Consider the following 69371-nt stretch of genomic DNA (forward strand, 5'->3'; position numbering starts at 1 on the left):
CTACATTCCGTAGAGTTTACGAGGTTCCTATCCTCAAAAGCAGAGCACCAGATTGCACGGCTAAGGAACTTGAGCTTGGCGAGGCTCGGTCAGCTCAGGTTTGTAGAATAATTGTGTTTCGTTCAGCTGCTGAATGGCATCAAAAGTTGTCTTTGATCGCGAAAAGCTTCGTATTGCGACGAGAAGCCAGCATTCTCAAGAATTATCTTCCACCAAAACGTATCCTATTTCTCTACCTGCAGTCCAGATATCTGACGTTCTGAACAGACGAATATGTGGTGTTTATCACTCCGACGCAACTGCAATTGTCCATATTCTCAGCTATTCTTAACCCCGACAAGCTAGATAGGCTAATTGATGGACCGACTGCAGAGTCACTTGCTTTAATCAACATACTCACAAAAGTCAGCAATAGTCCCGTGTTGCTCAAGACTCAAACAGATAAGGCAAGAGCGACAAACACCGATGCAATTCGCCGCCCAGGTGTCGATGACGCCTTAAGTTTATTACCTAAAGATGTCCGAGTCGAAGACGTCTCCATGAGCGGTGAGTCCCATTCTCTTTGATAATGTTTCTTGGCTTGATTCATGTTCATACTAGGCAAGCTTCTGGCGTTGTCTCACATCCTCAAAGCTATCAAAGAGGTAAGTCTGCTTGACTAATTGTTGGCTTTATTTGACCACTATGTAGCGCACGCAAGAAAAGTGCATCATTGTCTCACATTACACATCCACCCTCAATTTGATCGAAGCCTTCTGCAAGAAGAAATCTTATACTTACTTCCGGCTTGATGGGTACAGTTTTCATTCCACATTGTAGTATTTTTGATTGTCTCACATCATACTGCTGTAGTCAGACACCAGCAGCGAAAAGGCAGGAATATGTCAACACCTTTAATAAATCATCACAATACAGCCATTGTAGGTTACTCAGTTCGCACTTATGAGTGTCAATCTGATCTTGTTGAGGACAGTTCTATTCCTGCTGAGTTCAAAGGCGGGCGGCGTTGGGCTCAACCTTATCGGCGCGTCAAGATTATGTTTGATAGATTCTGATTGGAACCCGAGGTGTGTGGCATATGTAAAGATACGATGGCGCTAAATGAGATTTTCCATTCAAGTCATGACCTTCAGTCCATGGCGCGCATTCATCGGTGAATAAGAAAATCATCAAAAACATCTTGCGCTTACTATATATCATAGCGACGGGCAGAAGCGGCCAGTTTTCATCTATCGATTTCTTACTGCAGGAACAATCGATGGTGAGTGTTTTTGCTGACAAGATGTACAATGCGTTTATATCGCCTCTGGGAAGAGAAAATCTATCAGAGGCAGGTGACCAAGATTGGACTTAGCAACTGTGAGTGAATTTTTTGTTCTGTCAGATTCCGGCGCTCAATTACATGCACCAAGCTCTTATGGGCTCGGTAAGCCAATATTTTCTTCTTTTTTCCGTGACGGGGTTTATATCATCACATTCAAGGGATCATCCGGCTCAAAGTCAGACTCATTTTCACGGAAAGACGTACTTTTTTTCTGCTTAGGAGGTGACCGGTAATTAATACACCCATTTACAGCTTCGGGATATTTTCCGGGTCCATCCTGAGACAGGCTGCAACACTCATGACCTTTTGGATTGCGGATGTGATGCCGGTTCGAAGCAGTTCAGTGACAACACGACGAGCACTTCCAGGAGCGATATAGAAGTGGGTGAAGATGATGACGACGAAGATTCAGCAGGAACCGGCTTCGTCAATGCGTCACAAGTCAAACCCCGTCACATTGAGAAGATGGATGGAGCAGTAAGGATTTCAATTCCATTGTTCAGCGTCCACAGAATTGTGCTAATCGCGATTATGTAGTACATGAAGAAGAAACAGGCAGAGCTTGCATCACTTGGAGAGTGGACACACATCAATTGCCTGCGGAGATTGACGAGCGACAATATCCATGATGCCATTCTTCGCCATCTGGTACTTCCAAGTGTGAGCGATGACAACGACCCCCTCGCGCAGCCTAAATCAAGGCTTGATTCACTGTTGTCGGCCGTTGACCTGGACAACATTATGGTCATGGATGAAGTGACACAACCATTATCTGTTCGCGATGTCCCTGGCGGCACCATTTCGTTCCTTTTCGAGAAGACATCGGTCTCTACCTTGGAAGAGAATAATGTGGAAGAGGACTCAACGGTTTGATAACTTACATGTGTTTCTTGATACTTGCGACCTCCAAATTGTAACGAATTGTTCTTAATAGTCCGAATGAGCTTAAAGTATACAACTGGAAAGAATGGCTGTCCTTCCCGTATTGATCTGCCTGCAGTGCTAGTGCTGCCGTGGTCCGCTCCTGAACCATGGTTCGAACCGGACTTTTTGGTCCGGTTCCCCTGTGGTTCGGTCCACGGTCCAGGTGTCAGCGAGAACCGGACCATACACAGCGGGGATTGCAATATTTAAGACAGCTTTGAATGTCGTGCGAAATGTGAAGATAATACTTAATATTTTGGTTGTCGTCTAAGCAGATATAAGATTTCAAATATTAACAAGATCTTGTACGACAAGAAAAATATAAAGCATTAGTGAACATTTTGTTACTACTATCACTTCCACTGCAATCGGCACCCCACAGAAGTCGGCACTTTTACAAAACTCGTATTTCTAGCTACTTAAATACAAAATTCTTAATGTAGATATCATTCTATCTCTACTACAATTCACTACGAGGTAGAATGAGCATGATTGAAACAGAATTGAGTGAGATAGTTAAAAGTGCCAAAGTCACGCAAAAATGTCACCTGCCGATGTTGTGCCGTGACGGAGCTTCAATATTGCACAGTGCACACGCCCGTTTTGGGAGTGCCGACTTCTGTTGGGTGCAGCGCTGCTGGTCATGGGGCTGGTCCGCATTCGCAAGTCCAGCAGCGGTAGACGAGGGAAGCTGCGAGCTTCGTCTGATCCAACTTACGAGTCACGTATTCAGGCTGCAATTCAGGGAGTTGCAAATGGCCTGTACAAATCCATTGCAGCTGCAGCAAAGGAACAGAATGTGAGTCGTGATTATTCATGTGATTATTCACTCAACTGTGGTCTAGGTATCACGTCAGACACTAAGTGATCGACACTTGGGAGTGCATAAGTCTCGTCGGCATGCCCACGAGAGCCAGCAATTATTATCTGCTGCACAGGAGGAAACTATTGTCGACTGGTGCAACCTGGCATCCACATCCGCGACTCCTATCCACCCAGCGAGATTGCGTGCATCTGTTAAGGAAATAACTGGTCGACTCCCGTCACGAAAATGGCACTATAGCTTTATTCGTCGACACTCATCCCTCCGCATATCTCGAGCAAGTGGACTGGATCCCAAACGTGCTCGAAATTTCAACAAGGATACCATCAGGGAGTTTTTTGAGATGCGGAAAAAGCTTGATGATGACTATAATAAAATTCCGCCAGAGCATCATTGGAATATGGATGAGAAAGGCAATCAGATGGGTGGGGGAAGGAAAAATGCTGGCACGAAATTCATTTTTTCCACACAAGATTCAGATCGTTATCGGGTCCATAGCGATAATCTAGAGCTCGTAACCATTATCGAGTGCATCTCTGCTGCTGGTGCTAAGATGCCACCATGGTTTGTCCTTTCAGAAGGGCCAGCCCCAGATATTCGGGATCTAAAAGATAAAGTGGGCGGGTGAGTACTAAGCTAGATAAGTGTAGCATTATGCTCTACTAACACTGTCACTCTCGACAGTGTTTCATTCTCTCCGACGGGATGGACAGATCATGAGATCGCAGATTATTGGTTCAGGAACCACTTTGTTCCTACAGCGGAGAAATACCGTGTTGATCCTGAGAAGCCAATTGTTCTGACTGTTGATGGTCATAGTTCACATGAACAAAGTGCTATCAAAAGGGCGGCTTACGATAATGGTGTCATAATTCATGCCTTTCCATCGAAAACCACACACAAAATTCAACCACTGGACGTGGGTGTGTTTTCTTCCGTCCAGCGTGCTTGGACCAAACATTGTGACAAGCGCCTTGCCGACGGGGTTGAAATTGATCGCTATAATTTTATTCACGAATACATGGCCATTCACCATGTCATCACTCCGCAACTCATCCAAAAAGCATTTAAAAAAACTGGTATCTATCCTCTTGATCCGTCAGTCTTCACAGACGAGGATTTCGCACCGAGCTTAGTTTATTCAACTGCTGCACATCTTCCTCCATCATATCCTGCCGAAGTCTCTCCTCCAATGGCGGCTCCTTCTGATGTTGTCGAAATTGACGAGTCGATTAGACTGGATGGTGGCGGAGAAGAGGATTCGGAGGACGACAATGATTTTTCTCCTATGGCCGTTGATGAAGACTTGGACTCTGGAAGTGATGACTCGGACGAAGAATCTGAAAGCGACGACTCAGAGTTAGATCACGCCGCGCTCGACATTGCAATTATCAGTCCCCGTCCCACATCTCGTCATCCCCTCGTATGTTCAGGCAATGACATTGACAAAGGAGGAACTTTGGCACGAGCTCCAGCGCATGTATGAGCAGAATGGGGCATTAATTCAGACAACCCAGGTCCTGACTACCCAGCTCGATGCTACAAACGTGCACTGTACAATGGCGCAGCGGGCATTGGCTCAATCTCGACTGGAGTTGGAGAATGTGAAGAAGAAAAAGCAGCCAAAGAAATCTGTCAAGTTGCGGGCCCGTTTCGTGACACACCCGGAGCTTGAGGAGGACTTCAACAAGGCAGAGGAAGTGCAGTGTGAAAAAGACAAGGCTGACGCAGAGAAACAGGCTAGGAAGAAGTCGGAAGATGAAGTGCGTCATGCCCAGATTGAAAATGATATCAAGTCGAAGACATTCGATGCACTCTCAACACTCCGGCGCAAGGATGATTTTATCACACTTGCTGGCGCTCTCAAGATTTCGAGAGATGGGACGGTCGAGGAACTCAGGGCTAGAATCAAAGAGTTTCTCGCGGACACTGCAAATCGGCACTTAGCTGACAATCCACGTTTTTCTGCGCTCTTCCAGATGGGAAAAACACGTTCGAAGAATTCGGTCACTGCGTCATCAACAGGACAAGCCAGTAGTAGCACTTCGCGGGACAATAGCGCTACCTTGTCCAACACCATGTACTTCCAGCAATCAAATTTTCACTGCTCCCGCGCATTCTTTCAATTCGACTTATCCTCCGCACCTTACCAACCAGCCACATTTTCATCAATTCTACGCTAATCCAGCTCTCCACACGCCACCTTACCCTACAACGCAGCATAATTATTCATCTCGCGGTCCCATTGCATCATCGTCGAACTTAGAAAGACAACCTCATCCATACAATGTACATGGCCTTCCTACACATCTCACTCAATTCTACTATAGTCCTAATGCTGGTTACCCTCGTAATTAGATATATCTACTTAGTAAATACCATACCTGCTCGCTCACGCCAGACCTTGCGCTCTTACCTGACCGCCGAGCTGGCTTTGAAACCGGCATGTGTGACATGTCATGACTTACGGTGACATTTGCGTGACTGCCGACTTCTGTGGGGTGCCGATTGCAGTGGAAGTGATAGTATCTAAATGTTAATGACAATAAGAAATATAATTGTTTTTTAATGCTGGCATAAACTTCGAAATGTCGAGTTTAACTTCATTTATACCAGGGTAATCGGACGAGCATGCTCCTCAGCAGACTCGTTTTTTGGTTAAAACCGAAAAAAATTCCCGATCCTTGGTCTAGGGCCTGCCCCTTTTGCCTCCTCAGGCTACTGCCCCATGCACTTCAAGTCATGACTAATATGACTTGCGCAATCCTCATTGCCACCTCCTTTAGTGGAGTTAGCGGCCTATGTCTAGTGAGACCAGGTTCAAAAGGAGACTCTCTGCCTCTTCTCACTTGAATTACTTGTCTCACTAGGTACGCCGTATTCTAATTGTTCAATCTGTTGTCCAATTCTCACTCGAATTACTCGTATCTATAGCAGTACTTTTGCGCACCCTCCCTATTCCCACCCTTTTCGTTCTATTGTACTTTAAAGTGTTGTACTTTATGTACATTTTGAGTTTGGTGTCTCGAATCCATGAGGACCCCTTGTCCTCACAACGGTGTAAAGAGTAGATCTGGGCTGGGCTCTACTGAATGTGAGTCCCTAGTCCTGAGAGATGTGAGTATGCTTCGTCCCAAGAGACAACCTAAGAACTACCTTGATGATGCAAGGGAAGTCTTATACAGTTAGAGAGTAGACAAGATATTGGAAGAAAACCTCTTTAATGCTTGTCCGTAGTTCCGAGACTACTTCCGAAGTACCGAGAAACTTGTCCTGATGCGACCGAAGGTCGTCCGAGGCTGCGAAAGTGTTGTCCAAAGTAGCGCGATGCCTTCCGAGGCTTACAAAGGCTGTCTGAAGGTCTATATATGTTGGTGTGTTGATGTGTTGGTATGTCGGTGTGTCGAATAACAGTATAAGACTTTGCGCAACGTCCAAAGTCCGGAACAATGCTAATCTATCGGGACTCAAGAATAAACAAAGTGTGAAATTGGCAGCGGTCTAGCCAGTCAATCATTCTGAATGAACAAGGATCAATTGCGCAGTTTATGATTATACCGAGGTGACTCTACTAATTACTATTCGAAGTATGGGAAGTGAAGTGTCCTATCAGTAGCCAGCGAGCAAGATTATATCCTACTTCCGTGAGAGGCCGGAATCCATAGGCAAAACTAGTAGCGAGATAAGCAAGTCCGAACCTATGTAATAAGCCGCAAGGCATGCAAGAATGCAAGTATACATGTAATAAGCTGCGATGTGTACTGCTTATACGTATTCCGAGACTCCCGACAGGATGCCGATGGGATTGTTATCCGTGTAGCACTAAGACGTAGTTAACATATAGTTAGAATAAAGGAAAACGCACCAGCGAAGTCAAAAGGACAAGGATAGGACATGGTATGGTAACTCGCAAGGTTCGGATGGGCCTCGGAACACGAGAACTGCCTGCGGAAGGTTTGGACAAGTGCACGTGGCTTTCAGAAGGTCAAAGGAGGTTGGGGAATGGTATGAACATAGGTGTTGGATTGCCTGGTTCTGAGCCCAGTGCCACGACCATCGTTACAACGGGGTCCTCAAATTGCATACATTTCGAGTTCGGTGTCTCGAATCCATGAGGGGACAATTGCTGGCTAATCCTCATAAGTCTGCGTCTCACGAGACTTGAGTGAGGACAATTAGAAACTTTTAAGACTCGAAAAAACTTCAACTATGGCACATGACTGAATGACTGCTTATGTATGAAGTCTGTTTATCTGCAATATTTTACGATTACCTAATGTAAACACTGTAAAGCAGATTCCTCGCAAGATTCCTCTGCTACCCATAAAGGGTACGTCACGGTCACACCATGCCGAGCAACCTCAGAATATCATGCGCGGCCCCCACGACACTAGATACAGCTGTGACAACGGACGACTGGGCTTAGAAGACGGCAGAAGCATGGATTGTATTAGTAGAGTGGTAGAAGACTGTTATACATGATTCCACATACCATCATTTAGTAGTACAAAGTCAGAAATTCAGAGTGAATGCAAGTGTGAAATCAAAGGTTCAAATGAGGGTTCAAGAATAAGAAAAATGCATCAGAGTCGCACCTTTGTTCTGCAGGCCTGCTGTCTTAGCAGGTCCATTGTGAATCAACGAGAAGGTGAGTGAAATTTACAATTATTATTAGTAGATGTTGAGGGATATCCCTGGCAGGCGCACGCACCTGCTGGGAAATTTACAAACTTTACGAACTTTACCGTAAATTTTTCACTGTCCCGCACTTAACTGCACTTTACTTTACTCTACCTTGCCTGTCCTTCCACCCATCCTACTCAGTTGCCATAAATGGTGACTTAGACAATATGGTCACATGACACACAATGTCTCTTCTCTGTCATCTTCCTTGACGGTCGTTGACATTGGCCCCCTGCATGGTGTGTTACTGTAACACTGCAATGTTGTGTGATCAGAAGGTATAATCAAACTTTTTAGCATACCTTTGACTGACATTCTCATCTAGAAACACTACTATCCATCATTATTCATATGATGATGATATTGCCTTGGATGATCGCCATCATCTTTCATGTAAGTCTTTGTTTACTCGTTACTCATACTCATACTCATACTCATACTCCAAGTCCCTTCACTTTTTGAATCTGACTTGGGGCCCAGCCCCTTCTCCACAGGTCCATACTATACGGATGACTGCGCAAGTGGCCGTTTCGAGCGAATCGCGAGCTTGTGAGCGTCGACGCTCGAAATATGGCCTTTGTAAGCGGTCACATGAAGATTCACCTGCGCCGGTGTGCTTCTATCCTACTGAAGCACATGTCTGAGTTCACCCCAGTCAAAAGGACCTGACCTGAGAATTGGTGCCGCACTCTCTTCTTCTCTGCGCCCATCTTCTTTGCCCATCGCTCTCTCATTTTTTCGCACCCACCCACCTCCCTTTCTACCACTTCTAGCATGTTTTTGGTCTGTATCAGTGTTTCCTTTTGGACCCTCCGGTCTACGCACTTTTCGGACTTGACACGCTCCTGAGGGTTTGTCTCCGTCAATCCCAAATACTCTCCAAGCACAAGCTGCTTTATTTCAGACTTCGTGGGATCCACGTGCTTCGCCCAGACCTCTGCCTTCACACACCGGTCCAGCAAAGCCAGACCCTCCCACATGCAAAATGAATTAATACTAAACAACCTCTCACTGATTTGTTTATTTAAGTTTTCAACAGTTCATATATCATTCTGCCTCCTTGAAAGTAATATTCAAGACGGCGAACATTACTTTCCACTCTCATCATCTTCTCTTAGATCACGTGCATACAAAGGGGTGTTCTCTTCCAGTGATGGTGCATTTTTGCGGCATTTTTGTGAGGAATACAGGCTCATTGACTTAGGAAAATGCCTCTGCGAGATTGCTGAGCACAACCACTATGTCCAAGGCGTAGCATGGGACCCGCTCAACAAATACATCGCCACACAGAGCAGTGACCGTTCGATGCACGTGTATCAGATCTTGACCAAGCAGGACACATTTGAATCCCTGTCTCCTATGCCACCCCTTCCTGCAATCCAGGCACTTCCTTCGCCTGCATGGTCAACTATGGAGATGAAAGTTTTTTGAACTTCTTCCACCGCTTAATGTTCAGTCCAGATGGGAGCCTCTTGCTGATGCCTGCAGGGCAATTTGAGGACCCCAGCATTATCACCAACAAGCCCAAGATTGAGGAAACTCCTACTCACGGATGTAAATCTAAACTTGTGATTACCACAAGCGAAACCAACCCTTCATCAGCATTGTCAGTGTTCATTTGCTCAAGGGCGAACTTTACTTGTCCTCCTATAGCTCAGTTACCAGGACATAAGAAAGCTAGCAGTAGCTGTCAAGTTCTTCCCTGTGTTCCATCAAAATCCTCTACCCTGGTGATCGCTCCACCCAATACTGGCTCCATGTTTGCGCTGCCTTATCGCATGCTTTATGCAGTTCTGACTATGGATGCCATTGCCATCTATGATACCCAACAATCTGGACCTGTTTGCATGCTCACGAAGTTGCACTACAATGAATTTACGGATGCATTGTGGTATGTGACAGCTATTTCTGGCTGCTGGTATCTATGTTGAATCATTCAATAGGTCTCCTGACGGACAGTGCCTTATACTCTCATCGCGAGATGGATACTGTATGATTGCAATCTTTGATAAAATTTTACCTGCGCATCACACTCAACAACATACATTACAACTTCAGTTCACTGTGCAACACAACTTCGTAACCCTCACATACACGATGACACCCTCGTCTTCCTCAGTTCCACTGACTACTATTGCAACACCTACAGTTCCTGCAAAGAGGAATGAGCTGCCTCTCATGCCTGCTACTAATATTGACGACAATGCTCCTGTGGGCAGGAGTGCACCAGACAGTACCATGACCTACACGGCCCAGGTTGAGAGTGGGAAGGTCGCAGAGCAACTTTTGCGCACTGGACCTCCACCCAGATTTACTGCAGTTCAGGCAGTTGAAGAACTTCTTCAAGGGAGTCTCTGTCATACTGGACCTCCGCCCAGATTCGCTGCAGTTCAGGCAGTCAAAGAACTTCTTCAAGGGCATCTCTGTCATGCTCATCCACTGGATAGGCCTCAAAAAGATTTGAGGATTGGTTGCTAATGGTGGAAACATTGAGCTCGAGAACTCGATGGTCAAGGTAGGCTTTCAAGCAGAACAACTGTGCACTGAACCTCCGCCCAGATTCGCCACAGTTTAGGCAGTTGAAGAACTTCTTCAAGGGCGTCTCTGTCACACTCGTCCACTGGCCAGGCCTCAAAAAGATTCAAATCTTCAAGGGCATTTATTGTCTACTTCCAGGCTCATGAGCAGAGGACATTTGTACTAATGCGGTATATATACAGTACCCACTCTTGTGCTCAGTATGTAGTTGAAATTCAATGTGATGCTTCACTAGCATAGTCTATGTGTTACGACAGTGTGGGTCAATAAAAATTGAGAGCCAAGTGAATTTTAAAACACGGAGTGACATCATACCCTCTGAAATTTCAGAACTGTCCCACCAATTACTCTGTTCTGTGTTTTACCTCCCGCATGGCACAATCCAACAAGGGGGCATCAGATGTCATTCAAAGGAAGCCAAGGTGGAGGAAAGAACTGGCTACCCCGAAGTCAGCTTTGTCTGACATACAGAAATGCAAGAAACTTGGAATTGAAATGCACCTCCAGGCAAACAAGATGAGGAGCAGCTATGCTGGCCATGTACACTGGGGACGCAAGTGGCTTGCAAGCCATTTTGATGCACCAAGCTGCTCTGCTGATGAGGGGGACTGCTCAGTGCCCACTTTCATCTGAGACAATCCAGACACTGATGTGTATGCAGATCCTGCCTTCAAAGATGCATTTGGGTACATGCCAAATAGGTGCTCCGACAAAGCACTGGCACTCTTCATGTCCCAGAAAGGGTTCCATGAAAACCTCAGCAAGAACACGGTTGAAAGTATCTGTGCAGCATTCAAGAAGCTCTGGGAGCAAGCGTGAGCAACAGCCTGAGCCTGCAGGACTGGTATGAACTCACCTGACTTGTGTTCCAGGGACAGCAGCACTTTTCATGGAAAGTGGAGTTTTAATGAGGCAAGACAGCGCTGGGAGGGAAATCCAGCTGACTCGGCAGAGGTTTATAATGTGATGGCATCTGTAAAGCATAAGACCAGTGCAGAGGGCGGAGACCGAACTCACTCAATGGCAATGACAAAAGACTTCATGGATCACATGCTCTGATGGCATGAGGCCACATGCCCGCTGGAGATTGCACTGCAGGCCATCCAGCTAGTGATGAGTGGCACACTGCCTTCACAGGTCCAACTGACTCTCGACACAAGGACACAGCTCACCTGCCATCTTGAACAAGTCACTTTCAATGCTGGTGCATGGACCTTATGGAGCGGGTATTGTCCTCCCTGCCCAAATTGATGTGCACTCACTTACTTGCCATTTTGGTAGGTGCTTCGAACTCATCAAATTGCAGTGCAAAGACATATCGCTCGACACAATCCTGCTGGATACTGTTGTAAAAAGTATCTTGTACATGAGCCACTGACACTCAGCGACAGCAACACCTATTTCGAAATATTCCTTTCAAACCAAAAAGGATGGCAGAAAAAGGTCGATAAGGGTATCTGCAAGGCAGACCTTAGGTATAAGTTGATCCAGATTAGCATGAAGTGACGCCCTACTGACGTAGCAGTGTATGTGCCTCATAACCAGCCAACCACTACAAGATATTTCCCCACCCTGACATGCCTTCCTGTGACAGCTTCATCTGGATGTTGCTCTGGATCAAATGGCTTGAGTTTTTTCATTATGGACGCACACTCAGGCCAAACAACTTCATCTTCCCTTCGATGGGTGCCAATGGCATCATGCAGCCTGGACAGCCTCTCTCTCACGACACTGTGCAAAGTGGATTGATGAGGCAACAACAGGTGCTGGCATCCTAGGCTGTTTTTCAACTCACTGCTTCCGCCATGGAGGTGCCCAGTATTGGTTCATGTTCGCACCAGTTGGTCAGCAGTGGTCACTTGCCATGGTTTGATGGTGGGGAGGATGGGCTGATGGTAAACAGGTAGGTGCCTTCGATGGTCTACTTTTTCTCGCTCTCACTCATTCATTCCATTCCCAGCGAAACATGCTCATTTGTTACCTTCTTCGACGAACTACACACCTATGAGACTGACTACAGTGATGCCCTCGCTCCTTTCTCCTGCAAAGCTGAATCCTCCCTTGCAGGCGAGCAGGCACTCATGAGGCCAGCATCCACTGAGGAGCTGTGCATGGTTCATCATTCTGTGACTGCAGATGTCAATTGTTTGCGAGTTGACATCAGTGCAGTCAACAACTCACTTCGGTCACTCACCAGCATGGTTCAGGCCACTTCGAGTTGCCTGAAGGCTGCTGGACACCTACCTCACCTGACCATGGCAACACAGCTCAAACTCAAAGAATACCCCCGCTTCAACCTTCTCTCCAAGTTTGCATCCACTGGTGCAGTGTCTCCTTGGCATGTCTGTCCACCAGCAGCACACTCCCATCCTCTGTCGTCTGTCCACAGCAACCATGCCCACACACATGTCACACCAACCACTTGACCACTACCATCCGCTGCTCCGTCCATACCAGTGAAGGCTACACACACAGGCCCAGGCCACACAGCCTCGACTCAACAACTCCCAAGCAACGGTCTCGTCATTCCACGGCTGCCACTCGTCCATTTGAATGGGTTGAAGACTCCAAAGGCCGAGTCCTGGAAGGACATCATCACGCACTGGCTCGTTGGCGACCCCAACAGAGGGTTGAAGACACCACTCAAAGACTGGCCGCAGGAGTGGTACCAAGGCCTGAACTGGAAGCTCGCAATGCAGTACCAGAACAGGGCCATTGTTGCGCATGAGTTCATCAACCAGTGAGTGCTTCCCGGCTGCGATCCACACAACAGTGCTCACACATTTTTTTTGTCACCTCAGTTACCAGTCAGATGAGGCCCTCTTCCTTGCAGCCTATCCAGAAGCCGAGCGGGGACACACCCCACTGCTTGCAGCCATCAACAAGGCACGGGCTGTACGAGGAGAGCGTGTGCGTCACAACAAATGACAGACTCATCTTCGCGGACCATACCACCATACACCACCCACTCGAACACTCATAGCATAGCATAACCATATGAATCACTTCATATTGCAAGGGCCACATGGCCAGGACTGTTGGTACTGTACATTCCATTCCTGCACCTACTCTCTACCCTAGTACTTCTTCACTGTTGCTCTCTCCCACTCCAGCGCTAATAGTTAGTCTCGACTTTTTCGTGCTTCTTCCCTCCGAGTCTGTCTTTTCCCATGTGCCTTCATTGGTTTTCGAATGTTTTGTCGTCCTCTCGTCTTCATCTGTCTCGTCCTTTAAGGTCCACAAGGTCAAACACTAACGACAAAAGCAAGTGAGTGAAAGAGAGAGCAGGCCTGAACCTCTGCGTCAGCGGGCATCATGCCCTCTGCCTTTTTGTACCCATCTGCGTCCGTTTGGCGCAATGACAGGTCACAACTGCCGTCACGCAGTGATCTGGCTCGAAAAAGGAAAAGATCAAGAGCATGTGCGCCCATGTGAGACTTCTGGCTGAGCGCCACCGTAAATTTCTCGACATAAGTTTAGATCACCACTTAGACAAGCATTAAATTTAAAATCACTCCTGACAATTAAATGTGAAGATAAATCATTAAGTTTTGTCTCCAGATAAAATAGATCACCTGATAGTAATTGCCCACTCACAGCATCACTGCCTACTCACAACAATCTCTAAGATGTGAGATTTTTGGGGACTTAACAAGTTATGTACATACATGAATCTAGCTAAATATCAATCCTATACAGTAGTGTGTAGTGTGAAGTATTAGGGACAGCAAAGGGAAATTGTTCATAAACATTTATATAATTACAATCTCTAGTGCTAGTTCTCTGTAAAAGCTAAGCACAAGATTAGAATCTGAGATGCACAAGCAACAACCAATTGATTCTTACCACTTGCTTTGGTGGCAAGAAAATTGCAACATGCTGCATTGACATTTTTTTATCATTTTACTGGTGCTCAGATTGAACTTCAGTGAGCCTTTCCACTGTGTACTGGTCATTGGACCGTTAGCATCATTAGTGAATCTATGTCACTCTCATGAAATTCCCTGCCAAATGTTGTCCAGGCATGACTAGAACCAAGATTCACATCAACTGGACCAGAACCCCACATTAAGTCCTGAGGCAGCCCAGGTCTGGAGTCTAGGCCACCAAGAGACAATTTCTGCATTCCCATCATCTAAATATTCAAATATAAGGACCACTGTCAAATGCTGTCTTCTTAGATAGATGATCTATAGATGAACACCTACAAAATCAAATATCTCCATGGTCAGCAATTCAGACAAATACCAATGACTGATAATGTGGTCGTTCGTGGGTGGCCTGTCAGTATATCCAAGCTATGGTCAGACAAAGGTACTCTACGATATCAGTCTAGAAACACTAGTCAACCCAGTGATATGGTGTTGACTAAAAGAAACAAAGAAACAGAAAAAAAAGAACCAAGACTAAGCACAATCACTGGTGCTAAACAGAAATAAGAACTAAGACTAGACACAATCAATAGTGCTATATTGTAAACTTACTATGAAACAATCGTGCGAAGCTGTATTGGTCACTCCCACAGCGCAAACAGGTAGGATCAAAGGTCAAGACTTGTCAAAAGCTTCTGTAGAACTCTTAGCCTAATATTGAATCTGCTGCCAAGGAACTCACAATGAGTATTAAACAGAATCAGAAACAGATGTCCTTGGATTTCAATACCAAGTCCTCTATTCAATAGCTAAAGCCTATCTGACAATTAACAATCCTGGCTCGGTATACTACTCAGATGTGTGAGGTCAAGCAGACAATATTCAACTCCTGAAATCTCCCCACTAATGTTACAATAACATTTACTCCTATTTCATTTTTCCTTTGTAACCATGCCGCCGACTCTAGACTCATCTAGACCCAGCTATTCTCTTATCAAGCGGGCTGTCCGCACTTCTTTTCTTCTTGATTGTAACATAGATATTATCTTGCGCCGCATGGCAGTTTCACCTATCTTTGCTATCTTGATAGGTTGTACTCTTTTTCCTATCTTTGTTACCATTCTTGTCACGGCTGCGCCGCTCCCTTTTTACCTATATAAACCCCATGTACCATAGTTGTATTCCTTAACTTAAAATAAATGAGCACTCAGACTGTTAACCTTCAATGGGTAGAGAGAGTGAAACAGATAGAGTGAAACAGATCCTGAGCTAAAGAAATAGATAGAGTGAAACAGAACCCAGACTAGTGAAACAGAGATAAGGAAATAGATCCCAATCCTAGAGAAACAGAAATAGAGAGATAGAAACAGAGACACGTGCACACAAACACAAACACTCAGAAAAACAAGAGACTTCTCAAAATAAATAACCAGGCCTTGCAGGTTGTTGAGCACAGTGAGCTCAATGGCTCCTACTGTCTCATCAATGTACCTGACAATGTCGAACAACTCTTCATGGTTGTTGCTGATGCTGATCACACACAAACCTCACTTGCAATTTTATTAAGGGTGACTCTGGGAGTCAGATTGATTGCATTTCAGGCCAAAATGGAGGTCCTTATATAGACAAATCTACATGGCTATGCTAATTTACTCCTGCATACCTAGGTATATTCAATTTTTGTTTTCTCACGTATCTAGATATACTGCATTATTTGTCATAGATCATAATACCTGTGTGAATCATATGTAGGTGAACATGATTTGTCAGGCTTAGTCATAGATCAGCTGACTGTGGTAAGAGAACATGGTTTACATAATGTGTTGAAACTTGTTTGTATTTGGTGTTATTTAGAGACATAGCATATGTCATAAAGCAAAACTGGGTAACACGTGTATTTAAAATTTCCTGGAAGTTCCCACAAACAAACATATGCGGGAAATATTTTCCATGGAAGCTTCAGATGCATGAGAATATAGCTGAGTCATCTTCGGGCCAAATAACACAAAATTTGTTCCATGCAAAATTCCCGAAAAATATTCACTAACACCGCATGGTCATGCACTGGACCAGTTTGGTGCAGGTCAATGCAAGCAAGACAAAATTACTGGTATGCACATGATATGTCCCACACATAAAATACACCTCCTCTTCTGACAGCTCATCATCAAAATAAGTTTGGCCATTGATGTCCAGCATGAGGCCAAACAGCACTGCTTCCTGTGAAATTTCATCGAGAATGGAGGGGAGGTTGTCAAAACCGAGACTATACAAAGCCAGCCGCCATATGAGCCCACCGTGAAGAAGTGCTGCTCTTGTGTGAGGCTGGTTCATGAACTCATGATGATATTGTTCATACACCATAAACAGGCCTGAATTGAGGAAGCCTGCGATCCTTGGGGGAGAAGACATGTCCGAGTGAGTATATATGGAGTTCCATAAGTGGGCGCCAAGCATGAGGCGGAACTGAGATTACCTGCAATGTCTTTATAGTGATTCCTTTTTCAAGGAGGTTATGCGTGATCTTGGTGATATCCAAACTCCAGTCATGCTGGAGGCACATCATAGCTGTGATAGCATCAGGAACCACCAGTTTCCAGGGCACCAGAATTGATGACAGAGGCTTGATGATGTAGAACTGTTGCTTGTGTTGTTGTACATAGGACACTCGAATGTGTGCATTCGAGACTGACAGAGATGAGTCAAGCCCTATATTCCAGAGATTGGGTAGGATGTCTGACAATTGAGATTGAGGGAGGGTGATGAGGTAACCTATGAAACAGGTGATAACATGCTTCTGTGTGTCTGGAATTGATGTGATGTTTGCAGGGTTGTTGCCCATGAGTTTGCATAAGTAAGCCAACTGTGTCTTGCAAGTCCAATCATTGAATGTGATTGATCTGCCTCTCGGTGTAGAGGTGGATGCCGCAAGGCGATAACCAAGATGAAAATGCAATATAGAAACAAATTACTTGACACTACAAGTATACTGCACTGAGAGTGCAATCTCATAATGACCAAAATAGGTTTCAATGTCTTTCAAGAAGCTGGACAGAGGGGGTGGAGGGGGAGGGGGAGCAAGGGTAGGTTCAGGAGGAGTAGGGGCAGGGGGGAAATGATCCTCTTCCCAATTGCCATTGGGAATGCTGGAAGGGTCCAATGTATCACATAAGTTTACTGGTTATGGAACGAGTCATATATCCTGGTAGATGTGCTATATAACATCCAAGTTGTTGGTTATCTCAGCCTTTGTGAGACAGATGCATTGACAAAATCCACCAAACTCATCATTAGGTTGCCATTTGAATATGACAGCCATGCTGGACTTGCCAGAAATGCTATAATTCATGGCTGCCCACTCACAGCTCTGACACAACTGCTGCTGTGCTGGCATCTCTGTCTCCTCCTTCCTCTGGTTCTCCTCATGGCACCACGCAAAAAATACCTTCCAATCTTCTCCTCACTTCTGTCCAGAGTGGAGTTTGGGGGTTAGGAACAGAGAGTCTGCATCAGGAATATTAGATATGGGCTGTGTCCCACTGTTGTGATTTTATCCAAGGGTATCGTCCCATTTGGGGGTGTTCTGACTCTCCTTTGGCTGACCCCACATACTGTCATCTGGTTGACTCCAAGAGTTGTCATGTTTTTGGTCCCACTGTGTGACTCAGTTGCACAAGTGATAGCTGCTGCAGATGGAATATAATGATGCAGACTGGAATCGACAGCGGCAGAAGCATTCTGGAGAAAGTGGACCCAAATAGGGATTGAGAATTTCTCAAATATGGGCAATTGAACTTGCCAAGGGCAGTGAATGGAAGAAATGATGGCTTCTGTATGTGGCATGTTTGTTGTCAGATCTCCAATGAATAAGTGTGACGACTCAAGAAGCCATTCAGTGGGTATAGGATGATGGGGATCATCCATTAAGATGGCCATCCAGGCACAGTTGAAGCCGCAGTAGTGATGACTCATGATGTGCCATGAGCAGGTGGCAGCAATTACTGGATATACACAAAGCTGTGGAGAACATCAATTGAAATGCAGACCTTGTAATCACACAGAAGAAGGCAATTATTTTGGAGATAGATTACTTAGAAGCACAGTTTCACACCCACAAGCCTCCTGAAAAGGCCTTGCATGCTGCAGTCAAATTTGATGCCAGTAAGAGTTGATTATTTTTATCATGATTGTATTCTAAATAGTCACTAGATCATATTCATCATGAATATCTGCTGCATCAGTATGATGAAATTGCACAGATAGTCTTATTCATTACTGTGGTGTGTAAAGTTATCATTGGGGGTCAGTAGAAGAGGCTGCAATTTCATCTTGAGACTTGTTTCAGTCATGTTATTTCTCATGTTCCGGAGATTCAATGGTAGCCTCAGTGCCTCCCATCAAAATGTGCTCAGGCAAATTTTAATGACTTTCGACACTGCACTCACAAGATTTCATTTCACCAGGAAAATTGTTGTATATGCAGTCTGCTTTAGTTGTCACTACACTTACAGCCCCCATTACACAGATGGCTCAACTGTTCCTATATATCCTAAACACTGTACCCACCGCCCCACATTAGAGGCCGAATGTGGCAAGTCATTGTTTGATGGAGCTGGGTGACCAAAGAAGATATATGTGTACCACAATTTCAATAACTACCTTGCTAGTCTTCTTTCTCATGCAGATATCAAGAGGGCAATGGATCAAGCCTGTGACAATTTGCAGGACTCAATCAATTCTACCCATCCACCTTTGATGAAACACACATTCGAGGCCCAATTTCTGCATCAATTTAGTGGCCCAGATCCAGGTTTACTTTTTATTGATAGAGGAGATGAAGGATGCTATGCCTTTGCCCTTCATATAGACTTTTTCAATCTGGAGGGTATGAATTTGCATAGTGCTAGCAAATCCTCTGTAATCATCTCTATGGCATGCCTAAATCTATCATTGGATATCAGGTACAAGCCTGAAAACATGTATCTTGTAGGAATCATCCCAGGTCCAAAACAGCCATCCCTCGAGCATCTCAATCACTACATCTGGCCACTTATTAATGATATGGTAGACTCGTGGAAGTGTGGCATAACATTTTCTAAGACTGCTAGTTTTCCTACCAGCTGGCTCACTCACAGCACTATTGTTCTGGCCATTTGTGATCTTCCTGCTGCTCGTCATTTCACTTCTTTAGCTGGAACCAGCAGCCATTTCTATTGTAGCACATGCAATTGCCACCACAAAACCATATACAGTAGAGTATACTTTGAAAGCTGGAAATCTTGTGATAAAGATGAACTCTGGGACTTTGCTGAGTGGTGGAGGGATGCTGCAATGACCTCTGAAGAAGAGAAACTATTCAAAGCTCATGATGTACGCTATTCAGAGATGTGGTGTTTGCCATACTAAGATCCCTCACACCAGCTTGTTGTCAATCTGATGCATTGTATATCAAAGGGTTTAGTCCAGCATCACTCCCATAATCTTCTTGGTTTGACTACGGTGACCACTTCATCGACTTCATCTCCTCCAGCCTTTTTGTTTGACTTAGGCAATATACCTCTATCAATGACTTTGAAGGAAATGACTCAGGTCACTACTATACACACTCTTCTCATTGCCCAGTTATCTTGCGATGATGAAAACCTGGATAAGTTGAAAAATTCTCTATTTCACAGGAACACAGGACCTCTCAAGTTTGTTTGCAAGGTCTTGCGATGTATCCCCAATAAATCCAGTAGATTATTGAAAATCAACTATGTCAAAGCTCTCATGGAATGGGCGAGTCCTTTCTTTTATGTCCCCTTTGTTGCAAGTTACTTATACTTGTCCTCAGTGCCATGGAAAACTCTTTGCTGCTCTAGCAAAGGAGCTTCAGCTTGGTTCTCCAGATGTCCTCCATCATGTTTGAGATGTCATCCAGGAGATAACCATTCCATCTTGGTTTACTTCTCCAATTGACTTTGGAAGTGCATCTTCTGGGATGATGAAAGCAGACAAGTGGCGCTCTCTAATTACTGTATACATTGCTATCGCTCTTGTGAGCTTGGGGGGCTGACACCTTGCACCCCTTCTGATAAAGTCGGTGCTCATCTTAAAGCTGTTCTTGACTATATCATGGAACTTGTTTGCATGGTGTATCTCATGTGTGCCCAGATAATGACTGAATAGAGAGCACATGTGTATTGCTCCCACATTGCACATTATGTTGGAAATCTAAAGAAGATACATCCCACATTTGCTCTGCATCCAAATCACCACGCTGCCTTCCACATATATAACTATCTACTTCTATTTGGCCCTGCCCACTCTTGGTGGTGCTTCCTTTTGAACATTTGATTGGAATACTTTAGTGTCTTCCAGTCAATCATAAGACTGGTGAGTCTTTATGGCATACTAGTGTGTGCTAGCCACATATTACAGTGACATATTTCCATATTATATGGGTCACCCGACCTACATAATATCCCGTATAAGACGGGCCAGCGGACTATGGGCCGATGTTATGTATATCCCCGATGTTGACGGATGGGCTGGGAGGGATATTATTTCCGATGGAGACGGGTGGGCCCATCTATGCTGATATTATATATATCCTCGAAGATGTCGGGTGGGCCGATGTAATGGTTTATTGTATAGATGGGTGGGCCGAGGGAGTGGTGGAATATGTATTATATAGACAGGTGGGCCAATGTAAGGGTTTATTATATAGACGGGTGGGCCGACATACTGGAATTATTTTGTAGATGGATGGGCCGACGGAGTGGTGAAATATTCATTATATAGATGGGTGGGCCGATGGAGGGGGATGTTATATAGACAGGTGGGCCGAGGTAGTGAGATATCTGTCTGACATTCACGGATTACCAAGTCCCAGATGGCCAAAAACCGAATCCCATTGTGCAACATCCATTCCAGACATCCGAACACCCCACCAAGTGCCGAGTGCCGAGGCCCGCACCCCGATGTCCGAAGCCTGAAACCCGCAGCCCGAAATCCGAAAATATGTATACAACATATCCATATTTCCCTCACTGCACAAATCACCGGGTGTCAAGTACCGAAACCCAAAACTTGACACCTGGTACACAAATCACCAAGTGCCGAGTGCCAAGGCCCGCGCCCCAATGTCCGAAGCCCAAAAATATGTATACAACATATCAATATTTCACTCATTGCACAAATCACCGAGTGTCAAGTGCCACAACCCAAAACTTGACACCTGGTACACAAATCACCAAGTGCCAAGTGCCGAGGCCCGCACCCCGATGTCCGAAGCCCGAAACCCGAAAATATGTATACAACATATCCATATTTCCCTCACTGCACAAATCACCAGGTGTCGAGTGCCAAAACCCGAAACTCAAAACACGGTACAAAAATCACCAAGTGCCGAGTGCCGAGTGCCGAGGCCCGAAGCCCGATGTCCGAAGCCCGAAACCCGAAGCCTGAAACCCGAAAATATGTGTACAACATATCCATATTTCACTCATTGCACAAATCATGGAGTGTCAAGTACCGAAACCCAAAACTCGACACCCAGTACACAAATCACCAAGTGCTGAGTGCCGAATGCCGATGCCCGAAACCCAACATCCGAAGCCCGAAACCCGAAAATATGTATACAACATATCCATATTTCCCTCATTGCACAAATCATGTAGTGTCAAGTACCAAAACCCAAAACTCGACACCCGGTACACAAATCACCAAGTGCTGAGTGCTGAGGCCTGAGCTCCGATGTCCAAGGCTCAAAACCTGATGTCCGAAGCCTGAAACCTGATAATATGTATGCAACATATCCATTTTTCCCTCATTGCACAACTCACTGAGTGTCAAGTACCAAAACCCAAAACTTGAGACCTGGTACACAAATCACCAAGTGCAGCAAAATATTTCGATCCTGGGATATCCGACCATCCAACCCTGTCTGGCATCCGCCCCGGATATGACTCAGCATGCCAGCCACCATCATACAACTACAAATAAACAAGCCCACCTGCTACATCAAGCATGCTGCCTTGAACTGTATGTCACTCTTTCCCCGCCCCCGCCCTTTATCTCTTGTTGAGCCATTACAGGTATGCTGTCCCCACTATACAGGTAAGTTATCCTATCCACTTCTTCATGTCGCTGTTTTCTGACAAAACTATGCTACAGTACAACCAGTTACACGATGCAACTTCTAATCATCTTGCTATGCCTACCACAGTACTTAGGTTAACGCTGTCTATTTGCCATGTCTGACATACCCCCAAATGTCCCTTTCATGAAGCCAGACTATACACCATTCTGTGAACATGGCCATGGTGACCATCACTTATTTTTCTCCAGTGTCCATTCATAGGGCCTGAAGGAAAGTGCAAATACTTTCGCTGGGGCTCCAAGAGTCCTACATCATCTCTGAACCCCTCACCATCATTGGGGTCTCCCCCACAAATAATGCTCGCTCCTCCACCATCAGGGCCTCCATCACACATTGCGCTCGCTCCTCCACCATTGGGGCCTCTGTCACAAGTGGTGCACGCTCCTCCTCCAGTAGTCCCTGGTGTCTGTGCCGAGTCTGAGTGTACATCGACACGTGTGCACCCCCAGTGCGGCCATCTTATGTGCAGGAAGCACTGCTGGGTGTCTGGAGGCTGTGATGCGAAGGGTCACAATATTCCTGGACCTGCTGGTGAGGTACCACGCCTGCATCCACCAGCTGAAGCTACACCCACATTGTCTGTCATTGAGCCTGCCATACTTGCACCTCCACCGCCCATCATTGACCCTGCCTTACTTGTACCTGACATCACATTTTTACCTTCCTCCGAGGCTCCTACTGCTGGTCCATCTACATTACCTATGCTAAGCCAGGATACGACATGCAAGGGAAAAGGCTGCGCTACAGTACCTGCCCCAATGCAGACTTCTATGCCAGTCCCTGCCTTCCATCACAGCTACCACCCATCTTTACAGATGCATATGCCAAGCAAGAGGCAGAGCACCTGCGGAAGCATGAAACAGCAGTTGCTTGAACTGTGAACTTGCTCTCACAGCACAGAACACTGTTACTGCATTTGCCTGGGTGGCGGTATGTTTTTTTTTACCAAAGCGACGGGAGTTTAATTTTACTGTATGATTAGGACGAAGATGCACCTACTGTCTGCGAGTTTCAAAGTGGAATTGTGCTACCGCATGTCAGGGTCACCGCGGAGTGGCTTCACAATCTTGGACTTTCCATTGATGATGGCTGTCACTACTTTAATGTGACCCAGCAATGCTGGAACAAAATATTTGTCGGTCATGTCCTCACCCTTCCAGGCAATCATGTCTACCTCAAGAACCTCAATGTCAAAGTCGCGCTTCGACTTCGACAAGTATTACCTTGATCGACAGCCACCAACCATCCCACACATTCGTAACAACCTCAAAGGCGAGAGAGCTCACGTCCACAATACTACCCACCATCTTCAGGTCAGCGAGTCGAGCACCACTGGCTCTGATAGTGACCAGCCGGCTGTGTCACAAAAGCGGAGGCCACATTTTTCTTCCAATCATTCTCATCGTCGACGCCGCATCCACACAAGTTCCTCTTGAGCTGACAATCTGGAGCCAGTCATCACTGGACCATTGCGTGCATCACATGCACTTCCAGTGCCTTACCCCCTCCTTCATACCACTATCAAGAACAGGCGATCCAATGTGCTAAGCATCTCCTCTAACGACTCAACAGATGATAAAACACCCCCAAAGCCCCTTCACATCAAGTGGGAGCCATCTGTTGATGCTATCAGCCTTTCCTCTGACAGTTCCTCTGACTGAGTCATGTCCGATAATGATATGCTCTCTCCTGGAACATTGTATGAAGCACCCGATTGAGGTTGAAACCACCATTGTGTTACCACCCTGGCCAAGATGGTACTATGTGGTCGACATCAATGCAGGTTTTATTACCATGGAGAATGCAAGGAAGTCTGGTCGCAGTGTCAAAGAGGCTTTTGCTAGTGTCTTCGGAGGCATTCCCTATCGTCCCCAGACTGTCAGTGACCATCGTATCTGCTGGCAGCAGGCAGGTCCTACAGCAAGGGCAGCATTCATTGAGGTGGGGCGCACTCCTGCTGGCTTATGGTCTGCGTTCATGGCAGCCTAGCCTGCTAAAGGTGCTGCACAGAAAGCAGCAAAAAAGTGTTGGCTTATTTGTGTGTTGTGATCTGTGGTTCCCTCTCTACATACTATTCCTCAATACTTGGGCATTTGTTATTTTATACACTTGTTATATTATATCTCGTACATGTCGCACAATAGCTATCGCAATGTCATTATTTACCTCAGCAGTCCGCCTAACTGTGGAGATTGCTGACTCTCATGCACATATGCTCCTTCCCCACCTCTCCTCTCCGCTCTTCTAGTATCCACGCTCGAAGACTTTCTAGTTTGAATGACACCGGCAGCTCCATAGGGATATTTGCATCTGAGAGCTGGAGATGTTTGTTGAGTGCCTTTGTCATCCATGTCCATCCGTTTCTCTTCACCGTCTTTGTCGCGGAATGCAGGCGTAACTTGATACTTCTTGGCAACCTTTACATGAAGGGCTGTGACGGATCAAGGATGCACGCAGGGCATACGACCTTCTTGTGCGCACGCAATACTTCTGTAGGACTACCGAGTCGTTGGGTAAGATAGTAAGGATGCTAAAATGTGACAGACATACCTTGTAGGCTTGACGTCGATCGTCAGCATCTCTAAAGCCATAGTGAAAGACAGCAGGCAACACTTATATCAGATAAAGGGCTACAGATACATTTGCTGTATCATCCAGCACGAGTCAGTGAAGAGTGTTGCGATTAGGGCAAAAAACAAACATATAATGCACAGGATAAGGAATATCGGAATGAATTTGAAAGTGAGGAGGGTGATCATAGATTCGAGAGCAAGACCCCTAATCACTGGTGAACATGTGGATCGCTCCATCATTGTTAAAAACTCACAAGGCGGACATGCTACACCACGACATCATCCAGTAGATGACAAAGCCTGTATGCCCAAAGCTTCAAAAGATCCAAAGGTCAGATCGCAATTCTAGTACCAAAGATATGACACTCATTTCCTACTGAATGGTACTCTGAACACCAAACTTAAGAGAGAATACATTAGCTATAAATGCCACACATTAGTCGATCGCCAGAAAATGGGTAAAAGACATACAGAGACAAAGAAATAGAGAGTGACTGGCCATAGCAAGCGAAGAAGAATGAGGGGTCGCAACCTCAAATGCCCCTCAAAGCCAGATTCAATGTGAGCTGCCATAAGTTGGTTCTAAATATTATGCCATATTAGTAAACATTGTCTGAAACCATCGTAAATGTTGTACTGTCAACACGAACTAAAGATGAGAGAGTTAGACACATTTCTATCAACAAAATCATGAACGTACCACCAAAATCAGGAGGTAGATAATAGTAAATGCCACATTCGGATGGAGGGCTGGCTGAGTCACAAGATAAGACTTGAAGAGCACTGTGTCCACAATCTGCACAAACTGCACAAGCTGCTCTGAAGTCAACAGAGGCAAAGGAATGCTTGGCAGTGCAAATAATTCTTTGGTCGACATCTCAGAGAGGAAAGGCCATTGGTGAGACTGAGCTGGTGCAATCTGTACCACTGTGAGCGCGCCTGCAACTTTCGGATGACGATTGGTAAGATATTGCCATAGAGCATCCACCGACCGGCTAAAGTCATCTGGAAGAATTGTTGAGGCAATGAATTAACAAAGACAAAGTGTCTGACCGACCTACTTGCTTTACCTTCTTCTTTCCACTAATAGATACTACGTCATCATCTTTGTCCTTCGAGGAGGATAAAAGTGCCACAAAGGCAGTTCCACGATGAACGGCAGCCCTGACTGGCATCGCAGAGGACCCTGATTTCTTCAAAAGTTTTTCTTTGCTTTCATTGCCTTCATTCAGGGACTTTGTGGATATGGCATCATCGTTCTGTGGCGCAAGTGACTGTTGGTTTACAGGTCCCCCGAAGAGTGATATCCAGTTATCTGGAGAAACAGAAAGACGTCCGGCAATGCACTCAGGATAGAGGGCAATGACCTTGGCGGGGTTGAGATCAAGCTTGATGAAAGAATTTATTCAAGGCATAGATAGAGGAAGTAACAACAGAAGGTGCTGTTCTGGAGGTCACTAACTGCGAAAAATCTAGGTGAGAAAGAGATGTACCTGTAGACGACATGATACCAGGAAAACAACTATCTACCCACTTAATGGCCAGTTAGCAGGACATCTGCCCTCCTTTTCCAGCTTTGCCCTTGTCAACCTATTCTTTTGTAAGACCATCTCGTCAAGAAAAAATCTATACCTGTGAACTATCATCTCACGACAGATGGCATGATATCCCCCAAACCAGATATTCGTCTGTTCTGCAACTGACGAATTGAAGTACCACCCAGCGCCATCTTCTCCAAGGAGATGTTCAAATGATGCAGGATTGCAGTTTTCTTGGCACCACCGGTCGGTAATCGCATGTTTGCAGTTGAAGTGGAAAATATTGACGGAAAGGCCGATGTCTTTGAAGTACACGTCGTCCTTGACAATCTTAGAGAGCATGCAGTTATTGTCGTAGAATATGTGCTTTGGCTTGATGTCATCAGAACGGAATACATGTTTAATCATTTTCTGGATCATTCATATTAGCAGGCCATTTGTAGTGCTGACAATGCTCACATACCACGACACTTCCAACACCTTCCGCTCCATAAAATGTCTCCCTTGCAAGTATCATCCCACATGGGGCAACGATCAGCTGTTCATTATGCATGCGCCGGCGCCCAAATTGTGCGCGGAGCTTATGGCTACTGACAGCAGGACTGTCCTGTGCTACAGCAGCTTGTACATTCCCATCAGCATCTACAGCGAGTGTGAAATCCTCCTCAAGAGGGGCATCATCGATGAGTTCATCCAATGGCACATCCTGTGCAATAGAATCTGTGGGATTTGTGAGTTGGGATCACTGAAGACGCTGCTGAAGTTGGAAATGGCTTTGCCCTCAAAGTTGGTGTGTACTCTCAACCGCTTTGTGCTCCACAAGGTGGCAAACCTTGCTCTTGACAAGGGCATCATTGCTGCAGCTGACAATAGCACATTTGTGGCCATGAGTGGGTGTATGCATCGGGCAATAGTGATGTCGGTTGTTGTCAAGAGGCACATGACAGTTATGGACGGCGCAGCACGGGTGGCCAACAGTGACCCCATCAGTAACAACAATGGAAAACTTGCTCGTAATGATTCCTGCATCATTCCTAAAGAAGCAGGTGCATTTGTTGCAGTAGTGTCAAAGCTCTTCTTGGCCGTAAGTTCGGATGTGATTGTTGTGTTCGATAATGGCATTCATAAAGTGGGCCTTCTGGTCCCCATCTTGGGGTACCGATAAGACTACATGGCGCTCTATGGCATCTTCAATCAGGGCAAGTTGTACGAATCCATGCCAGACATGATTCCCAGCAAGCTCAAAGTTCCGTGGAAAGCCAGGAGGTGTTGTGGCCTTATGCATCAGCGCCGAGTTATACAGTCGCGCACAATTTGACATGGACATCCTAGATGAGGCAGCAATCAGAAGTATGTCAAGTTGTCAGCCTGACATAGCACTTACCATGAAATGAGCATCATTGTGCGCCACAGATAAACAACCTTCATCTCTACAAATTGGTGCCCACCAACTTGCAAGATGTCTGGGATCCCAGGGTAGAACGTTCGAATACCTGCCTTGACACTAAAGCCATGGTGGTAGTTTGTATTGCACTCTGCAAAATGTGTCATGATGATAAGAAAAAGAAAACTTGTTAGATACGTACCAATGCAATAGAGATGAACAGAATACGTCACAATAGGCCCATCATCTAGTGTGTAGAGAACAACTTGTCGTTGTTGTGCTTTCTTGAGGACAGAGCCTTGCACATGAGTGGGACAGTCAAGTGTCTGACATGTGTGATGAGGTGGATAAAGAACGTGTGGTGCTGTCACCCATAGGTCGTCCATGTCAGTAGTCTTCATAAAAAGTAATACCACTCACCTATACCATGCCGCCATCCATGATGCGTAAAGAGCGACATGTCTATGCTTGATGCACCCCCATCACCATGTCATACAACATTCCTAAGAATGTTCCAATATATATCCACATTACTCTCTAAAATATCACAGCTACCAGCCAGGAAGAGTTGGATCGCAGGAGAGAGAGCTAGAGGAGCACTATCAGGGCGGTGAGAGGCAGGTTGCACGAGTAAGATGTTGTCCTTGAGTCCCAGTGCAAGTGTAATGAAGCGGAATATTGTGCTGAATGTTGGAGGTGAGCCAGTAGGGAGCTGATCATGCAGCAATTGCAGCATCTCAAGGGCTGATGGTATTAGAATGGTAGTCATTGAGTGCAGTGCAGGGAGGTAAGCATGTAGCAGCACTGATAAGTAGCGGCTTGGCCTAATGTAGTAATATCCCTGATGTTGTGCTGCAAGGTGGCTGACAGCGAGGACGTGTGGGAAACAGCAAGCTTAATATATAGGATTATATTTTATTGAATGTAGTATATTATGTATGTGTGGGAATGATGATTATTATGCTGGTGCGGATGCGGGTGGATGGTCGGATGAGGTCGGACGGTTGGATATCCCAGGATTGAGATGTCCTCAAGTGCAGAGTGCCAAGTGCCAAGGCCCAAAACCTGACATCTGAAGCCCAAATTCCAAAGCCCGAAACCCGAAAACATGTATGCAATATTTCCATTTTTTACTCATTGCACAAATCACCGAGTGTTGAGTGCCAAAACCCGAAACTCAAAACCTGGTGTGCAATACGCAAAGATAATGAAAACACGGAAGTTGTTGTCCGAGTCTAGGTGAGTGTATTGGTAGTCTTTTCTTGTCCATCGGTTATCATTTGACCAAGATATGAGCTAAAGAAATCTGAAACATTGGCGAGAATGAAAAATGAAAGTTGTAGTCCAAGTCAAGGTGAGTGTATTGGTAGTCTTTTCTTGTCAATTGGTTATTTCATTACTTGGTACTCAGTACTTGGTTCTGATACTTGGTACCTGGTGTAATGATAGTCGCAGCACTGGGCTCAAAACCCGTGTTTTTGATACTCACATTAAACAGTATTTATCCAACACATCCCTGACATTCCAATCCTGATCCCAACGCCCGACCCCGGCCTGAAAGTTTCGGACCCAACATTTTTGCATCGGAGTCATCCTTCCTATGTCCTGTCTAGTCGTATCTATCCCCACTGGTGCATATTTACTCATTTTCGCATTATTGAATATTACAGACAGCATTATTACATGTAAGCATAGACCATTGCACTTTTGACATTTTTCACGATTTTCAGTATCTTTCCCTTGCATCCATGATCCAACCTTTTAATATATAATGAGCATAGCTTATATTATTGCCTCTTATGACCAAGATCAGCTCACAATAGGCTGGAGTTTGTGAGCTAGTGTGCATACTTGCCATTTCTCCTGATAAGGGGCCCATACCTTCAAAATATTGAATCTTCATGATCAGAAACCTGGAGTACATTTAAAATATATTAAGTATCATAGACATAAATTTACAGACAAATCCACCAAGAATTGAGTACTGAGGAAGTGAAATAGATGAGAAATGGAGTGTGGGAAACTTCAAAGACCCAAAGCATCGAAAATGGTCAGTGAAGCAATAATAGGACTTTAATGCTGAGTCAACTCATGTTTTCACTATATCCCTTCCACCCACCCCCTACCCTCAAGGCAGTAGGCAGTATGGGTTCCTTAGGTAGTTTACAATCTATCCTACATATTTTTAATGAAATCTTTGGCCTGAATCATCTATAAATGTGACTTTGTAAAAATATGTCTATTGTCACATTTCACACATATGCCTGTCATTACATCAATCCTTCATGTGTCTTTCTAAACTATTAGGGCTATTATAATGGACATATATGGGTGTTATTCCAGGTCTCTGATCCCATCACAGGCTTGTCATGTTGGATATCTCAACATAATGTGCAAGTCTCCCTATTAATATTCATTCTTTTATCTGTATGCTCACTTACTGCATACATGTACAAATGCATGCCTCATCTTTACATCATTGCTAACATGCCAGACAAATATATAATCCTCATACCTGCATTATCCTACCTCAGTCTATTTGTTCTCAGACTGAGGTATGACTATACATTCATTATCATACTCGACACTGACTAACATTTAACGTAGTCTTCAAATAATCTCCAATTGACAAGAATGACATGAGTATGAAAATCAGTGGTTCTGAGCCCAGCACCGCAACCATCACTACACTGAGTACCAATACTTGGTAGGACCACCAATACACTCACATAGACTTGGACTACAACCTTCATTAAGAAAGTTAAGCATAATAATAATTTTCATTTTTTCATTATCATTTTCCTATATTGACTAGCGAGTCCCGAGTCCCGACCCTTGGTAGTCAATACAATTCCCAAGTTATTTGAACCCTACGTCGATGGATAATACATACAAATACAGAATTCATGTCCAGTTGTAGTCACGTGTACCAGGTGTTGTGTTTCGGGTTTCGGTACTCGACACTCAGTGATTTGTGCAGTGAGGGAAATATGGATATGTTGTATACATATCTTTGGGTTTCAGGCTTTGGGTTTCAGGCTTTGGATGTCAGGCCTCAGCACTCAGCACTCAGCACTTGGTGATTTGTGTACTGGGTCTCAAGTTTCATGTTTTCGCACTCGACATTCGGTGATTTGTGCAATGAGTGAAATATGGATATGTTGTATACATATTTTCGGGCTTCGGGCTTCGGAAATCAGGGCGCGGGCCTCGGCACTTGGCACTCGGCACTTGGTGATTTGTGTACGAGGTGTCAAGTTTTGGGTTTCAGTACTCAACACCCGGTGATTTGTGCAGTGAGGGAAATATGGATATGTTGGATACATATTTTCGGGTTTCAGGCTTCGGGTTTCGGGCTTCGGACATTGGGCTTCGGGCCTCGGCACTCAGCACTTGGTGATTTGTGTACCGGGTGTCGAGTTTCGGGTTTCAGTACTTGACACTTGGTCATTGGTGCAGTGAGGAAAATATTGATATGTTATATACATATTTTCGGGGTTCGGGGTTCGGGCCTTGGCACTCAGCACTCGGCACTTGGTGATGGGTGTACTGGGTGTTGAGTTTCGGGTTTCGGTACTTGACACTCGGTGATTTGTGCAATGAGTGAAATATGGATATGTTGTATACATATTTTCGGGTTTCAGGTCTCAGGTTTCGGGCTTCAGACATTGGGCCTCGGCACTCGGCACTTGGCACTCGGCACTCGGCAGTTGGTGATTTGTGTACCAGGTGTCGAATTTTGGGTTTTGGTACTTGACACTTGGTGATTGGTGCAGTGAGGGAAATATGGATATGTTGTATACATATTTTCGGGTTTTGGGCTTCGGCACTCGGCACTCGGCACTTGGCACTTGGTGATTTGTGTACCATGCTTTGAGTTTCGGGTTTTGGCACTCGACACCCAGTGATTTGTACAGTGAGGGAAATATGTTGTATACATATTTTGGATTTCGGGCTGCGGGTTTCAGGCTTCGGACATCGGGGTGCGGGCCTCAGCACTCGGCACTTGGTGGGGTGTTCGGGTGTCTGGAATGGATGTTGCACAATGGGATTCGGTTTTTGGGCATCTGGGACTCGGTAATCTGTGAATGTCAGACAGATATCTCACTACCTCGGCCCACCCGTCTATATAATGAATATTTCACCACTCCGTCAGCCCATCTGTCTACAAAATAATTCCAGTATGTCGGCCCACCCGTCTATACAATAAACCCTTACATTGGCCCACCCATCTATATAATACATATTCCACCACTCCCTCGGCCCACCCATGTACAAAATACTTCCTGTACCTCAGCCCACCTATCTATACAATAAACCATTACATCAGCCCACCCGACATCTTTGAGGATATATATAATATCAGCATAGATGGGCCCACCCATCTCCATTGGAAATAATATCCCTCCCGGCCCATCTGTCATCATCGGGGATATACATAACATCAGCCCATAGTCCGCTGGCCCGTATAATACGGAATTTGTCACTGAAGGGGCTCTGATAGCAGGATTAATTTTTCAAGGCAAGCTGAAAAATACCATGCTATATTTGTTTATCAAAACTTCAAAGCTTTGCTACTGGCTTGGTTGCCCAGATTGTCCGCTGTCTATTCAAGAGTGCAAAATTCTATTTGATAACATGTATACTCCCAAGAGCGCTGCAATTCTTGGTGGGGAACTTGCTGAAGATCCTTTGGACAACATTTTACAGGCTCCTTCCTCCACTGTACCTGTAGCTGTTCCTGAAGACTTTTTTGCGCTCATCAAATGATGTACAGCAATATAGTTATTTGGAAAATGTCAAGGTATCCTGGGTGGTTAGTCATTTTTCTCAATGGGCTGTTTCAAGTGACACTGTAGTCATACTATCTCTATCTTGCATAAGTATATTAGTTCACCTCCCAAAATCACCAGTGTCTGACTACTTTCTCTCAAACAGGATTAATCTTTAGCTTCACTCTACCTAGCTTTTTATGTGTATGTATCATGTCGTTAAGTCTCCCAATGTCACATCTTATAGATTATCATGAGTGGGTGGTGATGTTGTGAGTGGGTGATTATTGGGTGATCTATTTTATCTGGAGACAAAACTTAATGATTTATCTTCATACTAGCAGTAACCCGTGGCTTTGCCACGGCTGTCTGAGTAAAGTTTGTGCTTTTATAATTCAGCAGAAGAAAGCACGCAAGAAATGGTCTGAAGAAGAAAACCAAATGCTCGTATACATGTATGAGTTAGTAGTGCAGTAAATACAAAAACTGTTCGAAAGATAGCAACTGTGATCGCACTTGCATTCAGCTCTGAAATCACTGGCAGGTGCGACTACATTTTGATGGTGTACCATCCTCCGAGTTATCATCAGGTAAAGAGCACTTATTCAATGGCGTGCAGTCTGAGAAGCTGAATTTCAACTTCGAACGGCCTGGAGTTGGGGTTGTAGAAGTAGCACCTTTCCATGTAAAGTTAGATTTAGATGGCAAGGAGATGTAAATTTGATACTCACCATGCAAACTTGAACCAGTTGATGCTACAACAGGATGGCCAAGAAATGTAATACTATCCACTTCGATATGGAAGTGCTCTGTCTCATTTTTGTCGCCGGCTTTGAAAGTCTTGCGGCCAATGATGAATCCCCCAATACTAACATATCTATTGGGTTGGACAATAAATCTTTTCCCCGATAGTGATTTCTTCCATCTAGCAGTGTCAGGGAAGGTACACTCAACCGGCATTAGTGACCTAAAGTTGGTGCTCGATGGTTCTGGTTTAAGCGCAGTGACATACTGATGAGCATCGATGCAGAATGACCGTGCAAGGTCATCAACAGTGCTGACTGTGCCACAGATTTTGAACATATGGGGTGAATGTGGGCTCAATGCCTTGACCGGCAGGAATCAACTAAAAAGATCAACATCATTGAGTAAGTACTAACAATCACAAACTTTGAAATGAAGGAAGACGTGCCCTGATGATATCTCCAACAATATCATAGTCCATTTCCTCCATACCCGGAAGAAGCCCGAGGCGCTGCGCCAGATTCCATTTTCGCCACCTTAAGAATGGATTCAGTATTCTGGTATTGCTATCAGTAACCGTTGGACTCGCCTTTGCAATAACAAAGTAGAATCCAATCTCATCGAATGCACAATTGGTTGAGTTGAAGTACCGCAACACTGCCAACAGCGGTGGACAGTCTTCACCCAAGTAAATCTGGGCATCAAAAATGAGAGTCATACCATGCCCCTCTGCAACTCGGCCATTTTCAAAAACAGCAACGGCAATGATAGTGGCTGAGCTAGCGCTAGAATTGGTCATGGCAGTGAAATTGGTCAGAAGAGAGGAAAATTGACTGAGCTTGATACACCCATTGGATTGCAGGTCATGTAGGCTTTATATTGTTGAGGCTCGGAGCTGACAATAGGGTAGCAGAATGACATTGAAGGTTCAGGAAGTTACCTGTGACAGCGATGGAACTTGATATCACCACCCTGCAACGGAAGCGAGTAGTGTCGGACTGCCAGGATTGCCAACACCGACTTTGTATGATTGTACCAGGCCAGGGATGAATCTCTAAGCAAAAACAGACGTCACACATCATATTAGAAATCATTGTCATTGAGAAAATGTCGGAATGAAGCAACTTCCCAGTGTTGCTGCCCTATGATCCCATCCATAGCACTTCCTCACCGAGTTGCGGATGTTCGTTTGACTTCTGATAAGCAAGGTCAGTGAGTTAGCAAGATTGGAAATCATGGGTGGAAGCAAACCAACCAAATTAAAACCTCTGGGTAGACAATATTTGGCGTCTTTGAGGCTTCGTTGGGGGAAAGCAGTACTTTAACATTGCGGCCTGATGTAGCACGTGAAAGGGCAACATACAGTTGACCATGACTAAAAACAGGTATGCGCAGGTCCAATCCGACATACTTCACAGACTGGCCTTGTGCCTTATTGATAGTCATTGCAAAAGCAAGCCGGACAGGGAATTGGCAGCACTTTAGAATAAAATTGAGATCAGCGGTTTTTGAGGATGGAATGAGGGAAATGTGTGGGATGAAAGCTGTCTGTCCATTGTGATCACCACCCAATATTTTAACGTCAAGCACTCGCTCTGACATGCGCAAGAGCACCATGTGTGTGCCATTGCACAGCCCATGGCTTGGATCGAGATTTCAAAGTAGGATAAGCGGACAACCAATCTTCAATGATAGTTCACCTGAGGGCAAACCAGATGCACAGAGCGTGCGCAAGAATTCGATAGGGTAATCATTGGCATTATTCCTGTCAGAACCTTGCTCATGAACGACTTTGTCAGCACTAAAGTATGTGTGCTCATCTCCTGTCATTCGAGCTAGGATCTCCCTGTTGATCTCATCAACATCACTGTTGCGTGGTGCAAGTATTGTCCGATTTTGAAAAAATTCTGCGGGAGGAGGGCCCTGTGAGTCATTCGAGATTCCACCATAAATTGTGTCGATGAGTGTGCTAAGGTCCTGTGTAACCATGCTTTCCGGAAACTCAACCATACCATCTGGATCCAAATTGCGTGCATTGCCAATGTCGAGAATCCATTTTGCAAAGGCCTGATTGTCTCGATCAATTTGAAGGCGCATGTTTTGTTTAAGCTGGAGAATTTGTATGTGTTTCCAGAGAGGAGAACATTGAATTGTTGCTGCAATAATGTCCTCCCGAGATCCTAAACAGCATTGAGTGTTAAAGCAGTAAGCAATTTGGTCAAGACAACATGTACCATATACAAACCTTTTGGAATCACCGGAAGAGTCTGTAGAAAATCGCCACCAAACACAACTGTAATTCCACCAAATGGAGTGTTGTACTTGTTTCAAATGTCACGACAGGACCTGTCTACAGCCTCTGCCACATTTCAATGCTGCATTGCAGCCTCATCCCATATGATAAGTTTGGTCATCCGAATAAGACCTGCTAACATCCCATCCTTTGGAATATTGCAGAAGGAGTCTTCGTGAAGACTGTCCACTGGGATTTTAAACATTGAATGGGCTGTCCGTCCACCACTCAGGAGCAGTGCAGCGATACCAGATGAGGCAACACATAAGACAATGGAGCCCACTGCTCGCACATGATGACATAAAACTTTGTAAACAAAGGTCTTTCCAGTCCCACCAGGGCCATTAAGGAAGAAAACTTCGCCCCGTTCATGCTCGATAGACTCCACGATGCGTGAAAATGCATCTCTCTGCTCGGCATTCAGAAGAGGAAGTTGTGTATGTTCCTGTTCCTGTTCCACGTGTCTGTCATATGCAAGCTGATCAGCAATCAAGCAATTTTCAGCTCGAGCAGCCCAGTTCTGATGAGGTTTAGGCATATTGAAATTTTCCAGTGAGGTCCCTGACTGTCTCAGAATGTCATTGAGACAATACAGGCCATAGTCGTAGACATCTTCATCACTTGGATGGTCATGGTGCAGGATAGAGGTGAGCCAATGTTGCAGGTCATCACAGATGTGTTGCCAAAATTGATTCCAAAGAGCTGTTGGGTTTGCAGGGGAGCAAAACAAAAGGAAGAGTTGCAAAAAGTCGCCGTAGCTGTGTTCCAGTCTGCATTATTGATGCCTCTTCTAGGCATTGCCTCCACTCTCCATCGCCCTCCAGCAGGCCACGTGCGAGACATGCATCATGAAATGTTGGATATGTGGTGCCATTGAAGGTTCAGAGGTCTTTGAAGGATGTTGGACCCTTGACGACTGTCAGAAGAGTGCGCAAATAGAAGTGTTCGCCTGCTGTTGGACTAACGTAGTACATGCGTCCCAAGGCAAACCCTTTCTCCCGTAGTTTCCATGACTTCGTTGTGGCCTTCCATGTGAAGTGTTGTGGAAATTCTTGGTATGTGTATCTCCGTGCTTCAATTTGAAGATTTGGATCAGCATTTGCATTGAAAAATGCCATCAGAGTTGTGCGTTCACCAGCTGCTCTTTAAGCACTGTCTCTGGGTTTTCATTAGGATCGAACATCACTAAGTGTTGTCCAGGCAAATGGACCTGCAAGCGTGTGATCGAAGGAGACTGCTCGTGAATATGAAACTGGAAGATCCTCCATACTGATTCTGGAGCAGAAAGATATCTGCCATCAACAAATTGACGGATCTTGTCATGGGAGTCAACTGCCATTGAAGCACGGTCCTGTCCTTTGCACATGTATTTATTAACATACTTGACCGAGCTAAAGGAGACTGCACATTCAACATTTATGTGACAGTCAAATGTTGCTGACATAAATGGGTTGAAAGGCACAATCTAGCGGTTGTCAAGGTCACATTGACCAACCTTGAAGGTGCGTTGGTCATCGGGTCGAAAGTATTGTGGATAGCCTTCTTGATCAATCATAGTCTGTGCTTGGAATGGCTTAGGATAATTCTTCGTGCACCGACCATTGTCCATGCACGGAGCATTGGGATTGAGAGCACCACACAGTCCATGTACCATGCAGGCTTTGACAGTCTCAAAGAGTAGTGGATGTACTTCAGGGTCTGGCCATCTTGCCCAGATTGCAGTGTCGATGTCAGCTGGCGTCAAAAGCTTGTGTGGCTGATCGAGGAAAATCAGCATGTGCATATGGGGAAGACCACACTTTTGAAACTCGATGGTGTATATCCAAGCAACTGTCCGCCCAAACACTCCTTTCTTGTAGACATAATCCAGAATTGCTCATTTTTTCATGTGAAAAACTTGTGCCACTAAATCAGGACGGTCCGCAGCTCTTTGACCTGGCAGGAGCTCGCACTCGATTTCAGGCCACTTGGGATTGCATGTGACAGTCATGAATATGTCAACTTTCTTAAAGTAGCGAGCTAGCGCCAGGCCATCTTGATAGCACTGATACATATACTGTGGACCACCAGTGTATGACGACGGAAGTACAACACGCTGACCAAGGTCATGGAGATTCAAATCATGGTCACTGGAAGCAGCATCCTCTAGACCACTGTAAAGTGATGCTCTAAGTTGTGGCTGATGCATACGAAGGTACATAAGCCGATTCTGTTCAGCACTTGCGAACATGTCAACAGTCCACTGCTGAAAAAGAGTACCGCCTCGGAGTATTGTAGAAAATTCATTTTGATGCGGAAAGAGCCGGAATGCTGTGTAACGAATCTGGGAAATACGGCTAGGTGTCTCTTTGCCAGGTTGATGCATCTGTAGGTCATAATGCCAACCATCTTCACCATATGGAAACAACAGCACGTAATGCAAACATGCATATGACCGGTGCCCATCATTGATTCTCTGCAGTGGACCCTCACGTCGGTGAAGGATGATGTCGCGTGACTCTGTGGTTGCAGTTCCATCTCCAGGAATGACTGCAGCAATTTCGCTAACAGTGGGTAAATTATACCGATGGTGATCACGGTTCGGATCTGCAAGTAGGCGAATAGTGATAGGTGAATCATCAGACTGAGCGGAGAGAATCTCATGTGCATGTCGAAATATTGCAGCATATCAGTGATTTTGAAGCAAGAGCGTCTGGAGCCGTTCCATGGTACGTCGACAAAGATTTTCATTGCGCTGCATGTGTTCATCAAGAGCCATACGTGGATCATAGATATACAACTGTGCATACACTGGATGACAGCCTTCTGATGGTACGATGTGTCCAATACGGTGGCACAATTGCCCATGAATGCGAAACACGTAAGGTCCCCTTCCTGCATTGATTGCATGATCTACGTTAACTCCCAAGGAGGTGAATGCAAGGGCAGTGTTGTACTGGCGAATATTCGACTGAAACTCAATAGCTTCAGGTGTACGGGTTTCGAAGAGCCGCTGGAGGTAAGATGGTGGGTGTCGCAGCCGAGGCACTCGAACCTGATCCTGGTCACAGCAAATTCCAAATAGTGGTCTTGATTTCGATGATGAAGAGAGGCGTTCATCCATCCAGTGTAGCGCCTGGCAATAAGGGCAGACTACTGTCATTTGACCCAGGTCATGGCGAGAGTGTGGGTCTACATATGGACGCCGTGCAATAGGAAGATTAACAGGATCCCTCCACACAACTGTATTTTGGTCATCTCGCAGTGGTGGGTGAGGTCGAGCAAGGACATCTGCCCCACGTAAAGGGTGCTGTTTGAGGGGCTCATGCTCATGATGATGAGGTTGCCCATGCTCGATCTGCTCTTCAGCATGTTCATGCTCCAATTGCGAGTGGAAGGGAATATCTACATCCATACGCACTCCTGGAGTCTGTGGCTCCGCCCTTGGTACAGATAGCGCACGCGGTTCGTTGGATACAATTGGTGTGGCTACCTGGCGGCTGCGCTCCTTTTCTGCACGTTCACGTGCACGACGGCGCTGCTGACCAAGTGAGCGCTTATTTACTGACTCTGTAGGAGCATGGTGCATAGCTTCCTTCTCAACACGTTCGCGTGCACGACGTCGCTGCTGCACAAGCAAGCGCTTATTCACCTCAGCAGGAGGGAGCACAGGATCGTGCTCTGAACGCTCGTGTTCTCGATTGAATGTGGTAACGGGGGGGATCGACTGTGGGGACGCATCCTGAATATAGTCTTTGAGCCTTGGAATTCGGAATTGAAGTTCATGGCGGGAAGAACCCTGCAAGAATTCAGGATTAATTTGAGTGCGACTCTGAGATTCAAATAGCCAGCACCCACAGCTTCAGCATACTATGAAGCGAGAGAATGAAACATAACTCACCAAGTCGCTAGATAAGCTAGACGTAGCACATCGCTTCCGTGCTTCAAGAGTTTCCGACTCTATACATGGGATATTCTCATCAGAATTCTCCCACGCCCGTTTGCGACAGCTCGTTTTCGGACCCAGTGTGGGGGCTACAGCCACATTTGGCAGCGTGTTCAAGGAGTCATTGAACGGCTTAAATAAACTTTGCTGAAGGATGATCTTGTAAGAATGAAATAGCAATGAGTTAAATGTCATGTTACCTGGAGAGTGTCATACTCCTGCGAGGATGCATGTCCACTGATGGATTGAGCACTGGTTGCAGAACTGATGAAGGAGTCACAAAAGCCCCTTCGAAGTTCACTGAAATCACATACCTTGTGGATTCGAGATCTGCACGTGCGTGCATTAGGTATAAGGCCTTGGGGCTTTGGCTAATAAGGTGATTGGCGAGCGCCGAGTACCGTTGGTTGGTGCCAGCGTGTCGGTCATGTGAGATGTGAGGCACGTGAGAAGGTAGCCAGCCAATGAGAATGTCTGTCAAGTTTGTCTCTACTACACGTGAGCGAGCGATTTTATTATAATAGATTTAATCGTCAGGAGCTATTTTAAATTTTAATGCTTGTCTAAGCAGTGGTCTAAACTTCATACATAAGCAGGCATTCAGTCACGTCCCATAGTTGAAGTTTTTTCAAGTCTTAAATGTGAAGTTTCATTTCGAAGTTTATGCCAGCATTAAAAAAATATTTATATTTCTTATTGTCATTGACATTTAGATAGTAACAAAATGTTCGCTAATGCTTTATATTTTTCTTGTCATACAAGATCTTGTTAATATTTGAAATTTTATATCTGCTTAGATGACAACCAAAATATTAAGTATTATCTTCACATTTCACATGACATTCAAAGCTGTCTTAAATATTGTAATCCCCGCTGTGATAGTACAGTTCTCGGTTCTGGCACTGGATAAATGGTTCAGCTTTGGTTTAAATGGGTTCTGATGAAGATGAGGAATCTAGACTGTGGGGGAAGTTGGTGCTAAGCTAAGCAAACACAGATAGACCCAGGTGTGAGTGAAATCGTTGTCCCAAGGGCAGCTAACTGAGTAAAGGAAACCTCTCTTTGTAAAAAAAGAGGGACACCAAACAACTAATGAAGTACTAGGGCTAAGTAACGTGCGAAGCGTGAAGCAGAAACAATGCAATGTACGGAAGGTGAACACGTGAGTGCGAAAGGTGAAGGTCGAGGTGCACGACGCAAAGGTAGCACGTGTGAGCAAAGGCGAGAGACAAGCGAGCAAGAGAAGCAAGAGAAAGACAAGACAAGACGAGTGTTAACACCCCAACTAAGGTTGGCTGATGCTAAGACGGAGACCGTGAACCGAAGCGCGCTGTAGTGATGGTCGCGGTGTTGGGCTCAAAACCACGTATTTCCATACTCACGTCAACACCCGAAACATATGCGCACATGTCCAACGCACTTTCACACATGTCCGAGCCACTCCGTATTGGATCCGGCGCATCGGACCTTCAGACATCGCATCGGCCAATCGCACTTTGCACACACTTGTCCATCCGAACTAGCCTCACTAGGTGCGTAGTTATTCCCATGCATGTTTTCTGACATTTGTACCGCGTTATTACATGTCCGTAGCACCTCATGTCTTATTACATAGGACATCGGACCCGAAATATATCGCTACTATCTTCGCCTGTAGTTTTCCGAATTTCTATGTACTTACTTAAATGCTCTGTAGTGACCCGTAGCTATCATCATCCAGTAGTTAGGAGCCGTTTCCCGACTCTGCAGATCACCCAGAATATTCTCATAGTTCTTAGTTGCATTGCGAAATATTACCATTCGTTCACCGTCATACTCTGTCACTTGTTATACTCGTGCATACCGCTCACAATCCGACACTCATTATAAAGTTTCTGACCTATTATCGTGAAGTCCGAAAGTCCGAAATCTCGGACATCACACTTTGGCTTTGGACATTGGATAAGTACCTTCGGACATTGTTTCGCACCATCAGACATTTTGTTATTTGCATTACTGACACATTTTTACTACTAATACCAATTAGCAATCCCTTTAGGATCGAACGCACTTGCTCTGCAAGTATAGCAGCATAGGTCGTGCTAAGATCTACCTAAATATTTGTTGTCTAGGTAGTACAATTTCTGCTGAGCCCAGCAGAAATCAGCTTTCTACAGCGAGCCAAATGACAAGGCAATTTTTGAATGAAAACCCTGAGGGACGACCAACACAAATGAATCAAAAGAGATGATGGAAAAATCAACAAACACTTATGATCTATCTACTGAGAGTGAGAACGATGACAACAATATTAATGACAAGAGGCAATCCAAGAGGTGTGCAAATTTGCAATATAGGACATACACCTGTTGCAACTTCGGAGCCCCCCCCCACCCCCCTGTCACAGTGACAATAACACCAATATATCCATATATGGTAACTATTTTTTGATCACTTTGATCCAAAGAACAAGCAGAAAGACAATGATTGATTGCAAGGGAACAGCACGAGTACACGACAATGGGAACTACTGTAGCACTACTTCAACAGCATGTTGTAGACTATGTACGAGCTAATAGAAAGCATATTCCTGAAACAATAGAGATGTAGTGAGCAATACGAGAGAGCATGTGTGATAGCAATAGAAATAAATGCAAGTGAAGAGAACATCAAGCAACTGAGGCGGTAGGCTGCTGAAGTCAAGTGCGAGTAGTGCAAGTGCACTTGGCAGGCTTGTAGCTAGTAGAAGTGGTCATAGAGCGTTTGACAGGATGGGAACTTGATGCAGGGACATTCTCCTTGTCCGTCCCAGACGAAACGTTTGGTGGGGTGATCCAGCGCTCCTTCGGGATGCACACACTGCTCTGCTCAAGGTCTGTCAGCATAATATCATTGCGGGTGCTTGCAGGCAGCTCAACACCCTCTGATCTGTACCCAGGAACTGAATATTCATCATGCACTGTCATAACATGCTCAAGCATGTTGTAGCACCAGATAGCATCAACAGCGAGAACAGGTGCCTTTTGCGAAGATCTCCCAGGCTCTGGGGGGAGTACCAGATAGCACAGTGTGCACTTGAGAGGGAGGTTTCAGCAAGGCTTGTTCTTCAATCCATTGTCAACAGCTCCATATTTGAAGGCATGCTGATATTTACAGCATGTTGTCCAGGTAGGTGCGCTGCTTGCAGTGACTGTGATCATGATGGCACACTCTGGCCATCCTGAATGCCCACAGAACCCGCACGGATGATGCTCTCCAACCTAGTATTTGGAATAATCAGTGTTGCAAACAAACATTATTAAAAGATGTACCTGTTCCTTCATACTGATGACCTCGCGCGTGTTGCATAATGCACGAAGGATGTGTTGACCCACATGGCATCGCATATCCGGCACCTTGGCTTCACATAGCAGACACATTGTGACATGCTCTCCTTTGGATGCTGTTAACAGGCTGTTTGCCTCAGCCAAGAACACTGCAACAGTCCCTGAAATACAAGAAAATCATCAGAAACAATGTGCAACATCAAAGCAAATGAGACTTACCATCAGAGAACTGGTAAGGGAAAGATTTCACATTTAACAGCATGACCAACACAATAGACCTGAGTGATAGCTTCATTTGAGTGGTTTTTGCCCAGATGAGATCGCAGGCAGCTTGCATAGCATTTCAATGGATCTGCCACGTGCTCTGGCCACCGTTGACTTGAGAAAACGCATTGCTGTTGATGTCTCCACATAGGCAAATGAAAGTCAGTTCAGGATTCACGGGTTCCACAAGAGGACCCGGAACAGTGACAACAATGACACGCGCTGTGGAGTCAGATGTTCCTTGTATAATCAATCAAGCAGTGACATATCCCCCATCCCACAAGAACATCTGAGTGGCATCAGGCGAAGCGTCGGTTGGAATGACACTGAGGAGCTGTCCTGTGATTTTTGCAGTGGAATGCAAAGATGTCATGATAGTTATGTCAATCAATGCGCAAGATACACCATTAAGGCTTGCCGATGTAGAGCGAAGGACACCAATGGAAAGGTTATGACCAGAGCGAAGGATTGTAAGAAAAATATCCCTGACAAGGAATAAATTCCTGTCCATGATCTGTCCTGCAGACATATCAATTCATTTATTCACCTTTGTATAGCCTTCCCGGACATGCTTGAGCCGATTGAGAGACTTTGATACAAAGTCCTTGTTGATGACGAGTCGACATATAGTCTGCTTGTGGATCCAGCGTCCATCATATAACACATAGTCGTCTGGGCGTATCCTGGGTCCATGTGGCAATGATGGGGAAAGCGCGTCTGAATCTTGAAATGTCAGCATGATCTCGTCTTCTTCTACATGTCCATTATACTCATCTAGCTGAAGCATATTGCCATCCTCAGTTGACAAGATGGTCTCCAAACATTGTAAGGGTGATGAGCTTGTAACAGGTGGGGGAAGTTCTGGTACATGGCTTGGGTCTTCGAGTTCCTCCTCCGTTGTGATGCCGAAGTATTTGTTCTGTCCAAACAGACGCAGCATGTCGATGTTAGGGTTGTTGAAATGATCAGCAAAGGAATAATGAACCAAATCAAGCTGTGATGTGATGAGAATGGAGAGCGCCAAATCACGACCATTGCGCCACACCAACAGGAGATCACATCTGTTCACAACATTATCACCCTTCCAGATCTCGTGATTGATATGATCAACTCCCTCATGGTGTAAGTTTGAGGCGTCGATGACCCGGATCAAGCTCGGGATGACGTTTAAAAACACCATCAATATCCTTTGCAGCACCAAGACGATTGATGGCCTGAGCGTAAGAGCATGCTGAGTTGTGTCCCCCAATCATATGTGTACAACCAAAAAGGATCTCAAGGGGGTTGTCTCCAACATTGCCAAGGTAAAAGCGAGCGTGCGGGTCCAGTGACTGTTGCTTGGCTAGAGAGAAGCAAGCATTCTTCACCATGGTTTGAGTGTCATGATAAAGCTGATAGGACATGAATGAGCGCCGATGAGCATGAAAAAATGCATAAGCCAGGTGCACATAATGACTGAGGTATTGGAATTGCTCAGACAGAGAGAGACAGACATTGATAAATGGAGTAAGAATTGATTCAAGCAGCGCACTGAGGAGAGAAATTGAAATAAGGTCGGCATGAGTGTCAACTATGAGGGAAAATGAGTTGTTCAAGACATGGCACTGAGATTTTGAGAACTTGATGATAGCAAGCATGAGTTCGACAGCACGAGGGACATCTTGGGGATTGTCAGGGTGAAGGAGTTTCATTACTGCTGCTTCATCATAGGCGGGCAACCACACCAGATACCATGCAAGCATCATTGAATTTATGACACGGCCATTGTTTAGGACTATTCCCCCAGGTGCCCAAATAAGTGTACAAATGCCTAGATTCAATTAAATAAATGTCAGTTGTTATGACATTCATAGTGGAAAGAAGCACTTACATTTGAAAACATGCTTGAAGTCAAAATCAAGTGTGATTTCACCTTCACCCATGATTCAATTGAGTCCTGGCAAGTTGACGAGCGTCCCATACAAAGGTGATTCAGGAGGTAGTGGGAACCTGACAAATAACTTATGACCAGCAGCACGCCTAGTCACATCACCATCTGTCGCTAATGACCAGATTGGGCTGACGGACTCTGATGCACCAGTCCTGTTCCAGCTACCAATGGCATGGGCAAGGATACATTCCATATCAGAGGCATCTTCGGACTTGCAGGTGGGTGCCGCTAAAATAGGATAGATCTCATCTTTGCCAAAGCAAGAGATGCTGATCACTGTGAGTTCCTTCCCAAGGTGAAGTTTGCCATTGTGAATTTTTTGCGCGATGTGCACAGTGGACTTGTATGTGCGGAGGACGGGTTCTACAACATGGGAATGCTTCCAGCAAAGTCCCCCAACCTTATTATACTTGCTAAAGTGAACTGCCATCTCCTCAAGGGCAATTTCATCAATCATCAGACTGACACCATGCAATGATGCGAGTGACAAGTGTGCACATGTGGTCATGACAATGTTCCAAATATTCTGGTCAAACTGCTCATCTCGTATAGGACCAATGGTTGGCACAATTGAGGTGAAGATCAATTTGGAACAGAGAGTATGGAGAGAGGGGAGACCGAGTGATTGATTCAGTGCAAACAGGAGCTGGCGCCCACCGAGCCTGAAAACAAGAGTTGCAATGTTGAGGTCATCAGCACCATAACCTCGAGGGGTGTATGCACCCTCGAGAGCATCCTCAAGCTTATTAACAACCTCCTGCACACTGGAACCATGACGTAGAGCAATGTCAATGATTTGGTGGATGTAGGGGATATCTTTTTCAGATATGGCCATAAGGAGCTGATTGTAGTCATCCAGTTGGGTGAGAGATCGCATATATTTGCGAGAATGATCAAGTTCCTATTTAGTGTCAGTTAAAACACTTATCTGAAACTATGTAAACATACCTGCAATTTTAGCTGCTTAATTTGTTCAGCATATGTCTTTGCAATATCTTGCATGTGTCCAAGGCCGAGATACTTGTAATTAGTGTGGTGCTTGGGATCGCGAGCTATTTCAGAAAGGTACGTTATGTGTCTGTGCACATCAGAACACTCATTGCATGGTAAGCCCTGGAAAGACATATGCGTGCAATACTTTGATTGAGCACGAGGAACACTCAGCTGTGTGCTATCGATAGTGAAAGGCAATGCATCAGGGCCATCATGATACTGACTCCAGGGGAAGAGCATGAGGAATGGACGTAGGTCATCTGGACAGACAACAGTGACTCCAGGACAGTCATTGAGGTGAGAGGAGGAAGCAAGACGGCTTAAAAATTATTTGGTAGTAGTAAGTATGACATTATGAACTAGAGCCAAAATGAAATCAGAAACATACCTGTGATCTGAGGTAATAAGGGATTGGGAAGGTGAGAATGCAGTGATAAGGGACTCAGAATGCGATAATGATCAAACATCATCAATCTGAGCTTGCTCCATCCGTCGTTTAGCCTGTATGCATCGCTTGCTGCCTCAATGACTGACCAAGGAGCTGAATTGGCCTTCATACCAAAGCATAATGCCTGAGGGTATGCTGGTCTGGCACCATTCCTTGCAGTCAGGACAATGAAGGGTCCATCTCGGACCAGTGCTGTCAACCTCGAGGCCATTTGCCCTGAATACATCATACAGCACCTTGGCAGTATTTAATCTGAGTGCTGCATCAATGTTGAAGTCTGGAGGTAGGGCAATTGATGGTATATGCGGGAACTCTGACTCTTGGGAATCACATCTACCGTCGGAATTCCAGTGATTGGATAGTGTATCAGGCAAAGTATAAGATTCTGAATGGTACCCATCTACTAAATCTTCAGGGTGTAGTTGTACTTGGAAATCTATGGTGGGACTGCAAGAATGTCCAGATATATTAGAATCATTAAGAGACGTGCAATTTGATCCATGCTGCGAAGTTTCATTTGAGTTGTTACTGATACTGGGTGCTGAAGTGTCGTAAATTAATGGGAACTGGCCTGCATGTGATGGACGAGTGTTAGAGTACATAATAAACAAAAGCGTGTCTTTGAAAAGGACAGTTGGTGGGCCGACAGGACAGAGAGGGTATAAGATTGGTATAAGAGTTGTAATAAGATGCGCGTTATTGATATCAGACGCGACTTGATATCAAAGTCACATGTTCTCACACATGACATCCAAAATACTGGATTTTAGTGAGCAACGCCCTGTAACACGCATTTTTCATTGATTTAACTATCACAATGTGTTCTACGCTAGCAAACCCCCCCCCCCCCCCTCTTGGTCTTCAGTCAACAATTCTACTAACTTCTGATGCCGCTGTAGAAAGCTGATCTCCGCTGGGCTCAGCAGAAATTGTACTACCTAGACAACAAATATTTAGGTAGATCTTAGCACGACCTATGCTGCTATACTTGCAGAGCAAGTGCGTTCGATCCTAAAGGGATTGCTAATTGGTATTAGTAGTAAAAATGTGTCAGTAATGCAAACAACAAAATGTCCGATGGTGCGAAATGATGTCCGAAGGTACTTATCCAATGTCCGAAGCCAAAGTGTGATGTCCGAGATTTCGGACTTTCAGACTTCACAATAATAGGTCGGAAACTTTATAATGAGTGTCAGATTGCGAGCGGTATGCACGAGTATAATGAGTGACGGAATATGACGGTGAACGAATGGTAATATTTCGCAATGCAACTAAGAACTACGAGAATATTCTGGGTGATCTGCAGAGTTGGGAAATGGCTCCTAACTACTGGATGATGATTGCTACGGGTCACTACAGAGTATTTAAGTAAGTACGTAGAAATTCGGAAAACTACAGGCGAAGATAGTAGCGATATATTTCGGGTCCGATGTCCTATGTAATAAGACACACACAAGGTGCTGCGGACATGTAATAACACGGTCCAAATGTCAGAAAATGTGCACGGGAATAACTACGCACCTAGTGAGGCTAGTTCGGATGGACAGGACACGGGATGGACAAGTGCACGCGAAGTGCGATCGGCCGATGCGATGTCCGAATGTTACGACTTGGATGGTATCTGTTGGCGACGCTCAAACAGAGCGTGTGTCGTCAACGGTCGAGGACGTCCTTGGGCTAGCCCAAGGTTAGGGGTCTTACTTGGCGAGGCTTCGGCAAGTAAGATTTGACGCCTATGTCCAAATCGGGTAGCTTACATCAAGCAGATGCTAGACGATGAGCTGTATCTGCCAAGACTTACGACACCCGAAGGTTAATCGTAAGATCGTTGTTAATTAGAAGGACGGAAGTCCGACTAGTTAACAGGGGCTTTGCTTGTCGACAAAGTCGATGAGCAAAGATTGAGACTATAGGCTTATCCGCGAAGAGCAGATAAGAAGATAGAATATAGACTGCTGGCTAGGCAGAAGAGATCACTCTGGTGAGAGTAGGAGGTCAAGAACCAAGTAGATTCAAGTTAGGGAATATGTTACATGGTAGCGAGTTTATATAGAGGACGGGAAGCGTATTAGTGGATGATAACTCGTACTACCAAGAGAAGTAAACGGTAAAGGGTATGACCATAATAGGAAGGCACATTCAAGGTGAGACACGGGCGAGTCCTGAACATGCAGATAAGAAGTGAGTCAAAGATCAGAATAAGAAGTGAAACACGCAGGGGCACGATCGTGCAACTGCGGAACTAAGTATAAGTCGCATGTGCGACTGCGCACCGAGTCAGAGATCAAGAAAGGGAATAGGGTAAGGGGATGCGTCGTGCATCATATCATAGGTTACCGTCTGGACGGTAAGGGCAAGGGGACTGTCCACAGGATCAGTCAGGTGGTGGAACGGAGCATGGGTATGCTTCGTCAGCGAAAGGATCCGGCCAGATGTACTGGCTCTGCTGAAGCAACAGGTAGAGAGCGAAGGGGAATGCGAGGATGACAAGGATGACAAGGGTAAGGTCAGGGTAAGGGTATGACGTGAGGGCTGATACGAGGAGGATTAGGAGAAAAAATGGTAGGGGCCCAAGTGTCTAGATGTTCTTGTAACACCAAAGGTCCGATGCGCCGGATCCAATATGGAGTGGCCCGGACATGTGTGCATATGTTTCGGGTGTTGATGTGAGTATGGAAATACGTGGTTTTGAGCCCAATGCCGCGACCATCGCTACACCGCTATCGAGGAACTCAGAACGGTCTGCTGGCAACTTCAAGTGGCTGTGTATTAAGGTTTAAAAGCTTATCTAATGGTGGGCTGTATGTTCGGCATTTCCCTTTTGCACACCTCTTGAGGCAATCAACGAACAAAAGCTTTCCCCACTGACTAAGCGCAACAATTTTTTCCCATTCCCACGGGTGCGTTTGCAGGTGTTTGAACGTTTCTGACAGTCCAAGAGAACCCTTTCCGCTGACGTGGAGTCGGGGAAGCTCGAGATACCGTCGGCTAACGTGGAGACCTCGATCTGCGCATTTATATAATGCAGCTTGAGACTGAAATACGAGCTATAACTGTTTGCAAATATGTAGTATCATGTATGTACCGATCCATAAGGCCGTGTTACCGACAATGACAGTCTATAATCGGATGAGGCATAAGTTCAATGGGAGGTCAAGCTTACTTTGGCTTGATCATCTCAGCCAACTCTCTTGCGACTTCTGCAGATATGCCACAACGCCTCGTGAGTTGAGGAACAATATCCTTCCTTTTCACATGCGAACCTCCTACAAGTAACTCCTTCAGCTTGAGCATAAACGAAACGAACAGGCTGTGTCCTCCTGTCCATGCCTGCTTCTGCCCGTCGGCAGTAAATTCCTTAACAAGCTTGCGGATCGTGATGCGCGATTCTTCATAACGATCTCTGTGTCTGCCGTCCAATTTATTGGCAGCGGTGATGCACGCATGACCGGCGACCTGAATCTTGTACTTGTCGAAGGTCTCCTTGTTTCTATCCCACCAGTCCTCCATCCTAGTCTCTCTCTCGAGGTTTGTGATGACGAGAACAATGGGAACCTTCTTCTCGCAGAGAAATTCGTGAAAGAGCCGATAATTGCTTTGAAGTGTGGCAGTGACTCTGCCGGCGCGAACGCAGAATAGAAGTAGATCAATGCCGCCGTTTTCATCCAATTCCCTGACGAGCCGATAAGCGTTTTCGACAGACTCGATGTATTCTTTGATTCCCAGCTGCGGTTCCTCGAGCCCGATGGTATCGAAAACCTTATACGAGCCACCGTCGAAGCCCATAGTGTATTCTTTCCACTGCAATGTACAGCGTTGCATGTCAGGAGATGTGTGTGCTATCTCCTTTCCCGCCATGAGGTTGACGAGTGAGCTTTTGCCTGCTCCCGTCTCTCCAAAGAGTACGATAGTTTTACGCCTGTCCGCGCTTGTTAATAGAGAAGAAAACCAGGATGTCATCTGGAGACTACATGCCTGGGAGAAGCCGGTGATGCATTGGTATTGAGACTCAAAGTTGTTCTTGGCGACTTAGTCCTACATATTTCAATATGAGACGACCACAGTACGATGAGCATCTGGAGACTACGTACTCTGAAGTCATTTAAAGAGGGATGCTCCTGATAGTGCTCAATTGAAGCGTTTGGCCGACACTGAATTCGGATGCGGCAGTTCTTATAAAGACAGACGTAAACTTGCAGGACATCACGTTTCTTGCGCCCGTCCTTTAGATGCCAGCCCGTGGTATTGAAAACGGCACCCACCAGATTCTCGAACAACTCGAGGCAAACTCGTGTTGGACTCGAGGACTTGATTAGTAACCACCTGTTGAAAAAGATGATAAGTTATAGTTCTCGAAGTCCGAATCTCACGTTCATCATAGTACGCGTTGATCACGGACAAACGTAGAGCAGCAACTACGTCGTCTTTTAGTCCCTGCAGCTGCATGAAGTCATACTGTTTCCACGGGCCCAGCGCTTGTCTGATTCGTCTACATCCCAACATCGGACGGAAGATTGGTAAATGAAGACTTTGGGGCGGTGTTGTTACTCACCTGGGTTATTGAAATTGAATGGTCACAACTGGTAAATATTGTCCTGCTTTGAACGAAGTGTTGCCAACACACTTAACTAAGTTTAATAATAGTTATGTAATTTGTCGATAAGTAAAGCTCTATCGCCCACTTCCGATGCCTGAAGCGCTGACGCATCCCCCAGGACATTCCCGCTACTACTCTCTCTGTCCTCGGGCAGCCGTGACATTAGCTCTTAGAATAAAACCTCGCTCTTCATGTTTTTCATATCTTGGAACCAAAACTCGTCCCATCCGACCTCAACTTGAAGACCAATCAAAAATGTGCGAATGCAAAACATCCTCTTCAAAGAAACAACGAATTTGTCGCAGTCTGCTGTTCTCGACGTCGTCTTTTCCTAACCCCGACGCGCATTCCTTATTACCGTCATCAGCGGCAGCACCTTACCCCAACTGCGGTACCACAACCGCAAATGAGGACTCTGGAAGTCCATCATGTTGCTATTGAGTCTCGTTAGCCCGCGGCGCTTTCCATGGTCAAGAATAGGCACCTGCCAGTGCACTTTTAATTATCGACTTTCGCGGTCCCCGATTAAGCTCTTCACCGGTCAACTGCTTATAGCATTAATTGAACAACAATGTTACTGTTCCCCCAGATTTGGGATTACAAGCACGTTCAATCACGCATGCTGCTACTATCACGTCTCTGGCACCGCTTCTTCAAAGAGATGATTGACGCCTAATCAATTACCTCATGATGCATGTGCATGTCTGGTTGACCACCTGCCGCATTGCTAAGTATGTCCTTATCCAGGACTGAACAGTTATGTAACTCCTGCTGCTTAGAGCGTGTACAAAGCCCAACGCATACGCAGCATGCCTCCTACACCATCCAACGTTGTTTCGACAGCGTATGGAACATGCAGTATCCTTGCACTGTAGTTGATTTTCCTTGATCTGGCACCTGGACGTCCGGAATTTGACGTATTAATAAATGATTTAACTAATCGAAAGATTCTAGTACTTCAAAACACCAAACGCACAAGTCAAGACCTGCCCTTCGTTATTTCTTGTCTTGTCTGGAGTTGAGCCATATTTGCAATGTCATCTGTTGGTGGAGAACAATCTACTGTAAGTGATGACTCTGGTGCCTCATCAGCACAAGTTTGACGTGAGATTATTTTCACTTTCCAAAACAGAGCAAAGCTTCGCATCACGCACAAGAAACCTGCAATGTTGTAATTTTTGGAGAAACGGGCGCTGGTAAGAGCTCCTTGGTCAATTTGATCCTCGGGGCCCAAACGGCGCCGACATCCTGCGATGCTATGGGATGTACAATTAAGACCAATGCGTATGACGTTTTACTTCGGAATGGGTCCTTGAAGGTAAAGCTTTTCGATACCGTCGGTCAGTACAATTCTCTGCTCTTTGGTGTTTGTTGCTGATCTGGATTACAGGTCTCGGTGAGGGTTCTGAAGGAAATGTTCCCGACAAGGATGCTCGAAGAGTTGTGAAGATGCTACTTCGAGATCTTATGAAGCAAACTGACATTCATCTCCTCATGTACTGTGTGCGTGGTGTGAGAGTGACGAAGGCGCTCTGCCGCAACTACGATTTAATCCGCTCCGAAGTGAACGAGAGAATTCCAATCGTTCTTGTCGCAACAAACTTAGAATACAAAGGACCAGACATGGAACAATGGTGGAAGGATAACGAGCGATCCATCTCAAATTTTGGGATGATCTTTGCTGGTCACGCATGTGTCACCACAGCGACTTTCGACAAAGATGCGGGGGTGAGCTCAAGCAGCGCGGTCAACAGTCATACCATGCCGTCTGTCGACTTATCGAACAGTATTTCTCAAAAGAGGCTGCAAGGTACGGTTTTTAGTTGCTCCTCGTGCAACTCTGATTAGTAAGACTTTGAATAGTAAGAACAGGGATAGAACTATCGTACTCTTTGGAGACACAGGGGCAGGCCAAAGCTCGGTCGTCAACCTCATAGCGGGAAATGAGGTAGCACGCACATCTCCTGACATGCAACGCTGTACAATGGGGTGGACAGAGTATCATATCGGCTTCGACGGTGGCTCGTACACAGTTTTCGACACTATCGGACTCCAGGTACCGCAACTGGGAATCGAAGAATACATCGAGTCTGTCAAAGGCGCTTATCGCCTCGTCAAGAAATTGGATGAAAACGGCGGCATTGATCTGCTTATATACTGCGTTCGCGCCGGCAGAGTCACTGCCACACTTCAAAGCAATTATCGGCTCTTTCATGAATTTCTCTGCGAGAAGAAGGTTCCCATTGTTCTCGTCATCACAAACCTCGAGAGAGAGAGACTAGGATGGAGGACTGGTGGGATAGAAACAAAGAGACCTTCAGCAAGTACGAGATTCAGGTCGCCGGTCATGCGTGCATCACCGCTGCCAATAAATTGGACGGCAGACACCAAGTTCTTTATGAAGAATCGCGAATCACGATCCGCAAGCTTGTTAAGGAATTTACTGCCGGCGGGCAGAAGCAGAAATGGACAGGAAGACACAGCCTGTTCGTTTCGTTTATGCTCAAGCTGAAGGAGTTACTTGTAGGAGGTTCGCATGTGAGAAGGAATGATATTGTTCCTCAACTCACGAGGCGTTGTGGCATATCTACAGAAGTCGCCAATGAGTTGGCTGATGCGATCAAACTAGTTTGACCTCCCATTGAACTTGTACCTCATCCTTTACAGACTCTACCCTCACGAATCGGTACATACTATACTACGTATTTTTTATTTCAGTATATGTAGATGCACAGTAAGTAGTTAAATGTGAATTTACTGGTCACTATTAGGTACACGAACATGAGATACTTGACTGTTGTCAGTCCAGCACTCGACGTGCCAGACTCCGTGGACAATTTCCAAATCGGCACCGCTTTTACAAACCCCTAGGCCTGATTACATAATTATGCCCAAGATGCACTTGGTCCTGGGGCAACAGCTATACAAAGCCCAACGTATACGCAGCATGGCTCTTTGGCCATCCGAACATGTGGCATCCTTGCATCGTGATTTTCACTGTTTTGGAACCTGGATGTTCGAGTCCGACACAAATTATTCAACTACTAATCGGGAGATACTACCTCAAAAAACACCAAATGCGCAAGTCAAGACCTGCCCTTCGCCATTTCCTGTCTTGTTTGTAGTTGAGTCATCTATGCAATGTTGTCTATCGGTGGAGAACAATGTGCTGTCACTGTAAGTAATGAATCTGGTGCTATAAATTTGACGCGAAATTATCTTCACATTCCGAACCAGACTGAGGCTTCGCACCACACGAAAGAAACCTGCAATGTTGTCATTTTTGGAGAAACGGGCGCTGGAAAAAGCTCTTTGATCAATTTGGTCGCTAAGAAGCACACGGCGCAGACATCCCGCGACGCTACGGGATGTACCATTAAACCCATCGGGTACGACGTCTCAATGCAAAACAACCATTTGAAGGTGAAGCTTTTTGATACCCCGGGTCAGTGCAAGTTTTCTGTTCTCCGTGACTGTTGCTGAACTAGATTACAGGTCTTGATGAGGGCTCTGAAGGAGCAGTCCCTCATAAAGAAGCTCAACAAGTCTTGAAGAAACTCATTGAAAGTCTTCGAGATGATGTTCAGCTCCTCATATACTGCGTGCGGGGCGTGAGAGCTAGTAAGGCGCTCTGCCGCAACTACAACTTCATCCGTTCGGAAGTGAAGGAGAGAGTTCCAATCGTCCTTGTCGCTACTTGTTTGGAATACCAGGAACCAGAGATGGAAGACTGGTGGAAGAATAACGAACGACTCATCTCAGGCTTCGGGATGACCTTTGCTGGCCATGCATGTGTCACCACGGTGACTATCAACGAAGATGAAGGAACCAGGCTCAAGCAGCGCCATGACCAATCATACCACGCCCTTTGCCAACTTATCGAGCAGTGTCGCACAAAAGGGAGTCAATGTCACGGTTCACTGTTGGATGTTGGCGACAGGCATCATAACACTATCCGGCAGGTACCTCCTGAAATGGTTACAGGGGACTCGGTTTTCAGTTGCTCCTCGTACCGCATTTTGCCAACCTTGATTAATAGAAATAGTATCGTACTCACTGGGGACTCGGTGGCTAGCAGTGGCTCACCCGCCAGCGTCAGGGAGATAGCAGCCACGTATCCTGACCAGCAACGCCGTGCTCCGCAACGTCAAGATACCGTTGCCAATTCTGAGGTGTTTAATACCACTCACAAGTACGTAGTCATATGCTTGTTATACCGTATTGATGAACAAGAACAGGCGGAAAACTATCGTAGTCTTTGGGGAGACAGGAGCAGGCAAAAGCTCGCTCGTCAACCTCATGGCGGGAAAGGAGGTAGCACGCACATCTCCTGACACGCAACGCTGTACAATGAGATGGACAGAGTATCCTATCGACTTCCATGGTAGCTCGTACATGGTTTTCGATACCATCGGGCTCGAAGAACCGCAGCTGGGGATCAAAGAATACATCGAGTCTGTCGAAAACGCCTATAAGCTCGTCAGGGAACTGGATGAAAAAGGCGGCATTGATCTGCTCATATTCTGCATTCGTGCTAGCAGAGTCACTGCTACGCATCAAAGCAATTATCGTCTCTTTCACGAATTCCTCTGCGAGAAGAAGGTTCCCATGGTGCTCGCCATCACAAACCTCGAGAGAGAGCAGAGGATGGAGGACTGGTGGGATAGAAACAAGGAGACCTTCAACAAGTACAAGATAAAGGTCGCCGGTCATGTGTGCATTACCACCGCGAGTAGATTGGACGGCAGACACAAGGACCTTTATGAACAATCGCGCATCACGATCCGCAAGCTTGTCGAGGAATTTACTGCCGACGGACAGAAGCAGGCATGGATGGGAGGGGACAACCTGTTTGTGTTGTTGATGCGCAGGCTGAAGGGGCTACTTGCAATAGGTTCACATGTGAAAAGGAAGGATATTGTCCCTCGTCTCACGAAGCGCTGTGGCATATCTCCGGACGTCGCGAAACAGTTGGCTGATGCGATCAAGTTAGTTTGACCTCGCATTGAACTTATACCTCATCCTATTACAGACTGTCGTTGTCGGTAATACGGCCTTGCCCTTATGAATCGGTACATACATGATTGCAAACAGTATCTCGGTGCGATGCATGCTTGAAATACTGCAGGATCAATTACGCACTTGAATTAGACGCAAATATTTCCTTCCACACACGAGCAGGGCCTAGGCCTGTTTTCATACAATTTGCAGAGGATCATGATCTTATAGTAGAGCGTGTTGATCCACACCTCGTTACAAACTACCTCCCACGCGTCAGGTCCATGACCGAATTGAACACAACTCAAACTTGTTGACATAATAATCTTTTCACGAAAATGCCTTACAGGTAGCAGTGCTTAGCAGTGTCAGCAAGCTCAAGCAATTATCGTGCATCGTGACCGGGAGCCTGTTTCAGAGTCTAGACAACATCTGCCATCGTTTAAATTATTGCTATTAGTCTTCCTAACTCGGCAAGCGAGCTCCAGTTCCGAGGTGCATCATGCATGTACGAAGCCAGTGTTGCATAACCAACATGCTGCAACCTGTTGCACGCTTATATGGTGTTCGATGCTAGCTTTCTCGCATCCATGGAATGGCATGGAACATTCAACATGCTGAATACATGCGTCGTGATCGATATTCAAATCTGGCGCCTCGACACACCGACGTTCTGACAAAACTGGGAAATTATACCTGAAGTCATCAGACTAGGGACTCTCAAAAAGCCGAACACTCTGGGAAGTCGAGACTGCCTCTATTCCTTGTTCCAAGTCGATCATGTCTTTATCTACTGAGAGACGACCATCTACTGTGAGTAGTGTTTGGCTCTTGCTCGTCATACAGTTAACCTGAATGCTGATCAGAGTACCGATGATACCGACGATATCCCGGGAACTGTACATCGCACAGAAACATGCAATATTGTCATTTTTGGAGAAACAGGAGCTGGTAAAAGCTCCTTGGTCAATTTGATCACTAGGACGCAATCGGCGCCGACGTCCTCCGATGCCATGGGATGTACCACTAAAACGACCGTGTACGAGCATGACATTGTACTTCAGAACAAGATCTTGAACATAAAGCTTTTCGATACCGCCGGTAAGCGCAGTGAGCCGCTCTTGGTGAGCGTTACTGACATGTATTACAGGTCTTGATGAGGGCTCTGAGGGAACAGTTCCCGATAAGGAGGCTCAAAAAGTTTTAAAGAAGCTCCTTCAAACCCTGATGGAACAGGATGGTATTCATCTCCTCATGTATTGCGTGCAGGGCACGAGAGAGAGCTTAGCGCTCCGCCGGAACTACATGTCATTATATTCCAAAGTCAAGGAGAAAGTTCCGATCGTCATTGTCGTCACACGTTTGGAAAATCAAGAGCCAGACATGGAAGAATGGTGGAGGAAAAACCAACAATCCATCTCAAACCTCAAGATGACCTTCGCTGGCCACGCATGTGTCACCACCATAACCATCGACAAAGGTGACAGCGACGAACTCAGACAGCGTAGCAAACAATCATATCATACCCTCTGCGAACTTATCGACCAGTGTCGCTTGCCCGATCAAAAAGGTTTTCGTGACGTCGTATGGGCGCACGATGACCATGAAAGGGACAACCCACGAAGCGTAATCGTGTGCGACTCTGCTGTCCCAGCCCCCATGAATGTTTGCAACATCGCGGGTGTCATTAATGGCGCATGGGTCAGATCCACGGTTGTCATGCGCGGGCATTACTACATGTTCCAGCGCGTAACTGCACCCTATCCGCCGGCAAAACGGTCCAAAGGAGGCATTGGTTTCGAACCTTGCTTGCTGATTTTCTACGTGGACAAGGACGAGTCTGTCAATACGCAGAGAACGGAGGTGCAGAAGTTTTGCAAGGTCTACGCGAAATCCAAGGTCAGCTTAGTTGTTGTGGTCTGTGGCTGCGACAGTGATGAGGACGCGAAAGGATGGTGGGAGGGGTCAAATGACACCGGCAAGGACCCATTGTTAGGGTCATCCATTACCTTCACTTACTTGCCTCGGGATGGGTCGGAGCGTTCTGAGAATGCTCAAGAGGCACTCCAAAAGTTGATTTGGGAGCTATCTCGCCCTGGAGAACCTCGTACTTCAGTAGTCCGAGACCTTCTCAATCGTGTGTGGGGACATCTTACAAGAGTAGTCTAGCACATATTTCCCCAAAGGTTCATACCCATGAATGTAGATGGTGATCGGTTCAAACAGCAAGCGATCGAAAGTCTTCTGATGATGGCCACTTACTCTTTATTTGACTCATCAGATGATTCCGTGTGTTCGAATCCATTGACTTCCTTGTATATTACATACATGAAGTACAGTACAGCTCAGATGGCAATATTTATATAACTTCACTCTATACCTGCCTCATAAATAATGAGCGACTCCGAGTTTACTCCGAGTCTCTAGTCCACCCGTGGACCCGCCAACCTCACGCTTTCTTGCACATCGCTTTCGTACAACTTGAACGCCTTTTGGAACATGCCCGCAAGCTTGCGAACCTCACGTTCAAAAGCCTCCTTGTCTGCCCAAGCCAGACGCGGGTTGAGAACTTCGCGAGGAACACCCTCTACCGCAGTAGGAATCTGGAGCCCGAAGCCGCCAAAGGTCTCATACTCACTATCGAGAAGCTCGCCAGAGTGTACGGCATCGACGATGCGGCGGGTGTATTTGAGTGGGCAGCGCTTGCCGGTGCCGAACTTACCACCTGTCCAGCCCGTGTTGATTAACCAGCAGGACACGTTATGTTTGGACATGCGCTCAGCCAGCATTTCTGCATAGCGTCCAGGCTGATACAGTAAGGCTTAGCTCAGGAGTTCTTAGGAGGAGATAAAAACCCACGTGTAACACAATGAAAGGTGCACTGTAGCAGGTCGAGAATGTCGGAATAGGCTCAAGGACACCATCCTCTGTCCCAGGAGTTTTCCTTCAAGCGCGACTTAGCGAGTAGCGCTGACAGAAGCAAAAATACACTCACGAGGTGTAACCAGCAAGGAAATGGTAGCTCGCTTGCTCTGGGGAAAGTTTACTAACAGGGGGAAGGACACCGAATGCGTCACACGTCAACATGATAATGTTGCTCGGTTGTTTGTCCACCATGCATGGGATTTTGGCGTTTGGAATGTATTCAATCGGATATGCGCAGCGCGTGTTCTCCGTGATGCCAACATCGTCATAATCCGGTATGCGCGATAAAGGATTGTATACAACGTTCTCCAGGATGGAGCCGAAACGAATGGCGTTGAATATCTCTGGCTCCTTCTCGCTCGACAGATTGATGCACTTGGCATAGCATCCTCCTTCGATGTTGAACACCCCAGTGTCTGACCATACATGTTCATCATCGCCAATGAGAAGGCGGTTTGGATCAGCGGAGAGAGTGGTCTTTCCGGTTCCGGAAAGACCGAAGAACAGGGTGACGTCGCCCTTCTCCATTCCGACATTGGCAGACGAGTGGAGGGAGAGCTGGCCAAACTTCACGGGTTGAAGATAGTGCATGACGGAAAAGACACCTTTCTTCATCTCGCCGGCGTACTCAGTGCCGAGGATGACCATTTCCATGCGCTTGAAGTTGATTTCCACCGACGTGGTGGAAGACATGCCCTTTGTGAAGCGATTCGCGGGGAACTGACCAGCATTGTAGATAATGAAGTCGGGCTCGCCAAAACTTGCGAGCTCTTCCTCGGTCGGGCGGATCAACATGTTGTTCTTCCTGGATGTCAGAAGATGAAATACATGTGGATTGTAGCTACATACCATGAAGAGAGCGTGATATGCACGGGCACAAATGACCCGGACCTTGATGCGGTATTTGGGATCCCACTAAAAAGAGTGAGCAGTGCAAAGCCCATGTAGTTGAAGCACAGGACTTACACCAGCAAAACCATCGAAGACGTAGACATTGTCACGCGTATTCAGATAGTCGATGGCACGCTCGCGGTTGATCTCAAACGTGTCTAGAAACAACTACTGAGACAAGGAACGGGTATTTAACGGAGTAAACTCACGTTCGTCCATCTTGATATTCACGGAGCCCCACCATATATCATCCTTGCTTGTCTCCTCATAGACGATTCGCTTGTCTTTAGGACTTCTACCGGTCTTCTTACCAGAGAAGTTGATGAGTGCGCCGGATGAGGAAATAATTGCGCCCTCATTGCGGATGGCATCTTCATAAAGCTGGGCTACAGGTGCATTGCGCTTCAGCTGGATCCTATCCATGTCAAATCCTGCATGCGAGAAATACTCGAGGTCACGGCCAATGACTGTTTGAAACATTGAGTAAATAGGAGGTATAGCAGTTGGGTGCACTTACGGTTACTATGGAATTCATTGTCAAAAGCCTGAGCATAATTTTTATGCAAGATGTGGGGTGTAACGTAGGGTGTCTGGTGGGGATGAACCATTGTGGTGGACAGAGTCTGATGAAGTTGGTCAACAAAAGTCAAGACAATAAATGATGATGACGATGATCCGAGCAAGATCCGTGGTGGCGACGGAAGCCCTTCTGTTCGGGTACCCCGCATGGAAAGACTTATGGGGCTGGCATTGATGGTAACAGTGACAAGGACTTACTCTACGATGCGAATCACGAACACGAAAAAGATGATGGCGGTTGGGACGGTATGCGGAACTCGAGTTTTTGGAGGATTTTATACCAATGACAAGCCATTGCCGGAACTTCATCCCATAATCTCCCGATGGCTGCTAGCTTATACGACCCCTTTATTTCCGCGATTTTCTACCCCTTTGTGCCTCGTTTAGTCTGATTTCTAATGATAAATGTCATTTCTCGTTCGAACACCAATCATCTAACCTCCTTGGAGCGCGCCACCAAAATCTTGGAACGTCAAAAGCTCCGGTTCACTCCGGGCGATACGTACGACGACCGCCTGAAACCGCCGGAACAACCAGGGACAAGGGTCAATATCGACTGAACTGACTTTGTCACGAAGTGGAAGAGGAAGGAAATATGTATGTAAGGTAAGTAGCGCGAGATTTGCCAGCTCAGTCACTGTTTGCCACGAACTTATTTCAAACTTCATGAAGAGCCCACACTCCCCGCAATGGTACTATTCCTGGCTACCACGGTCTCGCGGACTCTCAGAGCAGTGGCCATAGCACCCGGCTCAGTGGGATCTTCACAAACCTGCTCTCTAAAAATATGCAGCATCGCCGAGCATGAAGCTTCAAGTTACGGCGGTTAACAAAAGAAAGTCGAACCCAATATCTTCTCGAGTTCGAGCTCGGTTCATGTCTGCTTCTTCTCGCCGCTTCACGCGTCTGTCTCGTAAACTTCAAGACCTGAAGACCTGCAGCATATGGTACATACAGAAGTCAAGAAGTTTGTAGCTGCTATTACTTCTCGATCTAACGACTTTTACTAGTACTTCTGACTTTATCCGAGTTGAGTTTCGAACCCAAAAGTCTTGACAGAAACGTGTCGTACACTCCCCCTCATGTCGTGGTCGCTGCTGCAATCAACAATGCCTATGCGTTCAAGCACGAGTCATCAATGATCGCGAAAGAGAACGTGGAAGACAAACCTTGCACAAAGCAGCGTGAACTGATTTGTGAGACAGAGGGTCTCAAGATGGAAAAAGGGTGCATCAGCGGCGGAGAAGGTCACAACCACGGAATCCAGTTGATGGCGAGCACACAGGGTACAGATGGAGGCTCGGTCCACTTCGATGCTTGATAATTGTTATTGAGACAAGAGTAAACATTCGCGACCGACAGCCAAGCACGGCGATACTCCAGCACCAAACGCTTGTTATCTACGACTTGCAATTTTTTTGTCCTTGCGTCGTTATAACTTCCGTCATTCACCTTGGTACAAGAGCTCGCGGGACAGACAATCAAGGATACTCTGCGCCATACTCGCCATTTGAGATTGGTTGAAATGCGATGAACGTCTGGAAGATCGCAAGAAGTCGTGCAAGCAAAGTACGCAAGCCATATATCACTCAAGACACTGGAGTCTACGGCCTGCAAATACATAGCGCTCATGGATGTGGCAGACCAGAAGTCTTACAAACCTCATGAAGAGGCTACACTCTAGCGTTCCCGGCTATTCTCTCGCGAACTTGTCCAGAGTTGGCCATAACACCCGGCTCAGTGTGTGATCCTGCACAAATCTGTTATCTCATGGTCCGTCTGCTTCTCTCAGTGCTCACGGACACTGATAATAATACATATGTTGATCCCGCAGGATCAAATACTCCGTCGTTCCAGTACCTTAGGTAAGTAGATGCACTTGGTCCACGAGTACCGACCCGCGTGATACGCATCTTTCATTTCCGCTGCGGCTCAAAGTTCACATCTTGAGCGAATTGATTATTGAGGTCACAGTAACCATAAATACAGGAGACCACATTCTTAGGCTCATCATTTTTCACGCTCTCCCCGGCCTTCGAAGCTATTCCTCGTGTGCACAGCGGGAAATTTTACGATGACGGAGACCCCATTTACGAGTCACTTCCACTCGCAGAATCGACGCAGATGCCGTGGCTGATTTAGTCTGCGGTCTAACCCCGCTGTCCTGTATTTGGACAATGATTCGTTTCAAGGCAAGATCAAAATGCCGCCACGGGTCTAATCCTCACAGCCTTGTAGGATATCATTTAGTATTCTCATCATTCCTTCATGCAATGTTGAGAACGCCACAATAATGCCCTTTGCGTTCATCGGAAAATTACGTCTGGTGCTGATATCGCGCAATGCACGAAGCAAGCAACTAGCATTGAAAGGGTTCAAGAGGAGTCATCAGATGTGTTGGGTCAAGGTAAGTAACACCAAAACCAAAGAAGCATCCGATCCTCCCTTTTACTGACTTCACGTGATTTCCTTCAAAGCAGCCGGTCATCACGTGTATCCTTGAAGGCTCTCGTCGTTCACCTCTTATTCAGTGTCTGGACTGTCTGTTGCCGCAAGATTTATAGTATACTGGCATCATCAACCAGGTGGTCGCTGGAGGTAACATAACTTGTGCAAGCCAAGTTATCTATGAACTAGATGGATTGTTGAATTAGTGGATGCGGCCGCCAGATGTTCACATATTTAGCTCGCACTTTCAGTTGGGATCAAAGTGCTGTAACCCTTTGTCACGACTAGGGCCGGGGCATTAGATAGCAACATCTAGCAATTTGCAAACACATATCAAAACGTGATGGGCATTGACACTCCCATATATTACTTATTCGCAGTTTGCCGCAATCGCAATCTCACTTGAAGTGTTGTACAAAGATGGATCTTAATCGATCCCACAAATCGCATATATATACCTTGTATATACCAGTCACAAATAGCATCATTCTGGGGCAATTCTGTGGTGTTCTGTGGCGTCTGTAAAATAGCTTGCCCATTATGCAGCATGGAATCGACACAGCACAGGTACATACAGCGCTATTTTATCCAAGGGTCGAATATTACTGACTGCAGAAACGTTCACGAGTCTAATATAGTATGGTAATGATCTTGGAAATATAGGAGCAGGCAAAAACTCCGTCGCAAACCTCTTCGCCGGCCAAAAAATAGCGCACATATCGCCCGATGCTCACCACCGTATCTTGCATTGGACGGAGTTCCAAGTAACCTCCGTTATCAGGTGTTTGACACGGTCGGCCTTGAGGAGCTCCGTCTACACACCGGAGAGTACCTTTCCGCAATTTCAGATCTCACCAAACAATGTGGTATGACCAAAGAAGTGGCTCAGGAGATCAGGGGCAAAAACCTACAAGAAATGATGGTCGAGATTACGGTATTTGCCAGTCCCTTCAGATGTAAGGAATGCAGGTCCACAACAGGTGTGTGCACTGAAATTGTCCAACAGACGATGCCTCTATAGGGATATGAAAGTTGACCATGTAACGTAATGCTTTGCGGGGAGAGTGGAGTGAGAAAAAGGCTCACTCATAAACCTCATTGTGGGCCGCGACATGGCGGAAGCAGCTTTTGACGCCATGCCATGTACTATTTCACGTGCTGCATGTGATGTGACGATCGACGGGCAACATGTCAGGCTGTGGGATACGGCAGGTAGACATTGAGGTTTGGGGAGACAGAGGATTGTCATTCATATTATTAGGGTTGAATGAGGACTCCAAGGGCAAAGTCCCTGCAGCCGCGGCTGCAAAAACATTGGCTCTATACCTCGGTGGCCTGGACGAGTAATGATGTTCCGGCCCGGCTTGGCTCGAAAGCCGTGGCTTTGGCCTGGCTTCAGATGGCTTAGGCTTGCGAAAATTCGAGGCCGGGCCAAAGCCGCCAGTGACAGCTGGCTTTGGCTCGGCTTTGGCCTGAGCCATGGCCCAAGTACTGAAAATGGAGAAACATGTTCAGCAGATAATTTACATCATGGAGTCAGCATCTGATTCTACAAAATCCTCATCTCCCTCCAGAAGAGCATCCCAGCCCTCCTCATCCCCATCTTTGACATCACTCAGCTTCTCGTTAGCATCCATTTCAATATCAGAGTCCTCGAGAGCTTCCTCAGTTGATGACGAGGGTCCAGGCTCGCGGAAGAGTAGATCATGGCAGAGGGCACATTTGACGCACTGTAGTGCCTCAATGATGTTGCCTTTGAGGCGGTTGCGGCGCTTGCTAATGGTAATACCACCCTGTGAGAACGCGCGCTCACTCGAAACTGACGATGCCATAATTGAGAGGTAGTCACGAGCTAGTGAGGTCCATACTGGGCCATATCTGTGTCCATTAATCTACAACAAAGACTGGTCAGTATTGAGATGAGATAGACTTGGATGTGTACTTACACCCCACCATTGAATTATGCTCATTCCAGGCGGAGGTTTCGTCTCTACAGCATCGACATAGTTTTCAAAACTGGCATACCATGGTCTAGATGGATCTGTATGGGTGACGACAGTCTCGTCATCGTCATCTTCATCGGAGCTCTGTGCCTCGTGAATTAACTTCTTGAGTCCGCTAGCCTTGCCTTTCTTGACAAGCGAAGGTTGTGACATGGATGCTGCCTGGCCCAATTCAAGATAGTGAGCCTCAAACTAAATGACTTGTAAGTGATTGTAGGCTGGTGAATAACTTTGTCCAACATACCACTTGTTTTGCGCAAGCGAGAACTTCGTCTTGCAAATCCTTGGGCCAGTTCTTCTTGAAGTACGACATTTTACCCGTTGGATCAAGCACTGCATGGAACATGAGCATCACGGATACATGGTAAATGGAACATACACATAGTCATGACATAGGCCGGGGAGTCAGTGGTCTTATCATAATACTCGTCGAGCTTTTGTGCAGCGGCATGCAATGCTGGTGTGAAATGTGAATATTTTGGCCGTTCTGCACGTGAAGACCAAGCTTGATGGAGAGTCTCGAGTGCAGGGATAGCAAGATGTAGCATAGTAGTTGATTCTGACGAGAAGGCCTGCTGGGTAACGTCTGCGTACTGAAACATTAAATCAGCGGCGGCACAATATCAAATAATGAAGGTAACATACCGATAATAGATCAGCAAATTTACCAACACAGGTCCATTCATCTGGCGCCAGCGTAAGGAAGTCGATCTTAGCCCGTTTCGTCAAGTCTCGCTCTTGTAGCCCCATCTCATACACGAAGACGTCAACATGCTGTTGTCAGAAATTAGACATTGCATTATTGAACACTGCAGACTACACTCACCTCTTTATTGCTTTCCGCACGGTTGACCATCACATAGGTCGAGGACCAACAGACCTTCATATCCAGAAGGAGTTGTGTAGGGTGCGAGATGCCAGCCTTGACTTGCACTGTTTTGTAAAGTTCCTTACGTTTCGCAGATGATCGCTCCTTTGAATAATTCAGTAAAACATAATGTGCAAAGAGATATCAATCACCTTTACGCATATCGAACGTATGAGTCCGATCTCGTCACGATTTTGATGCTTGGTGGTATCCGGCTCATGAGCATGGGGATTGTGAGGTTCATAGTGCGGAGATTTGCTGTATGTACTGATCAGTACTTGGGTGCTGAGATTAATCACATGAGCGAGACAGCTGAACACTATGTGAGCACATATCAACTGCGAAACAAGTGACTTACTTGATCCTTCGTTCATAGCAAGGGAACTCCTTTTTGTGATGCACTTTATAGAGTCGAGCAAACTCCTCGAGCATTGTGCCATTGTTAGAGGCATTATCACAAGTGACATGGCCCAACTATATATCATGATTAGACTAGTAAGCCAAGCAGAATGCAAAAATGACATGCCTTATGTGTGATACCGATGCAATCTAAAACTTTGAACAGTGTGCCACCGAGACGCTTCCCATTGTGTGCGTTGTTGAGCTGGGTAAAGCCAAGAAGTGCGCTTTCGCACTCCCATTGCATCATTGACTTCTCTTCGATCCAGTGGCCAGTGACAGCGAAATATCCATCAGTGTTGGTGGCTTGCCACGCATCACAAGTGATATTGATTGCTCCGCTAACAGCAGTGCTCTGTGTTGGCGGATGAGATGTGGTAAAGCACACGCTGAATTGTGACATACATTTAACGTCGTCCGGAGTCTCGTCAAATGATTCTTAAATATTTGTATGATCTCAGCGCGGGTGGCTTTGCGACCGGGGATTTTGACACCATTTGTCGCCCATGAAGCAACATCGATCATCTCCTGGAACTTCGGGTGTTCGAGGGCTTGGATGGGCTAGATGAAGGCATGTCAATGGTCATACTATTAGATCAAGCAAAGCATACATACTTGGTCCGTCACAACCAACCATTCAATTGCAGCTCGTTTGAATAACTTATCCGAGTACAGTATGACTCGTTCAGAGAGTTTGCGTTCAGTCAGATGCGAGTTAATGGTCCGCTGTGCCTGCTCGGCCTTCTCCTTGCGGGCCTTGATGTCACCCGGTAACATAGACTTGAAGGAGTTCTCCTTCGCCCATTGTTGATACTTTCCCTACAGTATAATCATGTATATATATGCACAATGAATATATGAAAGAAATTTACGCACCGCAAAATTTGCTTCGGCATGACGACGAAGTGTTGTAGCTTCGTTCACAAGTATACACTGTTTCCTATTAATTTGGTGTGAATGAGCAAGTGCAATCATGACCTTATGGACCTACACGCATAACTTGCACTTTCGGTGCTTTTTGACCTTGCTGTTGGTTCCCGTACGATCGAATGTTGCACCAAAAAAGGCGTCGAGATCCACAGTCTTGCCTTCGCGTGTCGTAGCTGTGTCGGTAATGGGTTGGACATGAACATCAATAGGAATGCCATCATCGTCAATCAAATCTACATTGATTGGCACTGATTTGCGCAATCTTTTGGCTACCAGGGTATCAGTTTTATATTTGCAGATGGAAAAAGAAACTTACGTCGTGGATTGGTGCGTGCATCTTCACATTCCTCGGTGCATGCATCCTCGTATTCCTCTCCATCAGATTCATCAACAACTGCTTCAACACGCATCCGTTTACCCGTTTTGAGTGCTGCCGAGGTTGCCAGGGTTGAACCTGATGGTGTGGTGTCACCTGTTGAGCTGGGGGTGGTTTGATCCGTGTTGGAAGCATGTTGAATTTCAGGCAAATGCCTCGTAGCCTCAGCTGCATGAAAGGTGTTGATGGCCTTGGTTTGGGATGGGAGAGCCGCCTTCTCTGAATGTTGGAGAAGGGCGGCACTGGGCTTCTTTTGACGGACTGGTCATGCATGACATTCATCATCACTGTCTGTGTGGATGGTTCCAACCATTAGAGACAAGTAGTAGGAAACAGATATGAAAAAAATACCATCACAGATGCACACCTTTTGTCCGAAAACAAATGTGCTAGCTGCCAAGCTTGCAAGTCGCAAGAGACTCGTAAAAGAGGGCAAATTACTGAAATTGATCTATCCACCAGCAACAAAGTGAGTTATGTCGTGCTTGGAAAGAACAAAGATCAGCAACTCACTGTCATGAGCTCATACAATGGTAAGTGAAAGTCTAAAATGGGATAGAAGTGGGATTCTGGGGTCGTCAAGTGAGTGGTGTTTGCGACGCTGCAGGCACAGTTCTGTGTGACATAAGCCGTGGCTTGAGCCGCCGGCTTCGGCTTCTCAAAATCTCAGGCCAGGACAAAGCCGTCACCAAGCCGTGACTTTGGCCTGGCTCGGCCTGGCCCACGGCCTGAAGCCGGGCCATGCACATCACTATGGACGAGGGAGACGATGTCCATCTCCTTCTGTACTGTGGGCGCAGGAGCCATAAAGGTTCTACAAACCAATTAACAACCCTTTTCATCAGCCATTGGTGATAGCAAAGTACCCATCGTTATTGTAGCGACATGCATGGAAGAGTGACGACGACAGAGTGGCCGAATCAGAACAAGGACCAGCTTGCAAAATATGGGATACATTTCCCTGGATATGCTTGTGTCATAACTCTGCCGCGTGGATGCGCAGAATCACAGTATTTATGGCAACATCGTCCACAGTCCCATGGAGACGTTTTGCAAATTTATTCTAGACCATTGTTTGCAGGACATCGCAATCTACTCAAAAATTGCCTTGTTTTTCAGGGAGATCAGAGGCATCTTCGTATGATACTGTACATAGAGATGCACTTACTTTGACGTGATCTGCTCCAAAGACAGGTGTGACCCACGATACCTCGGAATCATTGGGTGACTGTTGTCCACTAGTGTTGTTGAATTTGCCAATGAGAAGAGATTTCTCGTCATCGTAAGTGTAGATGCAGCGCATAGCGAATCCTTGACACAAAATCATTCGATTGTGATAGAAGGTTGGACCCATAAATTCTATCTTGCTAATGGTCACCTTGATCACGTGACTGTGCGACAAAGTTACTTGTCGCCATTGGCCTCATCTCGATTTACTCTTGAAAGCTAACCTCCTGCGTCGCAGCATACTCTTCTTCTGTTTCCCGAAAACTTTTTTCTGGGTGTCTGCGATTGCCTGAATATCGGCACCAATCGCAAAAGCTCATTATGATTGAGTCATACAAGACTCATGTATGTGATAACAACTTTATCTCCTGCACGTGTTTATCTTCTCCACGTACTTGTGTGTACAGGCGGGCTCTGATATGAAAACCAATAAAGCCAGAACAACATGATTTGCCGAAAAGGTCACCGCAGATCTTTTATGACATATCACTTCATGTAGGAATCACCCCCAATATACGATAAGGTGTCGCTAATAGCTGTATGTGCTGGCATCAGATCATCTAAAGGCGCTTTCTTTTCACCTCATGCCGTGGATTACGACTCGGTCGCGGTGCATTGTACGTCGACACACGTGTCCAAGAAGTCTCTGAATTC

General features: G+C 45.9%; 15 protein-coding genes across 15 annotated transcripts; 8 read left to right on the forward strand and 7 right to left on the reverse strand.

Annotated features, from left to right (window-relative positions):
- EDB93DRAFT_939530 (P-loop containing nucleoside triphosphate hydrolase protein) lies at window positions 1-2370 on the forward strand (the record flags this gene model as incomplete). The annotated part of the gene is made up of 14 exons (XM_041458011.1): window positions 1-98; window positions 147-219; window positions 268-546; window positions 601-644; window positions 691-794; window positions 853-920; window positions 974-1067; window positions 1121-1153; window positions 1203-1261; window positions 1315-1359; window positions 1413-1426; window positions 1483-1524; window positions 1577-1801; window positions 1862-2370. Coding segments are annotated over 14 exons (1514 nt in total), but the record flags the coding sequence as incomplete, so codon positions are not given.
- A 2203-nt stretch (window positions 2371-4573) lies between these two features.
- EDB93DRAFT_1071080 (uncharacterized protein) lies at window positions 4574-5059 on the forward strand (the record flags this gene model as incomplete). The annotated part of the gene is made up of 1 exon (XM_041444972.1): window positions 4574-5059. A coding segment is annotated over one exon (486 nt), but the record flags the coding sequence as incomplete, so codon positions are not given.
- A 4050-nt stretch (window positions 5060-9109) lies between these two features.
- Window positions 9110-10232, forward strand: EDB93DRAFT_1094369 (uncharacterized protein; the record flags this gene model as incomplete). Its single annotated transcript, XM_041446587.1, has 2 exons — window positions 9110-9645; window positions 9698-10232. Coding segments are annotated over 2 exons (1071 nt in total), but the record flags the coding sequence as incomplete, so codon positions are not given.
- Window positions 10233-10664: 432 nt separating this feature from the next.
- On the forward strand, window positions 10665-13740 carry EDB93DRAFT_1108102 (uncharacterized protein; the record flags this gene model as incomplete). The annotated part of the gene is made up of 12 exons (XM_041447800.1): window positions 10665-10849; window positions 10994-11107; window positions 11165-11246; window positions 11574-11767; window positions 11887-12055; window positions 12104-12195; window positions 12253-12634; window positions 12755-13032; window positions 13094-13202; window positions 13312-13372; window positions 13528-13560; window positions 13679-13740. 12 exons carry the CDS (start codon window positions 10665-10667, stop codon window positions 13738-13740), a joined length of 1761 nt encoding a protein of 586 aa, XP_041302458.1.
- Window positions 13741-16517: 2777 nt separating this feature from the next.
- Window positions 16518-17006, reverse strand: EDB93DRAFT_1255508 (uncharacterized protein; the record flags this gene model as incomplete). The annotated part of the gene is made up of 1 exon (XM_041453791.1): window positions 16518-17006. One exon carries the CDS (start codon window positions 17004-17006, stop codon window positions 16518-16520), a length of 489 nt encoding a protein of 162 aa, XP_041302459.1.
- A 5394-nt stretch (window positions 17007-22400) lies between these two features.
- On the forward strand, window positions 22401-24296 carry EDB93DRAFT_1108103 (uncharacterized protein; the record flags this gene model as incomplete). Its single annotated transcript, XM_041447801.1, is given in 6 exon segments — window positions 22401-22470; window positions 22509-23053; window positions 23208-23237; window positions 23290-23523; window positions 23543-23620; window positions 24015-24296. The coding sequence occupies 6 exon segments, from the start codon at window positions 22401-22403 to the stop codon at window positions 24294-24296; spliced, it is 1239 nt and encodes a 412-aa protein (XP_041302460.1).
- A 173-nt stretch (window positions 24297-24469) lies between these two features.
- EDB93DRAFT_1255511 (uncharacterized protein) lies at window positions 24470-24898 on the reverse strand (the record flags this gene model as incomplete). The annotated part of the gene is made up of 3 exons (XM_041453792.1): window positions 24470-24738; window positions 24789-24805; window positions 24858-24898. The coding sequence occupies 3 exons, from the start codon at window positions 24896-24898 to the stop codon at window positions 24470-24472; spliced, it is 327 nt and encodes a 108-aa protein (XP_041302461.1).
- A 571-nt stretch (window positions 24899-25469) lies between these two features.
- EDB93DRAFT_1255512 (uncharacterized protein) lies at window positions 25470-27306 on the reverse strand (the record flags this gene model as incomplete). The annotated part of the gene is made up of 7 exons (XM_041453793.1): window positions 25470-25529; window positions 25581-25885; window positions 25938-26268; window positions 26343-26352; window positions 26411-26829; window positions 26882-27138; window positions 27165-27306. 7 exons carry the CDS (start codon window positions 27304-27306, stop codon window positions 25470-25472), a joined length of 1524 nt encoding a protein of 507 aa, XP_041302462.1.
- Window positions 27307-42214: 14908 nt separating this feature from the next.
- Window positions 42215-43178, reverse strand: EDB93DRAFT_1255517 (uncharacterized protein; the record flags this gene model as incomplete). Its single annotated transcript, XM_041453794.1, has 4 exons — window positions 42215-42589; window positions 42638-42775; window positions 42827-43002; window positions 43061-43178. The coding sequence occupies 4 exons, from the start codon at window positions 43176-43178 to the stop codon at window positions 42215-42217; spliced, it is 807 nt and encodes a 268-aa protein (XP_041302463.1).
- A 462-nt stretch (window positions 43179-43640) lies between these two features.
- Window positions 43641-45912, reverse strand: EDB93DRAFT_1243134 (uncharacterized protein; the record flags this gene model as incomplete). Its single annotated transcript, XM_041452100.1, has 6 exons — window positions 43641-43919; window positions 43974-44215; window positions 44250-44577; window positions 44599-44915; window positions 44976-44988; window positions 45055-45912. 6 exons carry the CDS (start codon window positions 45910-45912, stop codon window positions 43641-43643), a joined length of 2037 nt encoding a protein of 678 aa, XP_041302464.1.
- Window positions 45913-49258: 3346 nt separating this feature from the next.
- On the reverse strand, window positions 49259-50585 carry EDB93DRAFT_939644 (P-loop containing nucleoside triphosphate hydrolase protein). The gene is made up of 2 exons (XM_041458012.1): window positions 50568-50585; window positions 49259-50511 (listed from the first exon to the last, which is right to left on the reverse strand). The coding sequence occupies exon 2, from the start codon at window positions 50434-50436 to the stop codon at window positions 49636-49638; it is 801 nt and encodes a 266-aa protein (XP_041302465.1). The 5' UTR covers window positions 50437-50511; window positions 50568-50585; the 3' UTR covers window positions 49259-49635.
- A 1885-nt stretch (window positions 50586-52470) lies between these two features.
- Window positions 52471-53840, forward strand: EDB93DRAFT_939686 (P-loop containing nucleoside triphosphate hydrolase protein). The gene is made up of 2 exons (XM_041458013.1): window positions 52471-52883; window positions 52937-53840. Exons 1-2 carry the CDS (start codon window positions 52765-52767, stop codon window positions 53583-53585), a joined length of 768 nt encoding a protein of 255 aa, XP_041302466.1. The 5' UTR covers window positions 52471-52764; the 3' UTR covers window positions 53586-53840.
- Window positions 53841-53971: 131 nt separating this feature from the next.
- On the forward strand, window positions 53972-56071 carry EDB93DRAFT_1233742 (P-loop containing nucleoside triphosphate hydrolase protein; the record flags this gene model as incomplete). The annotated part of the gene is made up of 3 exons (XM_041451316.1): window positions 53972-54518; window positions 54569-55265; window positions 55312-56071. Exons 1-3 carry the CDS (start codon window positions 54215-54217, stop codon window positions 56069-56071), a joined length of 1761 nt encoding a protein of 586 aa, XP_041302467.1. The 5' UTR covers window positions 53972-54214.
- A 780-nt stretch (window positions 56072-56851) lies between these two features.
- On the forward strand, window positions 56852-58240 carry EDB93DRAFT_1255523 (P-loop containing nucleoside triphosphate hydrolase protein; the record flags this gene model as incomplete). The annotated part of the gene is made up of 3 exons (XM_041453795.1): window positions 56852-56884; window positions 56938-57172; window positions 57222-58240. The coding sequence occupies 3 exons, from the start codon at window positions 56852-56854 to the stop codon at window positions 58238-58240; spliced, it is 1287 nt and encodes a 428-aa protein (XP_041302468.1).
- Window positions 58241-58494: 254 nt separating this feature from the next.
- EDB93DRAFT_1243135 (ATP-utilizing phosphoenolpyruvate carboxykinase) lies at window positions 58495-60495 on the reverse strand (the record flags this gene model as incomplete). Its single annotated transcript, XM_041452101.1, has 7 exons — window positions 58495-58878; window positions 58931-59015; window positions 59067-59797; window positions 59846-59911; window positions 59963-60045; window positions 60097-60354; window positions 60405-60495. The coding sequence occupies 7 exons, from the start codon at window positions 60493-60495 to the stop codon at window positions 58495-58497; spliced, it is 1698 nt and encodes a 565-aa protein (XP_041302469.1).
- Between the last annotated feature and the right edge of the window lie 8876 nt (window positions 60496-69371).

Source organism: Suillus bovinus (genome assembly GCF_016758785.1).
Source record: "Suillus bovinus strain UH-Sbo-P2 chromosome Unknown EDB93scaffold_95, whole genome shotgun sequence".
In the NCBI taxonomy this organism is placed as follows: Eukaryota; Fungi; Basidiomycota; class Agaricomycetes; order Boletales; family Suillaceae; genus Suillus; species Suillus bovinus.

Excerpts from the sequence above, each read along its gene's own strand:
- EDB93DRAFT_939644 (XM_041458012.1), bottom strand. The coding sequence starts at position 50,436 with ATGACATCCTGGTTTTCTTCTCTATTAACAAGCGCGGACAGGCGTAAA.
- EDB93DRAFT_939686 (XM_041458013.1), top strand. The coding sequence starts at position 52,765 with ATGTGTCACCACAGCGACTTTCGACAAAGATGCGGGGGTGAGCTCAAG. Across the intron at positions 52,884-52,936 it reads TTCTCAAAAGAGGCTGCAAG|TAAGAACAGGGATAGAACTA; the intron begins GTACGGTTTTTA and ends GACTTTGAATAG.